At 46.1% G+C, this 72089-nt stretch overlaps 1 protein-coding gene and 1 pseudogene across 2 annotated transcripts; both read right to left on the bottom strand.

Moving 5' to 3' along the window:
• Positions 1-26104: 26104 nt before the first annotated feature.
• Positions 26105-29562, bottom strand: LOC143774014 (hepatitis A virus cellular receptor 1-like). Its single transcript, XM_077261306.1, has 5 exons — positions 29068-29562; positions 27834-27902; positions 27626-27684; positions 26365-26479; positions 26105-26262 (listed from the first exon to the last, which is right to left on the bottom strand). The coding sequence occupies exons 1-5, from the start codon at positions 29474-29476 to the stop codon at positions 26222-26224; spliced, it is 693 nt and encodes a 230-aa protein (XP_077117421.1). The 5' UTR covers positions 29477-29562; the 3' UTR covers positions 26105-26221.
• Positions 29563-34914: 5352 nt separating this feature from the next.
• Positions 34915-71273, bottom strand: LOC143776798 (E3 ubiquitin/ISG15 ligase TRIM25-like; annotated as a pseudogene). The gene is made up of 5 exons (XR_013215910.1): positions 69964-71273; positions 38871-39203; positions 36960-37040; positions 35495-35552; positions 34915-35015 (listed from the first exon to the last, which is right to left on the bottom strand). The product of XR_013215910.1 is annotated as an E3 ubiquitin/ISG15 ligase TRIM25-like (transcript).
• Between the last annotated feature and the right edge of the window lie 816 nt (positions 71274-72089).

The raw sequence follows: 72089 nt of genomic DNA, 5'->3' as shown, positions 1-72089 counted from the left end.
GCTAAATGCAGTTCAAAATTGGTAACAGGACTAAACAGGCGGCATTGCTTTGTTCAGTGGAGTAGCAAACCCAGGAGCAGCAGACACTGTTTTAAGGGCCCAACCACACTAGTAGGCCAAATGCAGTTTAATATCTGCTACTATAGGCCAAAAGCCTAAAGACTGAAGCTCAGCTTTATACAGTGGAGGACAACACCAGGGAGCGGCAGACCCCGTTAGTAGGCCGTAACCACCAAGCTTTTTAAAAAACAGTACTTAATGAGAGCCATAAGGTTGAAGCTCAGCTTTATTCAGTTGAGGTCAACACCAGGGAGCGGCAGACACCGTTAGTAGGCCGCAACCAAAGTTGAAGGCCAAATGCTGTTTAATATCTGATACTATAGGCCGAAAGCCAGAAGGTTGAAGCTCAGCTTTATACAGTTGAGGAGAACACCAGTGAGCGGCAAACAGAGGTATTAGGCCCCAAACACCAATTTTTTTTAAAAAAAAAGCACTTAATGAGAGCCAGAAGGTTAAAGCTCAGATTTATTCAGTTGAGGAGAATACCAGGGAGCGGTAGACACCATTAGTAGGCCGTAACCACCAAGCTTTTTAAAAAACAGCACTTAATGAGAGCCAGAAGGTTGAAGCTCAGCTTTATACAGTTGAGGACAAACACCAGGGAGCGGCAGACACCGTTAGTAGGCCGCAACCAAAGTTGAAGGCCAAATGCTGTTTAATATCTGATACTATAGGCCGAAAGCCAGAAGGTTGAAGCTCAGCTTTATACAGTTGAGGACAAACACCAGGGAGCGGCAGACACCGTTAGTAGGCCTCAACCAAAGCTGAAGGCCAAATGCTGTTTAATATCTGATGATACTATAGGCCGAAAGCCAGAAGGTTGAAGCTCAGCTTTATACAGTTGAGGACAAACACCAGGGAGCGGCAGACACCGTTAGTAGGCCGCAACCAAAGTTGAAGGCCAAATGCTGTTTAATATCTGATACTATAGGCCGAAAGCCAGAAGGTTGAAGCTCAGCTTTATACAGTTGAGGACAAACACCAGGGAGCGGCAGACACCGTTAGTAGGCCGCAACCAAAGTTGAAGGCCAAATGCTGTTTAATATCTGATACTATAGGCCGAAAGACAGAAGGTTGAAGCTCAGCTTTATACAGTTGAGGACAAACACCAGGGAGCGGCAGACAGAGGTATTAGGCCCCAAACACCAATTTTTTTTTTAAAAAGCACTTAATGAGAGCCAGAAGGTTAAAGCTCAGATTTATTCAGTTGAGGAGAACACCAGGGAGCGGCAGACCCCGTTAGTAGGCCGTAACCACCAAGCTTTTTAAAAAACAGCACTTAATGATAGCCATAAGGTTGAAGCTCAGCTTTATTCAGTTGAGGTCAACACCAGGGAGCGGCAGACACCGTTAGTAGGCCGCAACCAAAGTTGAAGGCCAAATGCTGTTTAATATCTGATACTATAGGCCGAAAGCCAGAAGGTTGAAGCTCAGCTTTATACAGTTGAGGACAAACACCAGGGAGCGGCAGACAGAGGTATTAGGCCCCAAACACCATTTTTTTTTAAAAAAAAGCACTTAATGAGAGCCAGAAGGTTAAAGCTCAGATTTATTCAGTTGAGGAGAACACCAGTGAGCGGAAAACAGAGGTATTAGGCCCCAAACACCATTTTTTTTAAAAAAAAGCACTTAATGAGAGCCAGAAGGTTAAAGCTCAGATTTATTCAGTTGAGGAGAACACCAGGGAGCGGTAGACACCGTTAGTAGGCCGTAACCACCAAGCTTTTTAAAAAACAGCACTTAATGAGAGCCATAAGGTTGAAGTTCAGCTTTATTCAGTTGAGGTCAACACCAGGGAGCGGCAAACAGAGGTATTAGGCCCCAAACACCAATTTTTTTTTACAAAAGCACTTAATGAGAGCCAGAAGGTTGAAGCTCAGATTTATTCAGTTGAGGAGAACACCAGTGAGCGGCAAACAGAGGTATTAGGCCCCAAACACCAATTTTTTTTTAAAAAAAGCACTTAATGAGAGCCAGAAGGTTGAAGCTCAGATTTAGACATTGGAGGACAATTTGAATTAGGGACTGCAGACAGACTTAGTAGGCTGTCCCCTGTGGACCATGCATCCACCACATTAACCCATTGCGCCGTAATGGACACGTAACCTTCCGTGGCCATGCCTACAGGTCCATGCGTCTGTTGTCAGGTGCACCTTTGTACTCACAGATTTCCAGAGTGCATGGACAATGCGGTCTTTTACATGCTGGTGGAGGGTTGGGATGGCTTTTCTCGCAAAAGAAGTGTCGACTGGTTAGCTTGTAGCGTGGTACAGCGTAGTCCATCATGGCTTTATTAATATTAAATAAAATATATAAATAGGCTCTATGAACTTTTAAATAGGTTCCAGGGGTACACGGGCAGCATTGTGGTCAGTGGAGGAGTATTGCAAGGAGGGACCGCAGACAGGCTAACGAAGGCCTAAAATAACAAAAATTAGGCTCATGGCAGTTTTACATCGGTTACATGGATACACAGGCAGCATTGTGGTCAGTGGAGGAGTATTGCAAGGAGGGACAGCAGACAGGCTAACGAAGGCCTAAAATAACAAAAATTAGGCTCATGGCAGTTTTAAATCGGTTACATGGATACACAGGCAGTATTGTGGTCAGCAGAGGAGGATTGCAAGGAGTGTCTGACACAGTTAGTACTCACAAAAAATAAATAAATGTTAATGTCTCGCAAAACAACACCAAAAAAAAGGTGGCATACTTAGGTACAGGGGTGGGCTCATCTGCTGAGTTTCTGACAAAGTAATTTGGCAGTAAGTATTTACTGGTGTCAATAAAGGACACTGACCCAGACTACTTTAACTAGCATCATAGATGTCAACAAATTGGTATTGTCAGTGCCAGGCATTGAATGATGTCAGCGCATAGACTAAACATTGGTGGAGCTGAGCGAGATAATTTTGCACGTGGTAGAGCACAGTTTGAGCTGGGGGGGGGACTCTCTTGTGGCCGGCGGTACCGTCCCAGGGGACCTCATGTTACAACGGTGTGTCTGACGTTGGGTGCGCACCACCACCGCCAGAGACACTTCATTGTACTATGAGGGACCCAGTGGCAGTGCCGTCGACCAAAAGCGGGCACACCCACCTCTTCAGACAAACAGCACTGTAACGGGTGCTTGCGCCAAGTGGCGAGACCACGTCCCCGTTGGGGGAATTTTCCCATTGAGGGAGGTGTAAACATGTCGTATGCTGTACAAACAGCTGCTGCAAATTAAGAGATTGGAACACTCAGTAAGACCAGTCCACAAGCAAGACCTTTTTATAGGAAAGCTAGGTGTCAGCCGGGAAAGGTGGGGCAAAATAATTTGAAATCCAGGAGTGCTGGGAATGCCTGAATCAAACGGTCTACAAGAGTTGCTTGTTTGGTTGCTAATATTTGTTCTAGGTTCTCATGTGGCATTATATTTTGCAATTTGCCTTTATAGGGAGGGTCAAGGATGCAGGCCAACCAGTAATCGTCATCACTCTTCATTTTAATAATGCGTGGGTCCCTTTTGAGGATACGTAAGGCTTAATCCGCCATGTGGGCCAAAGTTCCAGTTGTCAAATCTGCGGTTGTGCTGGTTTGAGAGGCAGTTACAGGCAAATCTACGTCACTTGTCTCCCTTAAAAAAACAGAACCCGGCCTTGCAACGCCACTAATTTCTGTTGGCCCAGGAGAAGCTTCCTCATTAAAAAAGTACTCATCCCCATCATCCTCCTCGTCCTCCTCCTCCTCTTCGCCCGCTACCGCGTCCTCTACACGGCCCTGACCAGACAATGGCTGACTGTCATCAAGGCTTTCCTCTTCCTCGACTGCAGATGCCTGCTCCTTTATGTGCGTCAAACTTTGCATCAGCAGACGCATTAGGGGGATGCTCATGCTTATTATGGCGTTGTCTGCACTAACCAGCCATGTGCATTCCTCAAAACACTGAAGGACTTCACACAGGTCTTGTAGCTTCGACCACTGCACACCTGGCAACTCCATGTCTGCCATCCAACTGCCTGCCCGTGTATCCTCCCACAAATACATAACAGCACGCCTCTGTTCGCACAGTCTCTGAAGCATGTGCAGTGTGGAGTTCCACCTTGTTGCAACGTCGATGATTAGGCGATGCTGAGGAAGGTTCAAAGACCGCTGATAGTTCTGCATACGGCTGGAGTGTACGGGCGAACGGCGGATATGCGAGCAAAGTCTGCGCACTTTGAGGAGCAGGTCGGGTAACCCCGGATAACTTTTCAGGAAGCACTGCACCACCAGGTTTAAGGAGTGAGCCAGGCAAGGAATGTGTTTCAGTTGGGAAAGGGCTATGGCAGCCATGAAATTCCTTCCGTTATCACTCACTACCTTGCCTGCCTCAAGATGTACAGTGCCCAGCCATGACTGAGTTTCTTTCTGCAAGAACTTGGACAGAACTTCCGCGGTTTGTCTGTTGTCGCCCAAACACTTCATTGCCAATACAGCCTGCTGACGCTTGCCACTAGCTGTCCCATAATGGCACACCTGGTGTGCAACAGGGGCAGCTGCGGATGGAGTGGATAAGCGACTGCGGTCTGTGGACGAGCTCTCGCTTCTGCAGGAGGAGGAGGAAGAGGAGGAGGGGGGGCGAACGCCTACAGCCAACTCTTTCCTTGACCGTGGGCTAGGCAGAACTGTCCCAATATTGCTGTCCCCTGTGGCCCCTGCATCCACCACATTCACCCAGTGTGCCGTGATGGACACGTAACGTCCCTGGCCGTGCCTACTGGTCCATGCATCTGTTGTCAGGTGCACCTTTGTAGTCACAGACTGCCTGAGTGCATGGACGATGCGGTCTTTAACATGCAGTTGGAGGGCTGGGATGGCTTTTCTAGAAAAGAAGTGTCGACTGGGTAGCTCGTAGCGTGGTACAGCGTAGTCCATCAGCGCTTTAAAAGCTTCGCTTTCAACTAACCGGTAGGGCATCATCTCTAATGAGATTAGTCTAGCAATGTGGGCATTCAAACCCTGTGTACGCGGTTGCGAGGATGAGTACTTCCTTTTCCTAACAAGAGTCTCATGTAGGGTGAGCTGGACTGGAGAGCTGGAGATCGTGGAACTAGCGGTGGTGCCGGTGGACATGGGTGACTGAGAGAGGGTTGGAGATGGTATTCTTGCCGTTGCCCTACATGCAGTGTTTCCTACTACTAACCTGGTGATTCCCTGACTGCTTTGGCATGGCGACGAAAGCTGCACAGATACTGCAGGTGGTGCGGGAAATGGTGGGTTGACAGTGAGGGAAGGGATGTAGCGTTGCTGACTAGTTTCATTGGCCGAGGGTGCTGCAACCTTTAGGGACGTTTGGTAGTTAGTCCAGGCTTGCAAATGCATGGTGGATAAGTGTCTATGCATGCAACTTGTATTTAGACTTTTAAGATTCTGACCTCTGCTTAAGGTAGTTGAACATTTTTGACAGATGACTTTGCGCTGATCATTTGGATGTTGTTTAAAAAAATGCCAGACTGCACTCTTTCTACTACTTCTACTTTTCAGGCATTGCAGACTGAGCTTCTTTAACCGGATGGCCACGCTGTCCTCCAACTGGTTTTGGTTTTGCCACGCGTTTTTTGCCAGATACGGGCCCGGCAGATGGAACCTGTTGTGATGTTGATGCCTGCTGCGGCTCCTCCTCCTCCGCTTCAGAACTACTGCCGCCTGCACCCTGTTCCCCCAATGGCTGCCAATCGGGGTCAACAACTGGGTCATCTATGACCTCCTCTTCTATGTCGTGTGCAACTTCGTCTGTGTCACCGTGTAAGCCGGTGGTATTGCGTTCGTGACGGGGCACCATAGTCTCCGCTGGGTTTGATTCTGCCTCAGTACACTGCGAGGGCAATGTTCTGGTCTGAGTCAAAGGAACAGCATAGTAATCTGGCTGTGGCTGTGCATCTGTGCACTCCATGTCCGATTCAACTTCGAATGGGCATGGCCTGTTAACTGTTTCACTGTCTAACCCAGGAACGGTATGTGTAAAGAGCTCCATGGAGTAACCTGTTCTGTCGACTGACGCATCCTTCACTGTTGTTCTGGGTGAAGGACACAAGGAAGCGACTTGTTCCTGACCGGGAGCATCCACTGACGATGCACTGCTCTGACATTTGGCACTTTCCGAGGAGGAGGCGAAAGAGCTAGAGGCAGAGTCACCAATGAAAGCCAATACTTGTTCCTCCTGCTCCGGCTTCAAAAGTGGTTTTCCTACTCCCAGAAAAGAGAGCGTTCGAGGCCTTGTGTAGCCAGACAACGAACCTGGCTCAACAACTCGAGACTTAGGTGCTGTACTGCTTTTACCACAACCACCTGATGCTCCACCACCACTACCATCATTACCAGCTGACAATGACCGCCCACGGCCACGACCTCTTCCACTAGACTTCCTCATTGTTTGCAAAACGTAATCAAAGTTACGGTATTTGTTACTGTAAAACAACTTATAAGGTGAACTCAAACTTCTGTTGGATTTATATATACCTTTATAGGTGCCTGACACTGAAAGGAAAATCAGGCCCAATGTTACACACTAGGTTTTCTGTGCCCCAATAATATGAGACAGATGGCACACACAGGACCAGCACTCAAGCAGAAATGCCAATCTTAATCTCCCACTATTTTTTTTTTTTTATGGGAGAATGTTAAAAAAATATATATATATATATTACACACTAGGTTTTCGGTGGCACACAATGAGAGACAGATGCCACACACAGCAATGGCACGGAGGCAGACTTGCCAATATTTATCTCCCACTAATTATTTTTTTTTTAAAAGGGAGAATTTAGAAAAAAAAAGCCCAGTATTACACAGTGGTTTTCGGTGGCACACAATGAGAGACAGATGCCACACACAGGACTGGCACAGAGGCAGACTTGCCAATCTTTATCTCCCACTAATTATTTTTTTTTAAAAAGGGAGAATTTACCCAAAAAAATAAATGGCCAAGTGTTGTGAATTTGGATTCGGGGCTCCCCCGGTGGCTACTGGTGGAATTGAACTGGTGTCTTCATCTTCTCTGTTCACCTGTTCCCATCAAGATGTGGGAGTCGCTATATAACCTTGCTTCTCTGTTAGTTGCTTGCCGGTCAACAATGTTATCAGAAGCCTCTCTGTGCTTGTTCCTGCTCCTAGACAACTACTAGATAAGTTGGACTCTTGTCCATGTTTGTTTTTGCATTTTGTTCCAGTTCACAGCTGTAGTTTCGTTACTGTGTCTGGAAAGCTCTTGTGAACAGGAATTGCCACTCTGGTGTTATGAGTTAATGCCAGAGTCTTAAAGTAATTCCTGGATGGTGTTTTGATAGGGTTTTCAGCTGACCATGAAAGTGTCCTTTCTGTCTTCTGCTATGTAGTAAGTGGACCTCAAATTTGCTAAACCTATTTTCATACTACGTTTGTTATTTCATCTTAATTCACCGCCAATACATGTGGGGGGCCTCTGTCTCCTTTCGGGGTATTTCTCTAGAGGTGAGCTAGGACTAATATTTTCCTCTGCTAGCTTTATTTAGTCCTCCGGCTGGTGCTGGGCATCTAGAATCAACGTAGGCATGCTACCCGGCCACTGCTAGTTGTGCGTTAGGTTTAGTTCATGGTCAGCTCAGTTCCCATCTTCCAAGAGCTAGTTCCTATATATGCTGATGCTATGTTCTCTTGCCATTGAGATCATGACAGTTTGACCGGCCCACTAAAGGGTTAAAATCCTTGGCTGAGAAAGGAGAGTAATAAGAAGTCTGCTGAGTTTTTTTTTTTTTTCTTTGAATGGCTCTGTGTCCACCTGTTTGTAATGGATCTTCAGAGTGTAACTGTAGGTTTGAATAATCTCGCCACGAAGGTACAAAATTTGCAAGACTTTGTTTGTCATGCACCTGTATCTGAGCCGAGAATTCCTTTGCCGGAATTTTTCTCGGGGAATAGATCTGGGTTTCAGAATTTTCGAAATAATTGCAAATTATTTTTGTCCCTGAAATTTCGCTCTGCCGGAGACCCTGCACAGCAGGTCAGGATTGTGATTTCCTTGCTCCGGGGCGACCCTCAAGACTGGGCTTTTTCATTGACACCAGGGGATCCTGCGTTGCTCAATGTGGATGCGTTTTTTCTGGCCTTGGGGTTGCTTTATGACGAACCTCATTTGGAGCTTCAGGCAGAAAAAACTTTGATGTCCCTATCTCAGGGGCAAGATGAAGCGGAAATTTACTGCCAAAGATTCCGTAAATGGTCTGTGCTTACTCAGTGGAATGAGTGCGCCCTGGCGGCGACTTTCAGAGAGGGTCTCTCTGATGCCATTAAGGATGTTATGGTGGGGTTCCCTGTGCCTGCGGGTCTGAATGAGTCCATGACAATGGCTATTCAGATCGATAGGCGTTTGCGGGAGCGCAAACCAGTGCACCATCTGGCGGTGTCCACTGAGAAGTCGCCAGAGAGTATGCAGTGTGATAGAATTCTGTCCCGAAGCGAGCGGCAGAATTTTAGACGGAAAAATGGGTTGTGTTTCTATTGTGGTGATTCTACTCATGTTATATCAGCATGCTCTAAGCGCACTAAAAAGCTTGATAAATCTGTTTCCATTTGCACCTTACCGTCTAAGTTTATTCTATCTGTGACCCTGATTTGCTCTTTGTCATCTATTACTACGGACGCCTATGTCGACTCTGGCGCCGCTTTGAGTCTTATGGATTGGTCCTTTGCCAAACGCTGTGGGTATGATTTAGAGCCTTTGGAGACTCCTATTCCTCTGAAGGGGATTGACTCCACCCCATTGGCTAATAATAAACCACAATACTGGACACAAGTAACTATGCGTGTTAATCCGGATCACCAGGAGATTATTCGCTTTCTGGTGCTGTATAGTCTACATGATGATTTGGTGCTAGGATTGCCTTGGCTGCAATCTCACAACCCAGTCCTCGACTGGAGAGCTATGTCTGTGTTGAGCTGGGGATGTAAGGGGGCTCATGGGGATGTACCTGTGGTTTCCATTTCATCATCTATTCCCTCTGAAATTCCTGAGTTCCTGTCTGACTATCGTGACGTCTTTGAAGAATCCAAGCTTGGTTCGTTACCTCCGCACCGAGAGTGCGATTGTGCCATAGATTTAATCCCGGGTAGTAAATACCCAAAGGGTCGTTTATTTAATCTGTCTGTGCCTGAACATGCTGCTATGCGAGAATATATAAAGGAGTCCTTGGAAAAGGGACATATTCGTCCATCGTCATCTCCCTTAGGAGCCGGTTTTTTCTTTGTGTCAAAAAAAGACGGCTCTTTGAGACCATGTATCGATTATCGGCTTTTGAATAAAATCACTGTTAAATATCAATACCCATTGCCGTTGCTGACTGATTTGTTTGCTCGCATAAAGGGGGCCAAGTGGTTCTCTAAGATTGACCTTCGTGGGGCGTATAATTTGGTGCGAATCAGGCAGGGGGATGAGTGGAAAACCGCATTTAATACGCCCGAGGGCCACTTTGAGTATTTAGTGATGCCTTTTGGTCTTTCAAATGCTCCGTCAGTTTTCCAGTCCTTTATGCATGATATTTTTCGCGATTATTTGGATAAATTTATGATTGTGTATCTGGATGATATTCTGATTTTTTCGGATGACTGGGACTCTCATGTCCAGCAAGTCAGGAGGGTTTTTCAGGTTTTGCGGTCTAATTCTTTGTGTGTGAAGGGTTCTAAGTGTGTTTTTGGGGTACAGAGGATTTCCTTTTTGGGATATATTTTTTCTCCCTCTTCCATTGAAATGGATCCTGTCAAGGTTCAAGCTATTTGTGATTGGACGCAGCCCTCTTCTCTTAAGAGTCTTCAGAAATTTTTGGGCTTTGCTAACTTTTATCGTCGATTTATTGCTGGTTTTCCGGATATTGCTAAACCATTGACCGATTTGACTAAGAAGGGTGCTGATGTTGCTGATTGGTCCCCTGATGCTGTGGAGGCCTTTCGGGAGCTTAAGCGCCGTTTTTCCTCTGCCCCTGTGTTGCGTCAGCCTGATGTTGCTCTACCTTTTCAGGTTGAGGTCGACGCTTCTGAGATCGGAGCTGGGGCAGTGTTGTCGCAGAAAAGTTCTGACTGCTCCGTGATGAGGCCTTGTGCCTTCTTTTCCCGTAAATTTTCGCCCGCTGAGCGGAATTATGATGTTGGGAATCGGGAGCTTTTGGCCATGAAGTGGGCTTTTGAGGAGTGGCGCCATTGGCTTGAGGGGGCCAGACATCAGGTGGTGGTATTGACTGACCACAAAAATTTGATTTATCTTGAGACCGCCAGGCGCCTGAATCCTAGACAGGCGCGCTGGTCATTATTTTTCTCTCGGTTTAATTTTGTGGTGTCATATCTACCGGGTTCTAAGAATGTTAAGGCGGATGCCCTTTCTAGGAGTTTTGAGCCTGACTCGCCTGGTAACTCTGAGCCCACAGGTATCCTTAAGGATGGAGTGGTATTGTCAGCCGTTTCTCCAGACCTGCGGCGGGCCTTGCAGGAGTTTCAGGCGGATAGACCGGATCGTTGCCCACCTGATAAACTGTTTGTTCCTGATGATTGGACCAGTAGAGTCATCTCTGAGGTTCATTCTTCTGCGTTGGCAGGTCATCCTGGCATTTTTGGTACCAGGGATTTGGTGGCAAGGTCCTTCTGGTGGCCTTCCCTGTCACGAGATGTGCGAGGCTTTGTGCAGTCTTGTGACGTTTGTGCTCGGGCCAAGCCTTGTTGTTCTCGGGCTAGTGGATTATTGTTGCCCTTGCCTATTCCTAAGAGGCCTTGGACGCACATCTCGATGGATTTTATTTCAGATCTGCCTGTTTCTCAGAAGATGTCTGTCATCTGGGTGGTGTGTGACCGTTTCTCTAAGATGGTCCATTTGGTTCCTCTGCCCAAGTTGCCTACTTCTTCCGAGTTGGTTCCTCTGTTTTTTCAAAATGTTGTTCGTTTGCATGGTATTCCTGAGAATATCATTTCTGACAGAGGGACCCAATTCGTGTCTAGATTTTGGCGGGCATTCTGTGCTAGGATGGGCATAGATTTATCTTTTTCGTCCGCTTTCCATCCTCAGACGAATGGCCAGACCGAGCGGACTAATCAGACCCTGGAGACATATCTGAGGTGTTTTGTGTCTGCTGACCAGGATGATTGGGTTGCTTTTTTGCCATTGGCGGAGTTCGCTCTCAATAATCGGGCCAGCTCTGCCACTTTGGTGTCCCCGTTTTTCTGTAATTCGGGGTTTCATCCTCGATTTTCCTCTGGTCAGGTGGAATCTTCGGATTGTCCTGGAGTGGATGCTGTGGTGGAGAGATTGCATCAGATCTGGGGGAAGGTGGTGGACAATTTGAGGTTGTCCCAGGAGAAGACTCAGCTTTTTGCCAACCGCCACCGTCGTGTTGGTCCTCGGCTTTGTGTTGGGGATTTGGTGTGGTTGTCTTCTCGTTTTGTCCCTATGAGGGTCTCTTCTCCTAAGTTTAAGCCTCGGTTCATCGGCCCGTATAAGATATTGGAGATTCTTAACCCTGTTTCCTTCCGTTTGGACCTCCCTGCATCCTTTTCTATTCATAACGTTTTTCATCGGTCATTATTGCGCAGGTATGAGGTACCGGTTGTGTCTTCCGTTGAGCCTCCTGCTCCGGTGTTGGTTGAGGGTGAGTTGGAGTACGTTGTGGAGAAAATCTTAGACTCCCGTGTTTCCAGACGGAGACTCCAGTATCTGGTCAAGTGGAAGGGATACGGCCAGGAGGATAATTCTTGGGTGAATGCATCTGATGTTCATGCCTCTGATCTGGTTCGTGCCTTTCATAGGGCCCATCCTGATCGCCCTGGTGGTTCTGGTGAGGGTTCGGTGCCCCCTCCTTGAGGGGGGGGTACTGTTGTGAATTTGGATTCGGGGCTCCCCCGGTGGCTACTGGTGGAATTGAACTGGTGTCTTCATCTTCTCTGTTCACCTGTTCCCATCAAGATGTGGGAGTCGCTATATAACCTTGCTTCTCTGTTAGTTGCTTGCCGGTCAACAATGTTATCAGAAGCCTCTCTGTGCTTGTTCCTGCTCCTAGACAACTACTAGATAAGTTGGACTCTTGTCCATGTTTGTTTTTGCATTTTGTTCCAGTTCACAGCTGTAGTTTCGTTACTGTGTCTGGAAAGCTCTTGTGAACAGGAATTGCCACTCTGGTGTTATGAGTTAATGCCAGAGTCTTAAAGTAATTCCTGGATGGTGTTTTGATAGGGTTTTCAGCTGACCATGAAAGTGTCCTTTCTGTCTTCTGCTATGTAGTAAGTGGACCTCAAATTTGCTAAACCTATTTTCATACTACGTTTGTTATTTCATCTTAATTCACCGCCAATACATGTGGGGGGCCTCTGTCTCCTTTCGGGGTATTTCTCTAGAGGTGAGCTAGGACTAATATTTTCCTCTGCTAGCTTTATTTAGTCCTCCGGCTGGTGCTGGGCATCTAGAATCAACGTAGGCATGCTACCCGGCCACTGCTAGTTGTGCGTTAGGTTTAGTTCATGGTCAGCTCAGTTCCCATCTTCCAAGAGCTAGTTCCTATATATGCTGATGCTATGTTCTCTTGCCATTGAGATCATGACAGCCAAGTATTACACAGTGGTTTTCGGTGGCACACAATGAGAGACAGATGCCACACACAGCAATGGCACAGAGGCAGACTTGCCAATCTTTATCTCCCACTAATTATTATTTTTTTTACACGGAGAATTTACCCCCCCCCCCCAAAAAGCCCAGTATAACACAGTGGTTTTTGGTGGCACACAATGAGAGACAGATGCCACACACAGGACTGGCACAGAGGCAGACTTGCCAATCTTTATCTCCCACTAATTATTTTTTTTTTTACAGGGAGAATTTACCCCCCCCCCCCAAAAAAAAAAAGCCCAGTATTACACAGTGGTTTTCGGTGGCACACAATGAGAGACAGATGCCACACACAGGACTGGCACAGAGGCAGACTTGCCAATCTTTATCTCCCACTAATTATTTTTTTTTTACAGGGAGAATTTACCCCCCCCAAAAAAAATGGCCAAGTATTACACAGTGGTTTTCGGTGGCACACAATGAGAGACAGATGCCACACACAGCAATGGCACAGAGGCAGACTTGCCAATCTTTATCTCCCACTAATTATTTTTTTTCTACAGGGAGAATTTACCCCCCCCCAAAAAATGGCCCAGTATTACACAGTGGTTTTTGGTGGCACACAATGAGAGACAGATGCCACACACAGGACTGGCACAGAGGCAGACTTGCTAATCTTTATCTCCCACTAATTATTTTTTTTTTAAAAGGGAGAATTTACCCAAAAAAATAAATGGCCAAGTATTACACAGTGGTTTTTGGTGGCACATAATGAGAGACAGATGCCACACACAGGACTGGCACAGCGGCAGACTTGCCAATCTTTATCTCCCACTAATTATTTTTTTTAAAAAAGGGAGAATTTACCCAAAAAAATAAATGGCCAAGTATTACACAGTGGTTTTCGGTGGCACACAATGAGAGACAGATGCCACACACAGCAATGGCACAGAGGCAGACTTGCCAATCTTTATCTCCCACTAATTATTTTTTTTTTTACAGGGAGAATTTACCCCCCCCAAAAAATGGCCCAGTATTACACAGTGGTTTTCGGTGGCACACAATGAGAGACAGATGCCACTCACAGCAATGGCACAGAGGCAAACTTGCCAATCTTTATCTCCCTGCAGTAATCTCAGGAAAGTATAGCAGGCAGCTATAAAAAGGACTGCTGCACACAAAAGTGGGGACAAACACACAAGATAGCTGTGCAGAAAGGAAGGAACAACAGGATTTGTGCTTTGAAAAAAGCAGTTGGTTTGCACAGCGGCGTACACACACAGCAACACAGCTATCAGGGAGCCTTCTAGGGCAGCCCAATGAGCTACAGCGCTGAGGAAAAAAAAATGTAGCTTCCACTGTCCCTGCAAACAAAAGGTGGTGTTGGACAGTGGAAATCGCTACAGCACAAGCGGTTTGTGGCTTTATGTACCCTGCCTATCACTATCCCTGCTTCTGAAGAAGCGGCAGCAACCTCTCCCTATGCTCAGATCAGCAGCAGTAAGATGGCGGTCAGCGGGAACGCCCCTTTATAGCCCCTGTGACGCGGCAGAAAGCAAGCCAATCACTGCAATGCCCTTCTCTAAGATGGTGGGGACTGAGATCTATGTCATCACGCTGCCCACACCCTACGTCCACCTTCATTGGCTGAGAAATGGCGCTTTTAGCGTCATTGAAACGTGACTTTGGCACGAAAGTCGCGTACCGCATGGCAGACCCCACACAGGGATCGGGTCGGTTTCATGAGACGCCGACTTTGCCAAAAGTCGGCGACTTATGAAAATGAACGATCCGTTTCGCTCAACCCTAATTACCACCATACAGTGATCGAATAATATCACATACAAGGAACAAATACTACCACACCATGGCCGGACAACATATTACCACATAGTAACCAAATAATACAACATACAAGGAACAAATATTACCACACCATGACCAGACCACATATTACCACCACATAGTAACCGAATAATACCACATACAAGGAACAAATACTGCCACACCATGACCAGATCACATATTGCTCATATTACCACCACATAGTGACCGAATACTACAATACTGATCATTATTAAAAAACTACAATACTAATATTACCATAAGTGGCATTATACACAGGAGCTCTGCACGTAGTATACAGTGTCAGTGTATAGGTAATACAGTGATCACCAGTGACATTACACACAAGAGCTTTGTATATACCATATAGTGTATAGGTAATACAATGATCATCAGTGATGTCTCTAGTTGAAGACCCTTATCTTTGCTTTTCTTCTTCATCCAGCTAAGATCACCATCCCTTCTTCCAAAAAAACTAATCTCTGCAGAAAATAACACAGTTATCTAGAGCAGTGCTTGCAGAGCACAATACTTATTTTTCCCCAACTTCTACATTACACCAGATGAAGAAAAAAAGGCCACATAGTACCACCCTGCACAGTAACAGGACCACCCCATTTAAAACAATATCCTCAAAAATTAAATATATCACTGCAGTAATAATGTCCCTTAATTAGCTCCTACAGCAATTTTATACCCTTCCTGGCCCCCTTGTGTCTCATTCCTGGCTCCAGCCATATGTTCTCCTATTCTGGCCCCATATGTTCTCCCATCTTGCCCCCATATGATCTCCCATCCTGCCCCATCTTACGTCTCCATCCTGCCCCATCTTACATCTCCAGCCTGCCCCATCTGACGTCTCCATCCTGCCACATATGACATCTCCATCCTTCGCTATTTGTCCCATGATCCTGCCCCATGTGTCCCATAATCCTGCCCCACGTGTCCCATGATCCTGCCCCACGTGTCCCATAATCCTGCCCCACGTGTCCCATGATCCTGCCCCACGTGTCCCATGATCCTGCCCGTGTCCCATGATCCTGCCCCACGTGTCCCATGATCCTATCCTGCCCCATGTGTACCATGATCCTGCCCCATGTGTACCATGATCCTGTCCCATGATCCTGCTTCATCTGTCCCATGATCCTGCCCCATGGTCTTGCCCGATCTGTCCCCATCCTGCCCTGTGTGTCTCCATCTTGCCCCACGATCCTACTCCATCTGTGTCCATCCTGCCCCATGTGTCCCATGATGCTGCGGCTGCCCCATCTGTGTTCATCCTGCCCCATGTGTCCCATGATCCTGCCCCATGTGTCTCCATTCTGCCCCATGATCCTGCCCCATGTGTCTCAATCCTGCCCCATGATACTACCCCATGTGTCTCCATCCTGCCCCATGTGTCTCCTTCTTTCCCCAACATCCTGCCCCATGTGTCTCCAACCTGACCCATAATCCTGCGACGTGCGTGCTGACGTCAGGGATTGGCTGGCGATGTTTAACTTTTAACTGAACGTGTGTCCGAGGACGCATTTTCAGTTACTGAACCGGAAGGATCCTCCTGCCCCTGGGGTCCGGTCTGCTCATCGGGCCACATACACCAGTAAGGGCAACTGCAACATAAGGGAAAATACCAGAATATATAAACATAGAAACCTACACACTTAGACACACATTATATACATGTACAAAGCACACATGCTGGACAACACAAGCTCATATCATTCACACCATATAGACATACACACATCATACATCATAAATGTACTTAGTGCACACATACTGTATAACAAATCCTCAGCAGGTATACCCAACACCAAGTGTACACACACTACACTACAGATACCGCACACACACGTATCACACACTCCTCGGTGCTGTAGGAGAGGGAGGTGTATATGTGCAGCTCCTCAGCAGCACTGTTTCAGCACCTCCTCGCTCTCTTTCTCTGCCAGGGCTGCCGACCAGGGCAGGAGAAGCTGTGACTGTGCAGACTGGAGCCGCTTCTTAATCTCTTCCTAGGAGCGCACACAGTTAGTTATGGCAGACCTTGCACTTTGGCTGCTGACTCTCCTATCTCTTTTCCTACTCTACTCTGGATATCAGTAACCTTGGTCTCCTCTCACTTCAGGGACATCCACTCCATGCGGCTCTGCTCGCTGGTCACACCCTAGGTCTGCCTCTACTGCAGGTTGGGCCCTATCTGATGTTTTGAGAGGAAATTGTCTCTGTCCCTTCACTTTAACCCCTCCTACTCTGGGCTAGTCCCAACTATTAACCCTAAATGTCCATATTAACTCCTTGCTGTTGAGCAGAATACAATCTATCACTAATAACACACAGTACTAAACATGTCCCGCACAAAATACATTGCAACAATACACGTCTTTCAGGGGAAACGTGGGCAACACTTCCAGGTGCACAGAATGGAGCTGCACACAGACCAGATAGATAATAAGGAGGCAGGCCAGGCTGCCCACTGCAGCAGCAGCAGCAGCCCATTGGGAATCTGCCCGGTAGGGCAGATCAGTCCTGGCCAAGTTATGTCTTGAATTATTACTAGTTTTGTGCTTTTAAACTTGCAATCATGGTTTCTGGAGGTGCTGAGAGATAGTCCCAGCACCCATGGTGCAGGCCTTGTGTAGGTTCTCCAGACTTGGCACGGAGGATAAAAGAAAGCCCAAAGAATTACCATGGCTAGAAGTTGTCTGCAGTGACCGAGCCTCTCTTCCGGAGAAATGTCATGTTTATGTTTCTTTGTGGCAGTTCTTGCTTTATTTCTGAGCTCTGAATTAAGTTCTTGTTTTTCTCACCCTCTGAAGTTTCGTAACACACAGAGACACTGCTGCGCCTACTACACGTCTAGATACATGACTCAACTTGTACACTATACCATGTGTTTTTTCTATTCTATTAATTACATTTTCCCTGGTAGCATAAATAATCAGCAAAATCAATGTCACCAGGGATCAGGAAAGTTCTCCAGGGAGTCCTTTAGGAAGGTAATAGGTAAACACCCAGATCCTGTTAAGGCCCCGTCTCACATAGCGAGATCGCTAGCGATATCGCTGCTGAGTCACAAGTTTTGTGACGCAACAGCGACCTCAGTAGCGATCTCGCTATGTTTGACACGTACCAGCAACCCGGCCCCTGCTGTGAGATCGCTGGTCGTGTCGGAATGGCCTGGACCTTTTTTCGGTCGTTGAGGCCCCGCTGACATCGCTGAATCGGTGTGTGTGACACAGATTCAGCGATGTCTTCACTGGTAACCAGGGTAAACATCGGGTTACTAAGTGCAGGGCCGCGCTTAGTAACCCGATGTTTACCGTGGTTACCAGCGTAAAAGTAAAAAAAACAAACCGTACATACTCACATTCCGGTGTCCGTCATGTCCCTTGCCATCTGCTTCCCGCTCTGACTGACTGCCGGCCGGAAAGTAAGAGCAGATCACAGCGGTGACGTCACCGCTGTGATCTGCTTTCACTTTACGGCGGCAGTCAGTCAGAGCGGGAAGCAGACTGCAAGGGACCTGAAGGACACCGGAATGTGATTATGTACGTTTGTTTTTTTTTTTTTTAATTTTACGCTGGTAACCACGGTAAACATCGGGTTACTAAGCGCGGCCCTGCGCTTAGTAACCCGATGTTTACCCTGGTTACCCGGGGACCTTGGCATCGTTGGTCGCTAGAGAGCGGTCTGTGTGACAGCTCCCCAGCGACCACACAGCGACAAAACAGCGACGCTGCAGTGATCAGCATCGTTGTCTATATCGCTGCAGCGTCGCTGTGTGTGACGGGGCCTTTAGTGTATTTCTGCAGCATTCACAATATGTAGACAACTTTGCTGCATGCACAGTAGACACACACAGCTCTGCTGCACAAACAGTACATACACACCCATGCAATTCTGCAGCACACACTTCACTACTGTATGTACAGTAAATAGGTGCACAACACTGCTGCATACATAGACAGCTCTTATACATACGCACACAGCTCTGCTGCATACACACAGCCCTGATATATACACACACAACTGTGCTGCATATACACACAGCTCTGCTGCATACACACAGCTCTGATATATACACACACAACTGTGCTGCATATACACACAGCTCTGCTGCATACACACAGCCCTGATATATACACACAACTGTGCTGCATATACACACAGCTCTGCTGCATACACACAGCTCTGATATATACACACAACTCTGCTGCATACAGAGACACAGCTCTTCTACATATACACACAGCTCTGATACATACACACACAGCTCTGCTGCATATGTAGCGCCCCCACTGTCGCAGGGCCGAGGGGTACCCGGTACCGGGCCTCTGAGTCTCTGTTCTGGGGTTGTCACGGTGGCTAGACCCGGTCCGTGACCCTGCTGAGGGGCGTACAATAAAGGTGGAGGGAATGGTGATGATGTTGTGGTGGTGCGGTGCAGGTCGGTCGCAGTAAATAACGAAGACAACAGGTTGCAGTCTCTTTACCTCTTTACTGAAGGCCTCAGGATCCTCAATCCGGAATACGGTTAACCGGGCTGCGCAAGTCCGGCCGGTCCGATGGCACCTCCAGAGTTCCCTTTGCAGGTGGAAATCTGTGCCTACCTTCTAGCGCTTGTGTGTTGTGGTCCTCCCCTGCTGTGCTTACGGGATAGTCCCCACAACTGTTGTGTCTGTTTCTGAAGTTCCCTCACAACTCGATTAAGATGTTCTGCTTCGTCCCCCAGATGATATGGCTAGGACGCACCCGTATGACGGGTAGGCTCGGAGTTCTTCCGGGACCCTAGCGTTGCCCCTCTCCTATTGTTGCCCCATGTGTCTTAGTAGGTGATTTGTGTGAGACAGCCCGCCTATAGCTGACTGTCCTGCCGTAGGTTTGAAGTATTGCTTGGAGCCTAGTACTTCCTCGGCGTTCCGGCCTCAGTAGGATGTTGCCTCGTCTTACAGCACGACTCCTACTGGTATTTCTCCTTGTTGCGTTGATCTCGTTTCTCACTCAGCACAATGAACCTCGCTTCTTGTCCTTTCTTGGGGTACCGCCGCTATCTCGTGCAGGCGCGGTCCCGTAACGTTCTCTCTGTTCGCTAGGCCTCTGTCAGGATCCCACCCCTGACAGGGACCCCCCTGAGTCTCTCCCCGCAACACCCTCTGCCACAGGGTGTTGCCTGTTCGATTCCCAGTCAGCTTCTGTCTAACTTTCTGCCTAACCCCCAGTTTTACCAGATTGTGAGGAGTGGCCTAATACATAGAACCCTTAGCTCCCCCTGGAGGCCAGACTGTGAAGTGTATTGGTGACTGTGATACCTGGTCAGAAGAACTCCTTCAGTGCCATCAGACGTACCATAGCCCCCCTTAGCGGCGGAGAATCAGTACTGCAACGACCAGGACTCTGGGGCGCTGCACTCCCCCCCGGTTAAATCCAGTACTCCTGGACTGGGAAGAAAACAACAATACATGTCAGTAAAAAGACATACAATTTTGAAATGCAATAACAATAAGCAAGTTTGAACAGGGCTTCCCTTTATGGGAGGTGAGGACACTTGAACGTTACAAACCTGGTTAAATACTTTAAATAACATACTATAAATAACTTTTCTTACCCAACCGGGTATTCTACTTAGTGCAATTTCTGAACGATAATTTAACATTGCCTTTAAGGATGTACACGCTGAATCCACTAAAGACCTTCTTTTAAAACATTATAAGGCTAATCAACTTTTTTCTTCATTTTCCCTTTTTACATCTGCAGGACCGCCTGTCTACTTGCCCAGGCCTACCGCCTCTCGTTCTGTTGCAGGACCGCCCCTTTCAGCCCGGGCCTACTGCATTTCTGCTACTATACACAGTATAGAACTTATCTTCCATCTCTCAATTCAGGATCACCGAGCCATCTCTGTATGGCTCCTAGGAGGACTCACCGATTAACCCCATCTGGGTTCACTTCCTGTCCTCATTCTCTGACACATCATTAAACATTTCTTACTATCAACTATCTGACTACATATAACTTTACATGTAAGCATTATCACTATTTCTCTTAAGGCATCATTATACTTTAAGTGCTATGGATGAACGTTCCCTTTAAGAAGGAACCAAGTCTCTATGAGGTAGTGCAACTTCTCAAGCTGCAAGTCCGTACGCAGCAAGGACTCCGGTACTGCTTCCAGGAACAGTTTCTTTGCAAAGAGTCCTTTCGTTTATAAAACCAGTAGAGGGCACCTTTAAGAAGGTGCAAACTATTTACAAGAAGTTTGTAATCATGGAGTGTTCATGATCCAGCAGTTCTTTCAACAATGATAAAACAGAAAACAAAAAAGCAGAAGAAGGGATCCCGGGTAAACAAAGGGATCCCTTTAAGAGTTACCCTGATCGGGTCATAGCAGCAAGAGGACACACTGTTAACTATTTACATGTTCAGAAGATTAGAACATTTACTTGAACCACTCAGGAGGCAGCACCGGTGGAGGCAACCCCACTGGATATTGCCCGCCGCCTGGTACTGCGTAGGGGGAGTGTTATCCCATCTGGGTGTCTGCGTACCCACTGTCTTCAGTCCTGGGGCAGCAGAGGCACCGACTACCTGAGGAGACACCTCCTTGGCCACAACGGTGGTTGAGGTGACGATGCTGCAGGTCATGGTTTTGATAATGGTGCACGTTGGAGTGGCCACGGTGGTCTTGGTGATGATTGCGGGCTGACCACAAGGGGGCACCTTCGCTACGGGAAACAGCTTCACCAGCACCTTAGTCGGGGGTGTCACGGGGTTTCGCTTCTTATGAACATTCAGGGCGAACCACCCCTTCTCCCCAAAGTGCCGGGTGTAAGCGACGTCGTCCCCCGGGTAGAGATCCCGGTCTGGATGGCCTTCCCTGAGATGAGACTCCACATCCCTCCGGTTGACAAAAACTTCGGCGTACAGGCCCGGCTCTTTTATAAAGCCCCAGCCTCCGTGGAGCTTGAAGGCGACGACGGTGCCCTGCCTGCGCGGGGCCTGGTGAGCGGTGGGGTCCTTGCGGGCCCGGTCCTTGACCGCCAAGTCCCTTTGGTGGTAGGCCTCTAGCCCGGCCTGGTACACCTTTTCCTTCTCCTCCCACTGCTGTTCCAGCTGGGCCCGGTATTCCTCCCAGCTCAGGGACTGCACCATCTCCCCTTCCTGTGTCTTCACCCCGGGGAATCCCATAAGGTCGGGCCCTGGGTTCACCCAGCGGCACACTGTACGCTCCGCATGGACCTCACTCGGTGGGGTAGTTGGTGAAATCGGGGCTTTCAAAATATGTTCCATACCCGTTGTCTCCTCCCACGGTAACAAGCGCTGGAGTCTATGGGTCCCAGGGAGAGGGGGTGCCGCGACGGGGCCTATCAACAGACCCTCAGCCAGCGGGGCAGGGTCGGCGGACTCACCAGTCGGTGCCTGTCCCTCCTCCTCGGTCGGCTCCACTGGCGGTATGGTCAGTGGGAGCGTCGGCTGGGGTTCCGGCAGCAACGCAAGGTCCAACGTTAGAAGGTCCTCCGCTGGCGTCTCCGTCCGCAGCTGGAGGAGTTGTTCGATCAGGCCCTCCATCTCCATTTGCAGGAGGCCGGCCCCTATCGTGGAGAGCTGGCTGCTGGGCTCATCCGGGTGGCTGGGGGAGCCTTCGGCCTCAACCCCACATTCCTGGTCTGAGCGACTCGTCATGGCGTCCTCCGCATGGGTCGCTTCCTGGTCCTTTTCCCGCTCTCTCCTTCGTGGGCAGTTTTGTTTTCTCTGTCTCCGCCCACCATTGAGAATCAGGAGGCGGATCTCGGCTGCTGACGGACACGTCCTCACGGTGCAGAAATATTTAGACTGGGCGGCCATCGTCTTTCGCGCTCTTCAGATGGTCCACGCCTACTCCACGCCCCTCTTCTTCTCCTGCGCTCTCCTCAGCGCTGTAATGGCGGCGATTTTTGGCAAGTGGCACTGCACAGTCTTTGCAATTAGTCACAGTCCAAGTACAATAAATCACAGTTCCAAGGCACACATGACCTGATTCTTCAGGCTTAAGTAGATCCTGTTCGTGACGCCAAGTTGTAGCGCCCCCACTGTCGCAGGGCCGAGGGGTACCCGGTACCGGGCCTCTGAGTCTCTGTTCTGGGGTTGTCACGGTGGCTAGACCCGGTCCGTGACCCTGCTGAGGGGCGTACAATAAAGGTGGAGGGAATGGTGATGATGTTGTGGTGCGGTGCAGGTCGGTCGCAGTAAATAACGAGGACACCAGGTTGCAGTCTCTTTACCTCTTTACTGAAGGCCTCAGGATCCTCAATCCGGAATACGGTTAACCGGGCTGCGCAAGTCCGGCCGGTCCGATGGCACCTCCAGAGTTCCCTTTGCAGGTGGAAATCTGTGCCTACCTTCTAGCGCTTGTGTGTTGTGGTCCTCCCCTGCTGTGCTTACGGGATAGTCCCCACAACTGTTGTGTCTGTTTCTGAAGTTCCCTCACAACTCGATTAAGATGTTCTGCTTCGTCCCCCAGATGATATGGCTAGGACGCACCCGTATGACGGGTAGGCTCGGAGTTCTTCCGGGACCCTAGCGTTGCCCCTCTCCTATTGTTGCCCCCTGTGTCTTCGTAGGTGATTTGTGTGAGACAGCCCGCCTATAGCTGACTGTCCTGCCGTAGGTTTGAAGTATTGCTTGGAGCCTAGTACTTCCTCGGCGTTCCGGCCTCAGTAGGATGTTGCCTCGTCTTACAGCACGACTCCTACTGGTATTTCTCCTTGTTGCGTTGATCTCGTTTCTCACTCAGCACAATGAACCTCGCTTCTTGTCCTTTCCAGGGGTACCACCGCTATCTCGTGCAGGCGCGGTCCCGTAACGTTCTCTCTGTTCGCTAGGCCTCTGTCAGGATCCCACCCCTGACAGGGACCCCCCTGAGTCTCTCCCCGCAACACCCTCTGCCACAGGGTGTTGCCTGTTCGATTCCCAGTCAGCTTCTGTCTAACTTTCTGCCTAACCCCCAGTTTTACCAGATTGTGAGGAGTGGCCTAATACATGGAACCCTTAGCTCCCCCTGGAGGCCAGACTGTGAAGTGTATTGGTGACTGTGATACCTGGTCAGAAGAACTCCTTCAGTGCCATCAGACGTACCATAGCCCCCCTTAGCGGCGGAGCATCAGTACTGCAACGACCAGGACTCTGGGGCGCTGCACATACACACAGCTCTGATACATACACACACAGTTCAGCTGCATACACACAGTTCTGATATACACATACAACTGTGCTGCATATACAAACACAGCTGTGATGCATACACACAATTCTGCTGCATACACACACAGCTCTGATGCATACACACAGAAATATCATTGATGTATATACACACAGCTCTGCTGCATACACACACAGCTCTGCTACATATATACATACGCACACACATACACATGTCTGCTGCATACACACACACATCGATCCATACACACACACATACTTTTTTAAGCCACTTTTCTTATTATTTAAAAAAAATTGCTTGTATTTCACCTAGATGTTTAAAGAAGAACCCTGCAATACAATGGCCCCAAAATAAAATCATATAGTACTCCGGAAACACTGCCTAAAAATTTCCTGCATAATACTGCAAATTGCTGTCATGCGGGTACTGGGTAGACTAAGGCTGAGTACCCGGGCCCCTGCGATATCCCTCAGACTAGGGAAATCCCTGTCTGTCCCTCTCCCAGAATTTACACTGAAGGTGTGCTTGTCTGGGCCGCCAGGCCTGACCCTGACTCCTGTTTCAGCCCTATGCTGAAACCTTCACCCGCCACCCAGTGATTAGACCACACACCAACCCCCACAGAAAGCACAGACAGGGAAAACTAAAAACGCACCACGCCGCAGACTCACAGGAAAACACTATAATGTGCACATGGGCAAAACAAATACAAATATAGGCAGGAGAAATATGACAAAGGATAATACACCACCAGATACGATATTACTTCTCCTAGACCACCACTCCAGACCGAAATCACCAGGCACAAGACACAAGCTATAATCGGCAACGCCCAAAGTCCAGAAAGACTATTTAAAGGCCACGGACGTGACCCAGCCTCCAACCAGATTACCAGCTAGATTAACCCCGGATAAGCTGGATAAAAATCTAGCCGGCGCCACTGAGCGTATAGAGGACGAATGTGGAATTACCGCTGTCTGTCGGACGCCCTAGTGTGAATAGCGTCCAACATGACAATTGCCTCTTCTGAGAAAAAGAGGACTTAACTCTATAGCGCCACCTGTTGGAAGTAGCGATCCTACAAGTCACAATCAACCCTTTAACGAGTCGTGCAATATGACTTAAGATAAAAGCCAAATCAGTATCTCAATTCACAGACACGGTGTTTTGGGCTGTTGGCCCTCGTCAGTGCGAAGCATGAGAACTGATTTGGCTAGGTGAGAGGCTCTGGAGTGGGGTCTAAGGGGTAACGTTTCTCCTTATGGAGAGTGACATACCATCTCTGGCTTGTCAAGGTAAGGAGGCTTATTTGCCATACAATGCTCCTCTGGGAATTTAAATATGCAAATTGCAGAGTTAAGTCCTGCATAATACTGTCAGTCAGTGTCCAAATAATACCGCCATAAAGTGGCAAATCTAATCAAAGGGCTAGGGGCCAGAGGGTCTGATTTTAATCTTAATTTAATCTTAGACCTACAGGTCTAAGGTTGTAAAAAGCCATAAATATCTGATGCAGTACAAGAGGACGTTGGGGACCCCCATTATGGAGATAGGTATGAATTTCAGCAGGGATCCGCATCAGTTCTGTGGATTTGCCATAAATGTCCAAAATTAGTAATTCCATTTAAAGAATAAATCCTCGGTTGCCTGATGTGCAAAAGGAATTAAAGTAGACCATAAATATGCTGTAATCTTCAGTCTCGGCAGCAGGGTTCAGGTGTAGTTTTATCATGTATAGGTATTTTCTATGGCTCCATTTCCAGTTCCTGCCAGAGCCTCCATGTTTATTACTGATATTTCGCTGTAAAAAAAAAACATATAAAATAAATATTTTAAAATCAATAACTTGCATAGCTCAAAAGGAGGATCAATCAGTAATCCCAGAAAAGTGCTCCATTTGCAGAGACACTCCCAATAAACAATGGTCAGACAACTTGATCCCATTTCATAGATGATCTGCAAATTACTGTATTTAATAAATTACGTTATCTTACCACCAAGAAAATACTCTAAAGTGCCGGCCACTAGGTGTCTCCCTTCTGTCTAACTTGCTGTCCACTGCCTGTTGTCAAGTGTAATCTGCCTCTAACAGCAGAGAAGAATAATGGGAAGTGGAATGCGGGTCTATATTTTTCATAGTAAGTAGGAGGCGGGGCTATATATCTACACAGGAAGTGGGAGGTGTGGCCATGTCTCTCTACAGGAAGTGGAAGGCGGGGTTATGCCTCTCTCTTTATGAAGTGTGGATTGGTCTTTGTATTTCTGCTGCTACTCTCTGATATTTCAAATCACATACAGAAAGGGCTTTGAGTTCAGTGAACAATAGGACAATGTAATGCGTTTGAGGAAGTAAGGGACAAGAAGTCCCGGTACATATAGTGCTGGCTGAATACTGGTGAAGGAAACGTTCAATCAAAAAGAGTGAATAGAACGTTAGAGAGCACAAAAAGCTGTTGTGCTAGAGGGAGGGGTGAGGGCAGAAAGACCATACTAATCTGCAGGTTATGTGCGAAAAATAAAAATGAATAATCCTGATTTGTTATTTACCTTTCTGTTTTTGTCCTCTTTCTACTTCGATATTTACCTGGAAAACAAATAAAAAATGGAAATTTAAAAACACTGTAGTCATGTAATGACCTGATAGTAACGCCATGTCAACGTGGTGCCCCATATTATTCTTACTCACAGATGTATATGACGACCTTGATGAAAGCGAAAAGGAAAATTGCTCCAGCAACACAGGTAATAATCACATAAATGGTCGTGTCTCTGGATGAGGATTGTTCCGAGGTATTATTCCCCTAAAAAACAATGAAAACTAAAGTTATTATATATATCTACGGTCATGGCCCAGAGTGTTGGCACCCTTGAAATTGTTCCAGAAAATGAAGTATTTCTCCAAGAAAGTTATTGCAATTACACATATTTTATAATGCACATGTTTATTTCCTTTGTGTGTGTTGGAACAACACAAAAAACTACTGTAAATTGGACTTATTCACACAAAAAAACTCAAAAATGGCCCAGAAAAAATTGTCGGCACCCTAAACCTAATATTTGGTTGCACCCTTTGGAATAAATAACTGCAATCAATCTCTTCCTATAACCATCCACAAGCTTCTTACACCTCAACTGGAATTTTGCCCCACTCTTCTTTTGTAAACTGCTCCAGGTCTCTCATATGTGAAGGCGTCTTCTACCAACAGCAATTTTAAGATCTCTCCACAGTTTTTCAACCCACTTCTGGGTGCTTCTTGGAGTATGTTTGGGATCATTGTCCTAGGACGCAAATCCAGCTTTCTGACACTGGGCGCTGAATTGCGACTCAAAATGCTTTGTTAATCTACCGATTTCATAATGCTTTGCACACAGTCAAAGCACCCAGTGCCAAAGGCAGGAAAACAACCCCAAAACATGTTTGAACCTCCACCATATTTGACTGTAGGCACTGTGTTCTTTTCTTTATGGGCCTCATTCCGTTTTTGGTAAACAGTGGAATGATGTGCTTTACAAAAAAGCTCTATCTTGGTCTCATCTATCCAGAAGACACTCTCCCAGAAGGATTTTGGCTTACGTACATACATTCTGGCCAGAGACAACACTTTTAGTGGCTCATCACTAATTGGGGCCCCTGGGGGAATGCCTAGTTTGCCTGCCCCTAACATCGGCCCCGACTTTGCATCATTTTTTCCACATCTGCCTCAAACTTTTACACAGTACCGTATACATAGATCATACAATATTAAAGAGAATACTGCATATAATAAAATATTTAGACCCAGTGCACCAAAGAATGAAAAATAACACACATTTTTTTGCAAACTTTTATACAGTATTATATATACATGCACATAGTACTGTGAAAAAGTTTGTAAAAATGTGTTATTATTTTTCATTCTTTTGTCTATTGGGTCTGAAATTAAAAATTGCTTGTAGGAACTTGTTACCTGTGAGGTGTAGAAAGTTATTTCAGTTGTGAGAGTCACAGGATTGTAGGCAACATTATCTATAAAAGAAAACAAGAGATAGGATACTTCTTAAAATTTATGCTGCTCCATACCCCCAAGATATTTTATATTTTGCTTGCCTGACCCGTTTACAGGTCAAGGTCTAAGTAAAACAGATACATATACAGTGCAGATACCTCCTACTTACATTTTGTGGTTTGTTCTACAGTTGGGAAATGAATACCAGAATTTGCCGTTCCAGAAGAATTTGCTATTTCTATCAATAGGAGAGAAGAAAGGTCAATATAATTGGACTTTTCTAAATACTAGTGGAACATTTAGGACACTGTAGGTGGACACTAGTGAAGAACAGGAAATGGTGTACTGTGGAGACGAGAGAGATGTTGTGTGACCTAAGCATTGTCTTTTTTTCTTACATCTGCTTTCTATAAATGTCTTTCTGGTGCTGTACTGTGGGCTCAGCTGTCTACCTCTCCATCTTCTGCTTTTTAACTGAAATTCTTTGTGAGGAGCTGCAGCCGCATCTCCCTCCTATCCCTCATCACTGGTTTCTATTTACTGTTCTACGTTAAATGACATTCTTGATGACTGAGGAAGTTTGGGGAATTAGACTAAATTTGGTTGAACCTCAGGTTATTGGTGGGATTGGCCAACAGTCTAATGTGCATGGGGTCCTCATGACCTTCCTCTAACATATGATACTATGATACCGATGGAGAGAAGGATCTAGACAGCTGAATATCATCAGATGATCCTTTTGATCTTCGAGAGATAAGCTGCCGATAGAGGAGTCTGATAGTGGGTATCTCATAGAGAACACAATAATGTTCTTCCACGCAGAGAATTTGTCTGCACATGGGGGACTCAAGAGAAAAGCTGTCGGCTTTGTATGGTTGCCTTTATAGAACACATTCAGGTAGGCAATGATAACGTACAGGCTACAGGAAGACAACACTTTCTCCTAAGAAAATCAATAAAATGTATTATATATATATATTTGCCTAAAATGCAAAGGAAATGTGTCATCTTTAACTTTAGGCCTTTTAGACATCATTTCATCTTCAACTTGCTCAACTGTTCACAATAACAGTAATTTTGGCCAGGGGTGCCCAAACTTTTACATGCCACTGTACTTATAGAAGCTAGATACCTGTGTTAGCTAAATGAATAGTTGTTTGTCAAGTACCACTGCCTCATTGCCCGCGCAGCTGCATCCGCGTAACTGTTTACATCAGTGCGGTCTCACAGGGATTATTAACCACCAATGGTGGAGGTGGCAGTGCCACAGACCACTGGGACCATAACTTTAAACCTCAGAGAGGAGGACTTGATGCTCGTTTGCCCCATCTACTTCCTTGAATTCATTCCCACACTCTTGTTTGTTAAAATTGTAGGGCACCGCACAAACTTAAAGTTCTCACCTTCTTGGATCTTCATCTCCATCTCTTTTTGTATGTCATTGAATAGTCCAGGGATCTCCACGCGACAGCAGTAGGTTCCTTCATCCTCTTTAGTGGCCCCTGTGATGGTCAGGGACAAGTCCCCCTGACTAATGTTCCCCAGTAGCTGATATCGGTCAGATTTCCTCCAGGTCACTTTTTGGCCATCAGTCCAGATGATCTGATTATTACAACTAGTCAATGAACAGCTTCGTCCCCAGCACATGGAGTGGTGGTACAGATGAATAGTATAATTGCAGGGTAAGGTCAATGTGTCGTTCACTGGTCCTGTGACAACTATTTTTGATACGACGACAACTGCAGGGGAAAATGTCATATTTAACAATACAATTTCCACCTTCACAATGCATTGAAAAATGGAATACTTCATTACACATAGTCTTTATTAACCTTTGAAGATGCAGCCATTTTTCATATTTTTGCCTTAATTTTTTCCCCCCCTCGACTTCCAAGAGACGTAACTTTTTATTTCTCTCTCTCTCTCTCTCTCTCTCTCTCTCGAGAGAGAGAGAGAGAGATTTTTATTTTTCGGAACAAGTTGTAGCTTTTTATGACACCATTCATATTAAGATACGATATACTGCCAAACATAAATGTCTATTTCTTTTTTTCTAAAAATCAAATGGATATCAAAGGTATAAATGAAAAAACAAGGCTTGATTTGTGTCTCCACACCCTAAAAGTCATATCTTTTCAAGTACTCTTGATCAAAAGAGTAGTATGAGGGCTGTAATTTTTATTGGTTCAATTTTGTTTATTTTTTTTTCCTCTTTGTATTCCTTTTTCGTGAAGCAAAGTGACCCAACAAGTTTGTTATTTTCTGCTTTTGCTTGACACAGGTATATTATTTTTTGTGTTCTTTGACTCCATTGGTCATACATATCATACATGCATATTATCTACAGGTTTCCTTTGAATCTACTTTGAAGCTCGGAATTAAAGAGTAAACGAGAACCCTGGAAATCTTTGAACAAAGTCCAAAGTAATAGGACAACAGACTTTAAATTGAGGCTAAAAATTGTGGTGGACAATTGTAGGTTGTAAGCATTGACATCTCTATATCTTCTGAGGAGGAGAGTGAAACTCTTGAGACCTGAATGCAAAATGTACCTACAGTTATATTTGTGCCAAATGGTTCCACCAAGGAATGAGCACTCGAATGTTCTTCTCGGGGTTCCAGTCTTTAGGACCTATGTGTGAAATTGGTACTTGGGCAACCATGGTTGATGTCTCCTACCCAAGGTCGTCAGACTCCTCACCTAACTTGTGCCATTTTTTAATACTATAGTAGAGGACTTCTTGGATCTCCTTAGACACCAGATCTCGGGTGTGAATGCTACCTCTGCACCAGCCATGACTATAGACCTAGAGTATTGCAGTATCCAACAATTAAGGCAATGAGGTCCTGAGGAGCACAAACTTTAGTCACTCACCCTCGAGATGCAAGAAGTAGAGACAGATGGCTACAGAGGTCTTCATCGTCTTCCTCTCGCTCCTCGGTGTAGACATTGTCACGTCTCAGACAGGGCTTTTTGGGTCTCAGCTCTTATTTTCTTTTACCACAATGCATAGTTACACAAAATGTTGACCATATATGTTTTATTTTCACAATTATGTGTGAGCTGTGGTTAAGAAGCGAAGTTAGGGATTTCCTGAGCTAATACTATGCTTCAAAATGAGAGCTAATGATAAAATACCCATGTATAGTCTCCTTAGTTTTTAGTTTTCGATCCAAAAAGGCCTAAAAGCCCCTCATTGCGAACATATCCCCCCAATAATACACATAAATGAGCAGGGCAATCATTATACGATCTTCAGAATGATGATGGGTGGACTTTCTAATAATTCTGTTCCTGAAGTAATAGAAATCATCTCTCCACATTGTGACATTCTGCTGACGTTGTGATGGATTTGTGTTTTACATGGCAGCCATTCGTGGAAAGCCGAGCTGAAGGGGGAGGAAAGCAACTATCTGGACCAATGATGAGAAAGGAGGTGTGTCCCAGACTACCGTAGATCCCCGTAGGCACTGTATATGAGCGGTAGTCACAGATCACAGCTGCGCTCTAATGGAGCAGCGCAAAAATGTAACCAAGCAATAAGAACTAATAAAAATAAAACAATCATAAGTGAAGATGAGTGTATCAGGCAAAATTCAAATCTGCTTATTCTTCACCTTTTATCCTTAAAATTTTCGATTCACAGAATATTCTCCTCTAATTTAATGTTCTTTATTTTGGCTCCAGGGCCACTCCAAACCCCAAGTGGCATAGTGGCATAAGGTCACCCAGGAGCAGTGTGAAAGACAGGTGGAAAGCATGCCAAGACGCATGAAAACTGTGATTCAAAATCATGGTTATTCAACAAAATATTGATTTCTAAACTCTTCCTGAGTTTAAACATTAGTATTGTTGTTTCTAAATGATTACGAACTTGTTTTTTTTTTTTTTTGCATTATTTGAGGTCTGCAAGCGATGCATTTTTTTGTTATTTTGACCATTTCTCATTTTCAGAAAATAAATACAAAATGTATTGCTTGGAACTTCGAAGACATGTAGTCGGTAGTTTATAGAATAAAAGAACAAATTACATTTTACTAAAAAATATATCTATAAAGAGAAAAATCAGACAAACTGAACATTTTGCAGTGGTCTCTTAATTTTTGCCAGAGCTGTACATTGGTGTGGCCCAGACACAAGTCCAGCACAGGGGCCCTCATTATCAGTATCTGGCTCTGTTCTGACTGGGATATATGCAACTGTGCCCTCCTCTCCAAATGGCTGCAAATGCTGTATGTCCACCTCTGGTGCGGGCCTCTGCCATTTTTGTCTGGTAAGGAGGTAGTATGGAAGCTGGTATGTTGGTATGTGTAAGAGTATTAAGTGAAAGTACCCTTAATAAATGCCCAAACTGCCTTCATTATAAAATCAACAAATGATGATATCACACAGTGTACATAGATTATACTGCCAAGCTGTTCACATACATAATGCTGCCATACAGCACACATAAATAATGATGCCACACAGTGTACATAGATAATACTGCCAAACATAATAACATAATGCTCCCATACAATACATATAAATAATGATATCACACAGTGTACATAGATTATACTGCCAAACTGTGTACACACATAATGCTCCCATACAGTACACATAAAAAATGATTCCACACAGTGTACATAGATTATATTGTCATACTGTACACATAAGTAATGCCGCCTTATAGTTCACATAAATAATGATAACACACAGTATACATAGATTATACTGTCAAACTGTGAACATACATAATGCTGCCATACAATACACATAAATAATGATTCCACACAGTGTACATAGATTATGCTGACAAACTGTGCAAATGCATAATGCCGTCATACAGTACACATAAATGATGATACCCCACAGAGTGTACATAGAATATATTGTCATACTGTACACATAAGTAATGCCGCCATACAGTACACATAAATAATGATACCACACTGTGTACATAGATTATAATGCCAAACTCTAAACATAATTAATGTCACCATACAGTGCACGTAAATGATGATGCTATACAGTGTACCTAGATTATACTGCAGAACTGTGCACAGAGGTAATATTATTAAATTATTCATATAAATGGAGATACCACATGGTGCAAATAAATAATGCTGCACAAATTAAATTGACATCAGAATATCCCTTTCAATAGCACCATTGTATTATACAAAGTACCCCTTGTTATAAGTAACCCTCGATGCAGAATGGACACACTAACAATCACATGCCACCAAAGGATTAATAAGTAGTAATAAGTGAAATAAAAGCAACTGTAAAAAAAGAGAACCTAAAACCGACAATACACGGCATAACTTGATCAGTAAATAATCCATCCATTCTGTGCAGTCAACGGGAAGATGCAGAACAGATAAACTCTGGGCCAAACGTGTAAAAATACTGATATTTCAGTAGAGAAGCGGAAGTAATAGACGAAGACTGTGAAATGCAATGACATCTTGGTTGTGATATTGCTGCGACATTTATTCACAACAGAGGAGATAAAAATACCCTGCTGAGAAAATAAGAGGAACCACCTGCGCGTCACCCTACAAACCCCAAGTGATCGGAACTTCAGGGATTTCAATCTGTGCAGCTTGGAGGCAAAAGGGACTTTGATTCAGTTGGTGTAAATGAAAGTGACAACAGGAGCCATGGAGAGGAACAGCAAGATACCTTCCAAAAGGTTTAGAGGTGGTGGCCACAGACAATTCCTCTTTCCTTTTCCTTCCTGACTGATTCTTCTCTAATTTAGCTTTTTGTTTGTGTTCTTGTCACTACTGGTAGGTCAAGGCAGTACGTGAGGCCCATTGATGGTGAACAGGTAGTCCAGCTCCTCCAGGATGGCACATCCATGTGTGCTGTCGAATGTAAGGTTTGCTGTGCTTTGGAGCACAGTATCAAGATTATGGACCAGACACCAGCACACTGGCCGTTGCATGAGAAGCACTGGGAAGGACTGTAGAAGGACATCAAGCCACCAACAGGACAGGTATCTGCTCCTTTGTTTGAGGAAAAACAGCATGAGCACTGCCAGAGCCTTACAAAATTGCCTCCAGAGGACTACTGGTGTGCATATGTCTGACCAAACTGTAAAACAGACTTCATGAGGGAGGCATGAGAGCCCGACGTTATGTAGTGGGACCTGGGAATAGTGCAACCCAATTGGCATTCTCCAGAGTATACCAGAATTGGCAAGTCCTTCATTGGCACCTCGTTCTCTTTACTGCTGAGAGCAGGTTCCCATTGAAGACATGGAGTCTGGAGATGCCGTGGAGAACATCAGTGCTGTCTGTAACATCATCCATAATGACCAGTGTGGAGATTGGTCAGGGATGGTATGGAGACGCATATTTTTGCAGGGTTGCACAAATCTCCATGTGATAGCCAACGTTATCATGACTGATGTTAGATACTAAGATGAATCCCTCAGGGAAATTGCCAGACCTTACACAGGTGAAATGAGCTCTGAGTTCCTCCTGGTGCAGGACAATATCCCGCCTTTTCTGGCCAGAGTATGTCAGAAGTTCTTGGATGATGGACACTTTGATAACATTGACTGGCCCTCACGTTCCAGAGACCTGAAGCCAAGTAAGAACCTCTAGAAGTTCTTCAGTCCTTTACCAAGACGTTATGGATTGAAGGGATTTTCCATGAATGATGTACATGCGATCATAGCTGCAAGTCCAGCCGGGTAGTCTTAGCAATCAGTTATGATTTTTGTTTTATTTCATTTTCTACTCTTGGTCAACTTTTCGATAAATCCCAGCCCACCCCTCAGATGACAGAGGGACCGTTGATCTGAGAAGACCTGCCCTGATTTTGGAAAACTGACAAAAAATCCGGTTAGACCAGGACTTGACTTAGGTAAATTAAACGTATTTGAAAATAAGAGAAATTTGGAAAAAAAATGGAAAATCCTTTAAGATCCATCCTACAAAAGGGGTTGGAGATACCAGTATGGTAGACGAGGGACTTATTACAAAATTTGCCTTGAGCTTAAGAGCTTCAAGTTACTATAATGGGCTTTGGGAAACCATGCTCTATGCGCTAAGTCTCACCTTTACCATACCCCAGTGGTCTGCCACTGATAGCTCTCCACTCCCTTCACCTCTGATATGCCATGAGAATCGGTGACTGTCCGGAGGTGCTGGAAACCAGTTGATGACTACTGGTATAAACAGGTGTAATAGTAAAAAATATATATAATAATTGGATTATATTTTGGTTACTCTCGTCTTCATGGCCCCTGTTCTTCTCCTCCCCTACGAAATAAATCACGCAATAGATTTTACCACATATCTTTTATTACATGGTAGAATTTCACTTTTCCATATCTTGCATTAACTTCATGCTCTATAGAGAGACAGAGAGATACATACAAAATTATTCATATGGACTTTAAAAAAAATTCTAAGAAGTATAAAAACGCTGCACTGGTTTTTTTTTAACAGACTAATGGGAGTCTTATGCTCAGTCGGAAAAATGGTAGTAAGTATATTACAAATCCCCACAGCGCCCCTACAGGTCATAACTGACAATGTACAGTGCTAGGGAATTTTTAACTTATGTGATTTACTAATAAACTAAAGTGGTTTAAATTCCTGCTCAGTCCAGGGGGCGGAGTCACTCAGTCACATGATCATACATAGGACCACCCACTTGACTCATAAGCCCACAGTGAGCAGACACAAATCTGTATATCACAAGTTCTACTAAATATTGCCCCACAAAACTATATATCAATTTGCTCAACTCCTCCTGATCTGTAACATGGTGCTAGGAGATAGGACTTCATAGTAAACCTGAGAGACCTACTGTGATGAATGTGATACCTGTGGAAGATTATTCCTGGTCGGGGGTCTTAATCTTCATCATCGGGACATTCTTCAACTGGAAGAGTATACAAGGTACTGATGACGTCACAATGCAAAATGTACCCATTACATAAAGAGGAAGCAGGGAACAGAAACCTTCCCAATGGAGTTTACTGGTGACGTACATGTACGTCAAAAGTCGTGACCCTGCCTTGTATACTTCTTTCCCGCACATGATGGCAGATTTAATCAGCCATCATGTGCCTCTTATAACCACGGGTTAAATCTCTGTGTCAATCTCTGACAGAGACATTTAACACATGCTGTCAATGCGCGTCATTCCACGATCCCATTGCTGCTCCCGTGACGTGATCGTAGCTCAGCGATGGGTTGCTGTGACAGTCGAGGGGTCTGCTGATAACCCCCATGCCTGTCATTATCATCCTCCCATAAAAACCAGCCCTGTGGCCAACGTTCTTAAATCGTGATTTTCATTATACATAGCAGTGATCAAGCACTGCTGTACATAGAACAGGCAATCAGATGTTCGCAGCATCAAGTCCCCAAAGGGGACTATTAAATACAGTAAAAACGTTTTTAAAAATATGAAAGAAATAAAAAAAAAATGCAAAAATTCAAATCACCCCTATTAAAAATAAAACTTTTTAAAAATATATAAAATACACATATTTGGTATTGCTGCGTTCGTAAAAGTCTGATCTATCAAAATATAAAATAATTTATTCCGATCGGTAAACGGCGTAATGAGAAAAAAAATCAAAACTCCAGAATTTTGTTTTTATGACTGCCACAATATTGCAATAAAGGCCGATAAGAGGCGATCAAAACATCGTATCTACCCCAAAATGGCATCAGTACAGGACGGAAAAAATAATCCCTCACTCAGCCCCAGATTGCAAAAAATGAAAACGTTACTGGTATCGGAATATGGCGAGTCGTGGCAACACAACCAAATTTTTGCTTTCTTACAAATTTCCTATTATTTTTTCGCCACCTAAATAAACAAAAAGAAAACTATGCATATTTGGTATCTGCGTACTCGTACTGACCTGGAGAATCAGATTGCCTGGTCAGTTTTACCATATAGTGAATATGGTAAATAAAAAAAACAAAAACAATTGCGGAATTGCACTTTTTTTTTTCCAGTTTCAACAAACTTGAATTTTTTTCCCCGGTTTTCAGTGCATCACATGATAAAATGAATAATTTTATTCAAAAGAACAGCTCATCCCACAATAAAACAAGCCCTCATAAGGCTATGTGGATGGGAAAATAAAAAAATTATGGCTTTTGAAAAAAGGGTAGAAAAAAAACCGAAAACTAAAAAACGGAAAATTGTCCTTGTGTGAAGAGATTTAAGAACCAGAGAATTCCGGACAAAGCTGACAATGCGGACCAGGGCTGGAGAGGACAAAGTATGACATTGGGAGCCACAGAATACCAATGATGGTAAATGACTTACGCATGCTGAACATGTCCTCCTCTGCAGTCACGGGATGATGATCTGTAGTTGCAGTAGTTACTGATTGAGATCCGCTATGAGCTAAAAAAACATAAGTATTATAAATGTCACAAATATTTTTCGAGACTCTAAAATGTTAATAATAGCAATGTCAACCAGCAATTAGTAGATATATGATAATGCTTCATTACATTTAAAGCAATCTATAGAGAGTGCACAAGTGACGTTTCGCAGACCTTCTTCAGGAGTTAAACTATAATTATTCTTGTGTTATTGCTTTGCTTTCTTTTGGGGTTTTGTATTATCTTTCATATACATGTTACATGTACATATTTCTAAAAGTGGTGGTCCAAGATCTCACTTTATTGCCAAGTTAGGCCTCTCAGCGTAGCACGGGCAAGATGTGGTCTGGTGTTTTGTTGAAAAACATTGAAGAAATGGTCGTATCATTGGTTCCATGACTAAATCATTTTCCCTCATCAAGGACTCTTCATAGCGTTGCCCACTATGGTCTACAGACCAGTCTCCGTCTATCTTTGCATCCAAGACAAACGTTTTCATCGTTGAAGAGGACATACCTCCATTGCAGCCTACATTGTCGTCTTGCTCTACCATGGTGGGGTTTGAGAGCGGTGGATGAGGTCACTTGTGGCTTGACATCTTGCTCGTAGCCCAATGTCATGCAGATGCCTTCTGAAGGTTTGTGTAGACGTTACATCATGTCATAGACTTCATATGTGACACCAAAATTAATTTGTAGTACAGAATGAATCACTATGCACCATTCTTCACCATGTGTGCAACTCTACGAACAGGAAAAGTTGGACTGGCCTTACCACCAGGATTATGGAGGGTTAGCATAATGGGCTATAGTGATTTGGTTTCAAACCAGTGGGACAGCCAGTTCTGTAAAGTGTCCTCATGTAATGCCCCACAGTTTGGGATCACATTAATGTTATTCATACTTGAATCAATTGCTAAGTGTCATCTTGATCTCATGATGTCAAAACGTGAACAGATGAAGAGGACTGTTTAATACCAATTCTAATTGAACTCCAAAATTTATTGGACGATTCATGGATCAAACACCTGTTGTCAATTTAGCCATTAAGCTCCTTGTTAGAGAACATCAAGTTGTGCAAAAAGTACTGAAACATTGAACAGTTGGACATGTGCATCCAAAAGTTTAGAGAAGGTCACGTTAACTTCACCTGAAAAGGTTAGAGGGCATTTTAGGTTCATCCCAAAATTTCACTCGAGAACTAAATATCTCTAACTTTTTGTGAGTAGTGTAAATTGTAGGTGTTCTAATTCCATGGACCTTTCTCTTCTCTTTAGGCTGCTTTCACACATCAGGTTTTTTGTTTCAGGCTAAATCCGGCGAGTGTTGGAAAAACTGGATCCGGCGCAGATTGTGACAAACTGATGCGACGGATCAGTTTTTTTGACTGATCCGGCTAGTCTATCTAGAGTATTGGCTAAAAAAAAAATTTGGAGCATGCTCAGTTTAAAAAACCGGATCAGGCCGCCGGCACCTTCCGGCTCCCATAGGCTTTCATTGTAGCAAACAGCTGGAAGCGCCGGATCCGGCCCTTCAGGCTTTTCCGCCGGAGACAAAAAACGTTGCAGTAGATGTTTTTTTCAGAAGCCGGAATCGGAATTTTAGCCGGATCCGGAAAAAAACGGAAGAAACGCTGGGCCATGCGGTGCGATCTGGTGCTAATACAAGTCAATGGGGGAAAAAACGGTTCCGGTTTTTATTTTTTCCGATTCCGGTTTTTCGCGGAAGAGCCGGATTTACCCTGAAACAAAAAACCTGATGTGTGAAAGCAGCCTAAGAGACCTCCATCTAACCTTGTCCTCATCTAAATATGCACCCAGTTTCATAGGAGCAGATGTGAAATATCTCACCTTCTCGTATCATCACTTTTACTTCTGTCTTCTGATCATTACGTATTCCAGTGATCTGCACACGGCAGCAGTAGGTTCCTTCATCTTTTTTAGTGACCCCGGTGATGGTCAGGGACACGTCTCCCAGATTAAAGTACCTTGACAGCTGATATCGGTCAGATTTCCTCCAGGTCACTCTTTGGCCATCAGTCCTGATAATCTCATCTTTACACCTAAAATGTGGACATCTGCCTCGTCCCCAGCACATTTTGGTTGTCTTGGCGCTATATGTGCAGGGTAATACAGCATTGCCATTCAGTGATACAGTCACCTGTGCCACTGGAGCCACCGAACCTGCAATTCGAGAAGACAATATAATAAATGTATACATACAATGTATGACAAATTAGGAACAATTTATCATGACTGATCTCTGAAAAATCCAGGAATCTCCACGTGGCAGCAATATGATCCTTCATTTTCTATAGTGACCTTGATAATGGCCAAGGACATAGCTCCCTGCTTATTTATGATGATCAATATGTGGTGTAAAAAATAGCACAGGGGCATGTAGGTGTTCCTCCATTACAGACTGTAGAGAGTCTGACATTAGCGAACACAGGACTGAGGCATAGAGTGAGTGCTGAAAGCCCTGCAGCTCAGTGTGTGAGGAAAGGAAACAGTCCTGGAACCCTATCTGTCAGAAAACCAGGAAATGTCCGCAGACAACTGGTCTACCACAGAGGAGGTTCCTGCTATCCATTCCTTGTGTTTCCAGGTATCTGAACGCTGCAGCCCCAAGCTGCATACCAGTGTGACCAGAGAGTTGCTGCTTCAAGAGATGTTCTCCTGCTGGGACTTATAGAAATCTATTAGAGAACTGATGCTGAGGGGATATTACTGAGACATCTGGTTCAACTGCTAAGAATTTGTGGCACCCCAGGAGTTCAGGTACCACAGTGGTATTGTTTTCCTCTCCGAGAGGGTGATGCCATGCCTGGAAACGAGGAGGATCCCTTTGACAGGTAACCTGTACATGCAACATGTTCTGACTCCAGGCCAGAAGGGTGAGCTCTGAACCTGGTTTCAGGAGAGCTTCCCTAGATAGATATACATTCTGGTCTGGAGGAGGAGTTAGTTAGTCTGTAGCAGACAAGGAACAGTGAAGGAACACAGGAGTGGTCAGGAGCTAGAGGAGAGCTGGGAGTGAGCTCCCTCTAGGCTAGAGAGCAGGAAACGGGAACCGGGAGCCCGAGGCTGTGTGGAACTACAAGTCCCACGGCAGAACCGGAGGGCAGGAAATTGGAAGTGACTTGCCCACATTGCATTCTGAGGTACAGCAACAACCAGAGCCCAGAGTCACCGTGGATAGAGACTCCAAGGAACGGCTCAAGTTGCCTATCATGCATGCAGGAACTGTCCCAGGACAGAGAGTAAAAGAGAACCTTGTCAGGAAGCCCCAGGCAGCAAGGGACTATTATTCAGCGCATAGTGGAAGGCTCCCAATCTGACCTGGCAAAGGGGATTCTACTCGTTTTCAGGCTGCCTGGACTCCACTGTCACCTGTTGCTGGTACCCTGGACTGTGGCTTACTACAACCAGTAAACCAGGTAAAGAGACTGCAACCCTGTGTCCTCTGTTTATTCTGGCACCACACAACCCTTGTCGAGTATACTGGGAGCCCTGGGTACCCAGCTTCACCTGTGGGAAGTGTCACCATCTTTGCTGCAGTACCATCACCCCCAGAGGATCCCTTTTAGCAGCGTTGCTCACCCCTGACCGAGTACCACAGGTGGTGTCACGAACTTTTACCACTTTACAAATCCCTTTAAAGACTATCCCTTTTACTTGGGTGCCCAGGGCCACGGACCGGGTCGCCGCCACCATGACCTCCCCTTTAATAACGACCGGACCCGGTACCGAGTACCCCTAGGCCCTGGCAGGCATTCCAAATTTCATGAGTGGGATTCTGCCAGGACTATATTAGAGTGTACTAACAGTTCCTATAAGCACCAACATCAACAGCAACTAGGCCCTATCATTGGACTTTGTTGATGAGATTGCTGCAGCCACCTTAGATTATCTCTGGCACTTGTAGTGTGAGTGTCATCGTCATCAGCTGTGGGCCAGAAGTATAAGAGACTTGGAAAAAGTGTAAGCAGGGGTGTAACTATCACAGGTGCAAGGGTTGCAATCGCACCCGGGCCCTGGAGCCTAGGGGGCCCTAAAAGTCCCTTTGGCCTATAGAAAAAGACTATTGCTATTAAAGATTTTAAATATTTTGGGGCCCCGTTGGAGCTTTGGCATTGGGGCCCATGAGTTTCAAGTTACGCCACTGAGTATAAGCATCTAATGTCTGTACCGTCAGACTGTGTATCACCCCAGAGAGTATTCCATGCAGTCCGTGGCCACGCCTGGTGTAATGCCCATCACTAGGGTTAGAGTCTAAGCCTGTGGCCCTTGTGTTGTACTTCATGATTAGGGGTTCCATGTTACTTTTCCTGCATTTTACACCATTTATCCCCCATACAATCCCAGTCAGATGCCTCTCATTCAGCCAAGCCAGATCTCCACTTTGCACTGACGAGGGGCAGTACCCCGAAACACAGTGTCTGCAAATTGAGATTCTGGTTTGGCTTTTATCCTAAGTCATGTGACAAGGCTCGTTAAAGGGTCGACATTGACTGTTAGGATTGCTACTTCCAATAGGTGGCACTAGAGTTCTAGTCCTCTTCCTCTCGGAAGAGACAATTCGCATCCCCCATACAACAAATCTGTACATTTTTTTTATAATTTGTGAGTGTGCATGGAGTGTGAACAGGGTTTCCTGAGTCAACGCCTTGGCTGAGAGCAAGACTCTCTGCAGGTGGGGACTAGACACAAGCCCCACGCAGGGGCCTTTCACTGTCAGTTTCTGGCCATACTGCTGACCTACATATATGCAATGCAGCTGCGACTCCTTCGTCCATAGGGCCCCTGTGCAGCTGAACAGGGTGCATAGGTGATATGTCCACCCCTCATATGGACCTCTTCCTATTTTGTCTAGTAAGATGGTAGGGTTTATTGGTAGGTGTATGTGGTGGCTACAATTTGTCTGCAGGAGCGTGCTTTAGGCTACGTTCACATTTGCGGTCGGCGCCGCAGCGTCGGACGCTGCAGCTTCGCCGCATGCGTCATGCGCCCCTATATTTAACATGGGGGCGCATGGACATGCGTCGCACTTGCGTTTTGCGCCGCATGCGTCCCTGCGGTGCCCGCGTCCGGGGGCAGAGGACGCAGCAAGTTGCATTTTTGCTGCGTCCAAAATCAATGAAAAAAAGGACGCATGCGGCGCAAAACGCAGCGTTGTGCATGCGTTTTGCTGCGTTTTTGTTTGCGTTGTGCGTTGCGGCGCCGACGCTGCGGCGCACAACGCAAATGTGAACGTAGCCTTAGAGATCTGTTCTTCTGACATCTTTATATGTTCTGCCACTGTTCTCAATTCTTCACATGTTAACTGAAGAAGCAGTTCACTGATCTTGTCCATTTGTATTTCCACATCCATTGATGCTGTAGGGCTCGTCCCCTTTAACTGGTGTAGCAGATTTGAGTTGAGGTGTTGTGCTGCTGTATTTTCCAGTCACTTTGCCTCTTTTCCCTCTACATGCAAATTCCGGCTCAGAATTCCCCGTACAGGCCACCAATGTTACATGTACGCTGCTAGGTTCAGATAGGGGCGGGACAGGTGTCATGAATTCTTTGGAACTCTGGGGGAACCGTTGCTCAGGGCGACCAAGTACTGAAGCTTCCTCAGGCACAAGATGGATCCACTTGCTCACACAGATACAATTGATTGAATCCTCATGAACAGATGAACAGTGTAGTTTAATGTCACAGCACATTCAGTACAATTCAAGTCTCTTAAGCACAGGCTTCATAAACAGGACAGCTGCTTCTTAGAGGCACATTGACTAACAGTCTCTTTACATAGCACAGTTCAGCACAGATCAAGACTCTTTACAAAAGCACAGGAGTATACAGCATTCCTTCCAGCACAGTGTAATGGAGGAAGGGGGAGGGTTTGCTGAGGGAGATTATCCCTGTACACAACTTCTTTCAGTCCTTATCTTTCTTTCCGCTCCTGTTACACTTTTTCAACTAGCAGTATAGGGGTAGCCCAACTCCACTCAGTACCTGAATCCAGTATCCCTATCCTTCACTTGCCTGAACTTCTGTGAAAGAGATCACAGAAACACACCACTCATTCCTTTGGCTGCTGCCAGAATGGTAAACAAGTTTCCCACCATCCCCCTGGGGCTCTGCTAACCACTCCCTGTCTCCTGTGACTGTATTAACCCCTCTAGTTGCTGGATGCTTTTGAAGCAACAACAGTTAGCACTATTTCTGCATGTCACAGTTCCCATCACCAGATCACACATATAGCCAGGAGCGTTTGTTTTGGCCAAGTTCAACTCTTTTGGCCGAGCCTTAATCTGCTCTAACCTTTTAATCATTTGTTAAAATATCCAATACAATGTGGGTATATTTTTATTCATTTTTCAATGTTTAAAATTACCAATAATATCACAATAATACCACATACAAGGGACAAATACCACCGCACCATGACCAGACAACATATTACCAACACAGTGACCGAATAATAGCACATACAAGGAATAAATACGGCCACACCATGACCAGATCACATATTACCACTACAGGGACCGAATAATACCACATACAAAGAGTAAATACCAACGGACCATGCCCAGACAACATATTCCCACCACATAGTGACCTATAATACCACATACAAGGAAAAAATACCACCACACCATGGCCGGACCACATATTACCAGCACATAGTGACCGAATACTACAATACTAAACATTAATAATAAAAAAACACAATACTAATATCACCACAAGTGCCAGTATACACAGGAGATCTGTACTTAGTATACAGTGTCCGTGTCCAGATAATACAGTGATCACCGGTGACATTATATACAGGAGCTCTGTTTATAGTGTCAGTGTACAGGTAATACAGTGATCACTGGTGACATTATACACAGGAGCTTTGTATATAGTGTATAGTGTACAGGTAATACAGTGATCACCAGTGACATTATACACAGGAGATCTGTATATAGTGTATAGTGTACAGGTAAAACAGTGATCACCAGTGACATACACAGGAAATCTGTATATAGTGATCACCAGTGACATTATACACAGGAGCTCTGTAAATAGTGTATACTGTACAGGTAATACAGTGATCACCAGTGACATTATGCACAGGAGGTCTGTATATAGTGTACAGGTGATACAGTGATCACCAGTGACATTATACACAGGAGATCTGTATATAGTGTACAGGTGATACAGTGATCACCAGTGACATTGTACACAGGAGCTCTGTATATAATGTCAGTGTACTGGCAATACAGTGATTACCAGTGACATTACACACAGGAGCTCTGTATATAGTGTATAGGTAATACAGCGATCACCAGTGAAGGAATACACAGGAGCTCTGTATATAATGTCAGTGTACAGGCAATGCAGTGATCACCAGTGACATTAAAGACAGGAGCTCTGTATATAATGTCAGTGTCTGAGGCGAGCTTCCAGGGCTGCAGAGCGGAGATGGAAAAGATCCCACTCCAACGAGCACTTTACCGCATTCAAACAGTCCCTCACTACTTTCAAGACCGCACTCGCCACAGCAAAACAAACCTATTTCTTATCTCTCATATCCTCCCTGTCTCACAACCCTAAACAGTTATTCAACACCTTCAACTCTCTCCTCCATCCCCCAGCACCTCCTCCCTCTCCACTCATCTCAGCTGAAGACTTTGCCTCATTTTTCAAGCAGAAGATTGAGAACATCAGAGACAGTTTTAGTCGACAACCCTCAGAGCCCTTCCTCCCAACTACCCAGCCCTCCACCTCGAAAACCCACTTCTCCACCATTACAGAAGATCGACTCTCCAATCTACTCTCAAGATCGCTTCTCACCACCTGTGCACTTGACCGATCCCTTCCCACTTCATCCCAAACCTCGTCACAGTCTTCATCCCAACTCTAACCCATCTCTTCAACCTATCACTAACAACTGGTGTTTTCCCCTCAAGCTTTAAACATGCCTCAATCACACCTATCCTCAAAAAGCCCTCTCTTGACCCATCATCTGTATCTAGCTATCGCCCTATATCACTTCTCCCCTAAGCCTCAAAACTACTGGAAAAACACGTCCATCTTGAACTGTCCTCCCTTCTATCTTCCTGCTCCCTCTTCGACCGCTTCCAATCAAGCTTCCGGTCACACCACTCCACTGAAACTGCCCTAAGGTCCCCAATGACCTATTAACCGCCAAGTGCAAGCGACACTACTCTATCCTCCTCCTCCAGGACCTGTCATCTGCCTTTGACACAGTGGACAATTCCCTATTACTACAGACGCTCTCATCCCTTGGCATCACAGACTTGGCCCTATCCTGGATATCGTCATACCTAACTGACCGAACATTCACACACCACCTCCTCACTTCGCCCCCTATCTGTCGGAGTCCCGCAAGGTTCAGTTCTAGGGCCCCTGCTCTTCTCCATTTACACTTTTGCTTGGGATAGCTCATACAATGTCACAGTTTTCAGTATCATCTCTATGCTGATGACACACAGATCTACATCTCTGGACCAAATATCGCCACCCTCCTAACCAGAATTCCTCATTGTCTATCAGCTATTTCATCCTTCTTCTCCGCTAGATTTCTAAAACTTAACAGGGACAAAACAGAATTCATTGTCTTTCAGCCATCTCACGCGACCCCCCCAACGAACCTATCCATTACAGTAAACGGCTGCCCACTCTCCCCAGTGCCACAAGCTCGCTGTTTCAGGGTAATCCTTGACACTGATCTTTCCTTCAAACCGCATATCCAAGCCCTTTCCACTTCCTGCCGCCTTCAACTAAAAAATATATCACGGATCCGTACATTCCTAAACCAAGAATCTGCAAAAACCCTAATCCATGCCCTCATCATCTCCCGCCTCGACTACTGTAACCTCCTGCTCTGTGGCCTCCCCTCTAACACTCTCGCACCCCTCCAATCTATTCTAAACTCAGCTGCCCGACTAATCCACCTGTCCCCCTGCTATTCCCCGGCCTCTCCCCTCTATCAATCCCTTCACTGGCTCCCCATTACCCAGAGACTCCAGTACAAAAGCCTAACCATGACATACAAGGCCATCCACAACCTGTCTCCTCCATACATCTGTGACCTCGTCTCCCGATACTTTCCTGCATGCAACCTCCGATCCTCACAAGATCTCCTTTTCTACTCCCCTCTTATCTCCTCTTCCCACAATCGCATAAAAGATTTCTCTCGCGCATCACCCCTACTCTGGTACTCTCTACCACAACATATCAGACTCTCACCTACCATCGAAACATATAGTGTCAGTGTACAGGTAATACAGTGATCACTGGTGACATTGTACACAGGAGCTCGGTATATAGTGTCAGTGTACAGGTAATACAGTGATCACTGGTGACATTGTACACAGGAGCTCGGTATATAGTGTCAGGATACAGGTAATATAGTGCTCACCAGTGACATCATACACAGGAGCTCTGTATACTGTGTCAGTGTACAGGTAATACAGTGATCACTGGTGACATTGTACACAGGAGCTCTGTATATAGTGTAAGGAAATAACACAGTTATCTAGAGCACCGCTTGCAGAGCACATTACTTAATTTTTTGCCAACTTCTACATTACACCAGATGAAGAAAAGGTGACATAGTGTCGCTCTGCACAGTAACATGACTCTCCCATTGAAAACAGTATCCTCAAAAAATATAATACATGACTGCAATAATATCCCTTAATTAGCCCCTATGGTAATAATCTCCCCCATCCTGACCCCCTTGTGTCTCATTCCTGGCTCCATCCATTAGTTCTCCCATCCTGCACTCATTAATGTCCATTGTCCCCATGTGATGTCCTATCCTGCCCCATATTATCTCCCCATCCTGCCCCATCTGTCTCCATCCTGCCCCATCTGATTCCATCCTGCCCCATCTGTCCCATGATCCTGCTCCATCTGTCCCATGGTCCTACCCCATCTGTCTCCATCGTATCCATCTTGCCCATGATCCTGCACCGCATTTCTGCATCCTGCACATATCTCCATCCTGCCCCATGATCCTGCACCATGTGTCTCCATCCTGCCCCATGATCCTTCCTGCACCATGTGTCTCCATCCTACCCCATGATCCTGCCCCATCTGTCTCCATCCTGCCCCACGTTCCTGCCCCATCTGTGTCCATCCTGTCCCAACTGTCTCCATCCTGCTCCATGATCCTGCTCCATCCCATCTGTCTCCATCCTGCTCCATCTGACTCATTCCTGCCCCATGTTCTTGTCCCATCTGTCTCCATCCTGTCCCATCTGTCTCCATCCTGTTCCATGATACTGCTCCATCTGTCTCTACCCTAGAGAATTACATGTGTGACCACCTCAGCCCTGACGGTGACAATGCCATAATGTGTAAGATGAGAATACTTCTATAATGGCCACTGAGCAGTTTTCTGATAAATAATCCGTTGTGGTTCTGTATACAGTAACATAGTAACATAGTTAACAAGGCCGAAAAAGACATTTGTCCATTCAGTTCTGTCAGAATAAATCCCCAGATCTACGTCCTTCTAAAGACCCTAATAACTGTAAAATACAATATTGTTACGCTCGCGGAAGACATCCAGGCCTCTCTTGAACCCCTTGACTGAATTCACCATCACCACCTCCTCAGGCAAGGAATTTCAGATTCTCACTGCCCTAACAGTAAAGAATCCTCTTATATGTTGGTGGAAAAACCTTCTCTCCTCCAGACGCAGCGAATGCCCCCTTGTGACTGTCACCTTCCTTGGTATAAACAGATCCTCGGAGAGATATTTGTATTGTCCCCTTATATACTTATACATGGTTATTAGATCGCCCCACAGTTGTCTTTTTTCTAGACTAAATAATCCTAATTTTGCTAATCTCTCTGTGTAATTTAGTTCCCCCATCCCCTTTATTAATTTTGTTGACCTCCTTTGTACTCGCTCTAGTTCCATTATATCCTTCCAGAGCAACGGTGCCCAACCCTGTACACAGTACTCCATGTGCGGTCTAACCAGGGATTTGTACAGAGGCAGTATAATGCTCTCATCATGTGTATCCAAACCTCTTTTAATGCACCCCATGATCCTGTTTGCCTTGGCAGCCGCTGCCTGGCACTGACTGTTCCAGATAAGTTTATCATTAACTAGGATCCCCAAGTCCTTCTCCATGTCAGATTTACTCAGTGATTTCCCGTTCAGTGTGTAAGGGTGATATTGATTCCTTCTTCCCATGTGTATAACCTTACATTTATCATTGTTAAACTGCATCTGCCACATCTTGGCCCACGTTTCCAACTTATCCAGATCCATCTGTAGCAGAATACTATCTTCTCCTGTGTTAACTGCTTTACATAGTTTTGCTTCATCTGCAAATATTGACATTTTACTGCGTAAACCTTCAACCAGATAGTTAATAAATATTTTGAAGAGAATAGGTCCCAACAAGGACCCCTGCGGTACCCCACTGGTCACAGCGACCCAGTTAGAGAATATACCATTTATAACCACCCTTTGCTTTCTATCACTAAGCCAGTTACTTACCCATTTACACACATTTTCCCCCAGACCAAGCATTCTCATTTTGTGTACCAACCTCTTGTGTGCCACGGTATCAAGCAGTTTGGAAAAATCAAGATATACCATATCCAATGACTCACCTTGGTCCAGTCTATAGCTTACCTCTTCATAAAAACTGATTAGATTGGTTTGACAGGAGCGATTCCTCATAAATCCATGCTGATATGGAGCTAAACAGTCTCATTGAGATAATCCAGAATAACATCCCTCAGAAACCCTTCAATATTTTACCAACAATAGAGGTTAGACTTACTGGCCTATCATTTCCAGGTTCACTTTTAGAGCATTTTTTGAATACTGGTACCACATTTGCTATGCGCCAGTCCTGTGGAACAAACCCCGTCATTATAGAGTCCCTAAATATAAGAAATAATGGCTTGTCTATTACATTACTTAGTTCTCTTAAGGTACCTTCACACGAAACGACTTTGTAACGATATTGCTAGCGATCCGTGACGTTGCAGCGTCCTGGATAGCGATATCGTTTAGTTTGACACGCAGCAGCGATCAGGATCCTGCTGTGATGTCGCTGGTCGCTGAATAAAGTTCAGAACTTTATTTGGTCGTCCGATCGCCGTGTATCGTTGTGTTTGACAGCAAAAGCAACGATACCAGCGATATTTTACACTGGTAACCAGGGTAAACATCGGGTTACTAAGCGCAGGGCCGCACTTAGTAACCCGATGTTTACCCTGGTTACCAGTGTAAAATGTAAAAAAAACAAACAGTACATACTTACATTCGCGTCCCCTGCCGTCTGCTTCCCACACTGACTGAGCGCCGCAAAGTGAAAGTGAAAGCACAGCACAGCGGTGACGTCACCGCTGTGCCCTGCTACTGCCGGTGCTCAGTCAGTCAGTCAGTGCAGGAAGCGGACGCCGGGGGACGCGAATGTAAGTATGTGCTGTTTGTTTTTTTTACATTTTACGCTGGTAACCAGGGTAAACATCGGGTTACTAAGCGCGGCCCTGCGCTTAGCAACCCGATGTTTACCCTGGTTACCCGGGGACCCCGGCATCATTGGTCGCTGGAGAGCGGTCTGTGTGACAGCTCTCCAGCGATCAAACAGCGACGCTGCAGCGATCGGCATCGTTGTCGCTATCGCTGCAGCGTCGTTTCGTGTGAAGGTACCTTTAGAACTCGTGGGTGTATGCCAACCGGACCCGGAGATTCATCAATTTTAATCTTATTTAGCCGGTTTCGCACCTCTTCTTAGGTTAGATTAGTGGCCCTTAATATTGGGTTTTCTTTGTCTCTCGGCATTTCACCTGGCATTTAATTTTCCACCGTGAATACCATGGATAATATATTAGCTTTTTCCTCATCATCTATAACCATTCTTTCCTCACAGTTTTTTTAAGGGGCCTACACTTTCACTTTTGATTCTTTTACTATTGACATAGTTGAAGAACAGTTTGGGATTAGGCATCTTTCACACTTCCGTCTTTTTGTTTCGGTCACAATGAATCGTTTTGTGAAAAAAAAACGAATCCAGCAAATGTTACTGCTGGATCCGTTTTTTTCTCATAGGCTTGTGGAGCGCCCCCACACCGCCGCAGGGCCGAGGGGTACCCGGTACCGGGCCTCTGAGTCTCAGTTCAGGAGTGGTCACGGTGGCTAGACCCGGTCCGTGGCCCTGTCTGTCAGTGGGGGACGTCCGGTGCAATAAGTGGTGGTGTAGCGGTGCAGTTTTGGGGTGCAGGTCGCGGTAAATAACGAGGACACCAGGTTGCAGTCTCTTTACCTCTTTACTGAAGATCTCTGAGTCCTCAGTCCAGAATACGGCTCACCAGGCTGCGCAAGTCCGGCCGGTCCAATGACACTTCCAGAGTTCTCTTCACAGGAGGAAATCTGTGCCTTCCCCCTAGCTGTTGTGAAATTGGATTTTGGGCTCCCCCGGTGGCCACTGGTGGAATTGAACTTGTGTGCATCATCCCCTCTGTTCACCTGTTCCCATCAGGATGTGGGAGTCGCTATTTAACCTTGCTCCTCTGTCACTTCCATGCCGGTCAACATTGTAATCAGAAGCCTTTCTGTGCATGTTCCTGCTACCAGACAACTTCCAGCTAAGTCGGACTTTTGTCCTTGTTTGTTTTTTGCATTTTGTTCCAGTTCACAGCTGCAGTTTCGTTTCTGTGTCTGGAAAGCTCTTGTGATCTGAAATTGCCACTCTGATGTTATGAGTTAATACTAGAGTCTTAAAGTAATTTCAGGATGGTGTATTGATAGGGTTTTCAGCTGACCATGAAAGTACCCTTTCTGTCTTCCTGCTATCTAGTAAGCGGACCTCGATTTTGCTAAACCTATTTTCATACTACGTTTGTCATTTTCATCTTAAATCACCGCCAATATATGTGGGGGCCTCTGTCTGCCTTTCGGGGAAATTTCTCTAGAGGTGAGCCAGGACTATATTTTCCTCTGCCAGGATTAGTTAGTCCTCCGGCCGGCGCTGGGCGTCTAGGGATAAAACGCAGGCTACGCTACCTGGCTACTGTTAGTTGTGCAGCAGGTTTAGTTCATGGTCAGTTTAAGTTTCCATCCTTCCAAGAGCTAGTTCCTATGTATGCTGGGCTATGTTCTCTTGCCATTGAGAACCATAACAGTTTGACCGGCCAACAAAGGGTTAAATTAATTGGCAGAGAAAGGAGAGAAAAAAGAAGTCTGCTGAAAAATTTTTATTTTTTTTTTTCCTTCAGTTCTGAGTGTGCTTTCAATTGAATCACTTGCAAGTCTGCCTATATTGCAGCCTTCCTCTCTCTCTCTCCTTCTAATCCTGGAATGGCTCTGTGTTCACCTGTTTAAAATGGATATTCAGAGTTTAGCTGCAGGTTTGAATAATCTCACCACGAAAGTTCAAAATTTACAAGATTTTGTTGTTCATGTTCCTATATCTGAACCTAGAATTCCTTTGCCTGAATTTTTCTCGGGGAATAGATCTTGCTTTCAAAATTTCAAAAATAATTGCAAGTTGTTTTTGTCCCTGAAATCTCGCTCTGCTGGAGATCCTGCTCAGCAGGTCAGGATTGTGATTTCCTTGCTCCGGGGCGACCCTCAAGATTGGGCTTTTGCATTGGCTCCAGGGGATCCTGCGTTGCTCAATGTGGATGCGTTTTTTCTGGCCTTGGGGTTGCTTTATGAGGAACCTCATTTAGAGCTTCAGGCGGAAAAAGCCTTGATGTCCCTATCTCAGGGGCAAGATGAAGTTGAAATATACTGCCAAAAATTCCGTAAATGGTCTGTGCTTACTCAGAGGAATGAGTGCGCCCTGGCGGCGAATTCAGAGAGGGTCTCTCTGATGCCGTTAAGGATGTTATGGTGGGGTTCCCTGTGCCTGCGGGTCTGAATGAGTCCATGACAATGGCTATCCAGATCGATAGACGTCTGCGGGAGCGCAAACCTGTGCACCATTTGGCGGTGTCTACTGAGAAGATGCCAGAGAATATGCAATGTGATAGAATTCTGTCCAGAAGCGAACGGCAGAATTTTAGACGAAAAAATGGGTTGTGCTTTTATTGTGGTGATTCAACTCATGTTATATCAGCATGCTCTAAGCGTACTAAGAAGCTTGATAAGTCAGTTTCAATTGGCACTTTTCAGTCTAAGTTTATTCTATCTGTGACCCTGATTTGTTCTTTATCATCTATTACCGCGGATGCCTATGTCGACTCTGGCGCCGCTTTGAGTCTTATGGATTGGTCCTTTGCCAAACGCTGTGGGTATGATTTAGAGCCTCTTGAAACTCCTATACCTCTGAAGGGGATTGACTCCACCCCATTGGCTAGTAATAAACCACAATACTGGACACAAGTAACTATGCGAATTAATCCGGATCATCAGGAGATTATTCGCTTTCTTGTGCTGTATAATCTACATGATGTGTTGGTGCTTGGATTGCCATGGCTGCAATCTCATAACCCAGTCCTCGACTGGAACGCTATGTCTGTGTTAAGCTGGGGATGTAAGGGGATGCATGGGGACGTACCTTTGGTTTCCATTTCATCATCTATTCCCTCTGAGATTCCTGAATTCTTGTCTGACTATCGTGACGTTTTTGAAGAACCTAAGCTTGGTTCATTACCTCCGCACCGGGAGTGCGATTGTGCCATAGATTTGATTCCGGGTAGTAAATACCCTAAGGGTCGTTTATTTAATCTGTCTGTGCCTGAACATGCTGCTATGCGAGAATATATAAAGGAGTCCTTGGAAAAGGGACATATTCGTCCTTCGTCATCTCCCTTAGGAGCCGGTTTTTTCTTTGTGTCTAAGAAAGATGGCTCTTTGAGGCCGTGTATTGATTATCGGCTTTTGAATAAAATCACGGTTAAATATCAATATCCGTTGCCACTGCTGACTGATTTGTTTGCTCGCATAAAGGGGGCCAAGTGGTTCTCTAAGATAGATCTCCGTGGGGCGTATAATTTGGTGCGAATTAAGCAGGGGGATGAGTGGAAAACCGCATTTAATACGCCCGAGGGCCACTTTGAGTATTTGGTGATGCCTTTTGGCCTTTCAAATGCCCCTTCAGTCTTTCAGTCCTTTATGCATGACATTTTCCGTGATTATTTGGATAAATTTATGATCGTGTATCTGGATGATATTCTGATTTTTTCGGATGACTGGGACTCTCATGTCCAGCAGGTCAGGAGGGTTTTTCAGGTTTTGCGGTCTAATTCCTTGTGTGTGAAGGGTTCTAAGTGCGTTTTTGGGGTTCAAAAGATTTCCTTCTTGGGATACATTTTTTCCCCCTCTTCCATCGAGATGGATCCTGTCAAGGTTCGGGCTATTTGTGATTGGACGCAACCCTCTTCTCTTAAGAGTCTTCAGAAATTTTTGGGCTTTGCTAACTTTTATCGTCGATTTATTGCTGGTTTTTCTGATGTTGTTAAACCATTGACTGATTTGACTAAGAAGGGTGCTGATGTTGCTGATTGGTCCCCTGCTGCTGTGGAGGCCTTTCGGGAGCTTAAGCGCCGCTTTTCTTCCGCCCCTGTGTTGCGTCAGCCTGATGTTGCTCTTCCTTTTCAGGTTGAGGTCGACGCTTCTGAAATCGGAGCTGGGGCGGTTTTGTCGCAAAGAAGTTCCGACTGCTCCGTGATGAAACCTTGTGCTTTTTTTTCTCGTAAATTTTCGCCCGCCGAGCGGAATTATGATATTGGGAATCGGGAGCTTTTGGCCATGAAGTGGGCTTTTGAGGAGTGGCGTCATTGGCTTGAGGGGGCTAGACATCAGGTGGTGGTATTGACCGACCACAAAAATTTAATTTATCTTGAGTCCGCCAGACGCCTGAATCCTAGACAGGCGCGCTGGTCGTTGTTTTTCTCTCGGTTTAATTTTGTGGTGTCATACCTACCGGGTTCTAAGAATGTTAAGGCGGATGCCCTTTCTAGGAGTTTTGAGCCTGACTCCCCTGGTAATTCTGAACCTACAGGTATCCTTAAGGATGGAGTGATATTGTCTGCCGTTTCTCCAGACCTGCGGCGGGCCTTGCAGGATTTTCAGGCGGATAGACCTGATCGTTGCCCACCTGGTAGACTGTTTGTTCCTGATGATTGGACCAGTAAAGTCATTTCTGAGGTTCATTCTTCTGCGTTGGCAGGTCATCCTGGAATCTTTGGTACCAGGGATTTGGTGGCAAGGTCCTTCTGGTGGCCTTCCCTGTCACGAGATGTACGAGGCTTTGTGCAGTCTTGTGACGTTTGTGCTCGGGCCAAGCCTTGTTGTTCTCGGGCTAGTGGATTGTTGTTGCCCTTGCCTATCCCGAAGAGGCCTTGGACGCACATCTCGATGGATTTTATTTCGGATCTTCCTGTTTCTCAGAAGATGTCTGTCATCTGGGTGGTGTGTGACCGTTTCTCTAAGATGGTCCATTTGGTTCCCCTGCCTAAGTTGCCTTCTTCTTCCGAGTTGGTTCCTCTGTTTTTTCAAAATGTGGTTCGTTTGCATGGTATTCCGGAGAATATCGTTTCTGACAGAGGAACCCAATTCGTGTCTAGATTTTGGCGGGCATTCTGTGCTAGGATGGGCATAGATTTGTCTTTCTCGTCTGCTTTCCATCCTCAGACTAATGGCCAGACCGAGCAGACGAATCAGACTTTGGAGACATATTTGAGGTGTTTTGTGTCTGCAGATCAGGATGATTGGGTTGCTTTTTTGCCTTTAGCGGAGTTTGCCCTCAATAATCGGGCCAGCTCTGCCACCTTGGTGTCTCCTTTTTTCTGTAATTCGGGGTTTCATCCTCGATTTTCCTCCGGTCAGGTGGAATCTTCGGATTGTCCTGGAGTGGATGCTGTGGTGGAGAGGTTGCATCAGATTTGGGGGCAGGTGGTGGACAATTTGAAGTTGTCCCAGGAGAAGACTCAGCTTTTTGCCAACCGCCGGCGTCGGGTTGGTCCTCGGCTTTGTGTCGGGGACTTGGTGTGGTTGTCTTCTCGTTTTGTCCCTATGAGGGTTTCTTCTCCTAAGTTTAAGCCTCGGTTCATCGGCCCGTACAAGATATTGGAGATTCTTAACCCTGTGTCCTTCCGTTTGGACCTCCCTGCATCTTTTTCTATTCATAATGTTTTTCATCGGTCATTGTTGCGCAGGTATGAGGTACCGGTTGTGCCTTCCGTTGAGCCTCCTGCTCCGGTGTTGGTTGAGGGCGAGTTGGAGTACGTTGTGGAAAAAATCTTGGACTCCCGTGTTTCCAGACGGAAACTCCAGTATCTGGTCAAATGGAAGGGATACGGTCAGGAGGATAATTCTTGGGTGACTGCCTCTGATGTTCATGCCTCTGATCTGGTCCGTGCCTTTCATAGGGCTCATCCTGATCGCCCTGGTGGTTCTGGTGAGGGTTCGGTGCCCCCTCCTTGAGGGGGGGGGGTACTGTTGTGAAATTGGATTTTGGGCTCCCCCGGTGGCCACTGGTGGAATTGAACTTGTGTGCATCATCCCCTCTGTTCACCTGTTCCCATCAGGATGTGGGAGTCGCTATTTAACCTTGCTCCTCTGTCACTTCCATGCCGGTCAACATTGTAATCAGAAGCCTTTCTGTGCATGTTCCTGCTACCAGACAACTTCCAGCTAAGTTGGACTTTTGTCCTTGTTTGTTTTTTGCATTTTGTTCCAGTTCACAGCTGCAGTTTCGTTTCTGTGTCTGGAAAGCTCTTGTGATCTGAAATTGCCACTCTGATGTTATGAGTTAATACTAGAGTCTTAAAGTAATTTTAGGATGGTGTATTGATAGGGTTTTCAGCTGACCATGAAAGTACCCTTTCTGTCTTCCTGCTATCTAGTAAGCGGACCTCGATTTTGCTAAACCTATTTTCATACTACGTTTGTCATTTTCATCTTAAATCACCGCCAATATATGTGGGGGCCTCTGTCTGCCTTTCGGGGAAATTTCTCTAGAGGTGAGCCAGGACTATATTTTCCTCTGCCAGGATTAGTTAGTCCTCTGGCCGGCGCTGGGCGTCTAGGGATAAAACGCAGGCTACGCTACCCGGCTACTGTTAGTTGTGCGGCAGGTTTAGTTCATGGTCAGTTTAAGTTTCCATCCTTCCAAGAGCTAGTTCCTATGTATGCTGGGCTATGTTCTCTTGCCATTGAGAACCATAACACCTAGCGCTATGTGTTGTAGTCCTTCCCTGCTGTGCTTACGGAAAGTACCCCACAACTGTTGTGTCTGTTTCTTAAGTTCCCTCACAACTCGACTAGATGATGTTCTGCTAATCCTCCGTCCCTCCCTGAGGTTCGGGTAGGAACGGCACCCGTTTGACGGGTAGGCCTGGAGTTCTTCCGGGACCCTAGAGACGCCCCTCTCCCACAATTGCCTCCCAAGACTTCATAGGTGATTTGAGTTAGACAGCCCGCCTGAGACTGACTGTCCTGCCGCTGTTTGGAGTATTGCTTGAAGCTGAATGTTATTCTACTCCCTCGGCGTTCCGGCCACCGGTAGTGCGCCTCAGTAGGATGTTGCTTCGGTCTTACAGCACGACTCCTACTGGTATTTCTCCTTTGCGTGATCCCGTTTCTCACTCAGCACAATCTATCTCTCTTCTAATCCTTTCTTGGGCACCGCCGCTACCCGGATCAGGCACGGTCCCATTACGTTCGTTCTCGTTGCCAAGCCTCTGTCAGGATCCCACCCCTGACAGAGACCCTACTGTATCTTCCCCTACAACACCCCCTGCCACAAGGTGTTGCCTGGTTCCAACCCAGTCAGCTTTCTGATCTAACTTCCTGCCTGACCCCCAGTTTACCCACTATGGTGGGGAGTGGCCTAATGAATAGCACCCTTAGCTCCCCCCGGAGGCCCGGCTGTGAAATGTATTGGTGTCTGTGATACCTGATCAGATGAACTCCTTCAGTGCCATCGGACGCACCATAGCTCCCCATAGTGGCGGAGCCACAGTACTGCAACAACCAGGACTCTGGGGCGCTGCACTCCCCCCTGGTTAAACACAGTACTCCGGGACTGGGAAGAAAACAACAATACAAGTTTAGCAAAAAGACATACAATTTTGTTGAGTGCAATAACAATAAGTATACTTGAACAGGCTTCCCTTTATGGGAGGTAAGGACACTTGAACGTTACAAACATGGTTAAATAACATAGCAACATGCTATAAAATACTCTTCTTACCCAACCGGGTATTCTACTAAGTGCAAAAATTGCTGAACAATACTTTAACGTTGCCTTTAAGGACATACACTCCTGTTGTGATTTTGCTTTTTGCTCCCTCTAGTGGTCATTAGTGATTTGACTCTGGAGCTTCTGTCTTTTCCTATATCCTCACCTGGGCCGTTAGTTCAGGGGCGTTGCTATATAAGCTCCCTGGACCTTCAGTTCAATGCCTGGCATCGTTGAAATCAGAGCTAATCTGTTGTGCTCTTGTCCTATGATCCTGGTTCCTGTATTTCAGCTAAGTCTGCTTCCTTGCTTTTTGCTTTTGTTTTGTTTGGTATTTTTGTCCAGCTTGTTCCAATCTGTATCCTGACCTTTGCTGGAAGCTCTAGGGGGCTGGTGTTCTCCCCCCGGACCGTTAGACGGTTCGGGGGTTCTTGAATCTCCAGCGTGGATTTTTATAGGGTTTTTGTTGACCAGATAAGTTATCTTGCTATATTCTGCTATTAGTAAGCTGGCCTCTCTTTGCTGAACCTGGTTCATTTCTGTGTTTGTCATTTCCTCTTTCCTCACCGTTATTATTTGTGGGGGGCTTGTATCTTGCTTTGGGGTCCCTTTCTCTGGAGGCAAGAGAGGTCTTTGTTTTCTTCTCCTAGGGGTAGTTAGATTCTCCGGCTGGCGCGAGTCATCTAGCGACCACCGTAGGCATGATCCCCGGCTACTTCTAGTGTTGGCGTTAGGAGTAGCTATTTGGTCAACCCAGTTACCACAGCCCTATGAGCTGGATTTTTGAATCTCGCAGACTTACACGTTCCTCTGAGACCCTGTCCACTGGGGTCATAACAGTATGCCAGGCCAGTATTAAATGTTTAATGCATTGCAGAAGTGGGATTATAAGAAAGAAAATTTTGAGGTTTTTTTTTTCCCTCTCTCATTTTTTTTTTTTTTTTCTTTTCTTTTCCCCTTTACCTCAGAGTGGCTTAAGCTTGCTGCAGACATGAATGTCCAGACCTTGATTACAAGTGTGGACCAGCTTGCCGCTCGTGTGCAGGGTATACAAGATTATGTTACCAGAAATCCTAGGTCTGAACCCAAGATTCCGATTCCTGAACTGTTTTCAGGAGACCGATTTAAGTTTAGGAATTTCAGGAATAATTGTAAATTGTTTTTGTCCCTGAAACCTTGTTCGTCTGGAGACTCTGCTCAACAAGTGAGGCTGAGGTGTATTGCCAAAAATTTCGGAAATGGTCCGTGCTGACACATTGGAACGAGTGTGCACTGGCCGCTAATTTTAGAAATGGCCTTTCTGAGGCCATTAAGAATGTTATGGTGGGTTTTCCCATTCCCACAGGTCTGAATGATACCATGTCCCTGGCTATTCAAATTGACCGGCGGTTGCGGGAGCGCAAAACCGCAAATTCCCTCATGTTGTTGTCTGAACAGACACCTGATGTGATGCAATGTGATAGAAAAACCGCAAATTCCCTCATGGTGTTGTCTGAACGGACACCTGATTTGATGCAATGTGATAGAATCCTGACTAGAAATGAGAGGAAAATTCATAGACGCCGGAATGGCTTGTGCTACTACTGTGGTGATTCTACACATGTTATCTCAGCATGCTCTAAACGTATATCTAAGGTTGTTAGTCCTGTCACCGTTGGTAATTTGCATCCTAAGTTTATTCTGTCTGTAACTTTGATTTGCTCACTGTCATCTTATCCTGTCATGGCGTTTGTAGATTCAGGTGCTGCCCTGAGTCTTATGGATCTCTCATTTGCTAAGCGCTGTGGTTTTATTCTTGAACCATTAGAAAATCCTATCCCTCTTAGGGGTTTTGATGCTACGCCATTAGCAGAAAATAAACCGCAGTATTGGACACAGGTTACCATGTGCATGACTCCTGAACACCGCGAGGTGATACGTTTTCTCGTTCTACATAAAATGCATGATTTGGTTGTTTTGGGGCTGCCATGGTTACAGACCCATAATCCAGTCCTTGACTGGAAGGCTATGTCAGTGTCTAGTTGGGGCTATCGTGGTATTCATGAGGATTCCCTGCCTGTGTCTATTGCTTCTTCTACGCCTTCGGAAGTTCCGGCGTATTTGTCTGATTATCAGGATGTCTTTAGCGAGTCCAGGTCCAGTGCATTGCCTCCTCATAGGGAATGTGACTGTGCAATAGATTTGATTCCAGGCAGTAAATTTCCTAAGGGAAGACTGTTTAATCTGTCGATACCTGAACATACCGCTATGCGTTCATATATCAAGGAGTCTCTGGAGAAAGGACACATCCGTCCGTCTTCTTCCCCTCTTGGTGCGGGATTCTTTTTTGTGGCTAAAAAGGACGGATCTTTGAGGCCTTGTATTGACTATCGGCTTTTAAATAAGATCACTGTCAAATTTCAGTATCCTTTGCCGCTGTTGTCTGACTTGTTTGCCCGGATTAAAGGTGCCAAGTGGTTTACCAAGATAGACCTTCGTGGTGCGTACAACCTTGTGCGCATTAAGCAAGGGGATGAATGGAAAACCGCATTCAATACGCCCGAAGGTCATTTTGAGTACTTGGTGATGCCTTTTGGGCTCTCTAATGCCCCTTCAGTTTTTCAGTCCTTTATGCATGACATTTTCCGGAACTATCTGGATAAATTTTTGATCGTTTATCTGGATGATATTCTGTTTTTTTCTGATAATTGGGACTCGCATGTGGAGCAGGTCAGGATGGTCTTTAAAATTTTGCGTGAAAATTCTTTGTTTGTCAAGGGCTCAAAGTGTCTTTTTGGTGTACAGAAGGTTCCCTTTTTGGGGTTAATTTTTTCCCCTTCTGCTGTGGAGATGGACCCAGTCAAGGTCCGAGCTATTCTTGATTGGACTCAGCCCTCGTCAGTTAAGAGTCTTCAGAAGTTCTTGGGTTTCGCTAACTTCTACCGTCGTTTTATCGCTAACTTTTCTAGCATTGTGAAACCTTTGACGGATATGACCAAGAAGGGCTCCGATGTGGTTAATTGGGCTCCTGCTGCCGTGGAGGCTTTCCAGGAGTTGAAACGTCGGTTTACTTCGGCGCCTGTTTTGTGCCAGCCTGATGTCTCGCTTCCCTTTCAGGTTGAGGTGGATGCTTCAGAGATTGGAGCAGGGGCCGTTTTGTCGCAGAGAGGCCCTGGTTGCTCTGTTATGAGACCTTGCGCCTTTTTCTCTAGGAAGTTTTCGCCTGCGGAGCGAAATTATGATGTGGGCAATCGGGAGTTGTTGGCCATGAAATGGGCATTTGAGGAGTGGCGTCATTGGCTCGAGGGTGCTAAGCATCGTGTGGTGGTCTTGACTGATCACAAAAATCTGATGTATCTCGAGTCTGCTAAACGCCTGAATCCTAGACAGGCCCGCTGGTCATTGTTTTTCTCCCGTTTTGACTTTGTTGTCTCGTATTTACCAGGTTCAAAAAATGTGAAGGCCGATGCTCTTTCCAGGAGCTTTGTGCCTGATGCTCCTGGAGTCGCTGAACCTGTTGGTATTCTTAAGGATGGTATTATCTTGTCAGCTATTTCTCCAGATCTGCGACGTGTGTTGCAGAGATTTCAGGCTGATAGGCCTGATTCTTGTCCACCTGACAGACTGTTTGTGCCTGATAAGTGGACCAGCAGAGTCATTTCCGAGGTTCATTCCTCGGTGTTGGCAGGTCACCCAGGAATTTTTGGCACCAGAGATCTGGTGGCCAGATCCTTTTGGTGGCCTTCCTTGTCTAGGGATGTGCGGTCATTTGTACAGTCCTGTGGGACTTGTGCTCGAGCTAAGCCTTGCTGTTCTCGTGCCAGCGGGTTGCTCTTGCCCTTGCCTGTCCCTAAGAGACCTTGGACACATATCTCCATGGATTTCATTTCTGATCTTCCGGTGTCTCAAGGCATGTCTGTTATCTGGGTGATATGTGATCGCTTCTCCAAGATGGTCCATTTGGTTCCTTTGCCTAAGCTGCCTTCCTCTTCCGATCTGGTTCCTGTGTTTTTCCAGAACGTGGTTCGTTTGCACGGCATCCCTGAGAATATTGTGTCAGACAGAGGATCCCAGTTCGTTTCCAGATTCTGGCGATCCTTTTGTAGTAGGATGGGCATTGACTTGTCGTTTTCGTCTGCTTTCCATCCTCAGACTAATGGACAGACGGAGCGAACTAATCAGACTTTGGAGGCTTATTTGAGGTGTTTTGTCTCTGCTGATCAGGACGATTGGGTGACCTTCTTGCCGTTGGCTGAGTTTGCCCTTAATAATCGGGCTAGTTCCGCCACCTTGGTTTCGCCGTTTTTCTGCAACTCTGGTTTCCACCCTCGTTTTTCTTCGGGTCATGTGGAACCTTCTGACTGCCCTGGGGTGGATTCTGTGGTGGATAGGTTGCAGCGGATCTGGAATCTTGTGGTGGACAACTTGAAGTTGTCACAGGAGAGGGCTCAGCGCTTTGCCAACCGCCGCCGCGGTGTGGGTCCCCGACTACGTGTTGGGGATTTGGTGTGGCTTTCTTCCCGCTTTGTTCCTATGAAGGTTTCCTCTCCCAAATTTAAACCTCGTTTTATTGGTCCTTACAAGATATTGGAAATCCTTAATCCTGTATCCTTTCGCCTGGATCTTCCTGTGTCGTTTGCTATCCACAACGTGTTTCATAGGTCCTTGTTGCGGCGGTACGTTGTGCCTGTGGTTCCTTCTGCTGAGCCTCCTGCTCCGGTGTTGGTTGAGGGCGAGTTGGAGTACGTGGTGGAGAAGATCTTGGATTCTCGTCTCTCCAGGCGGAGGCTTCAGTACCTGGTCAAGTGGAAGGGCTATGGTCAGGAAGATAATTCCTGGGTGGTCGCCTCTGATGTTCATGCGGCCGATTTAGTTCGTGCCTTTCACGCCGCTCGTCCTGATCGCCCTGGTGGTCGTGGTGAGGGTTCGGTGACACCTCACTAAGGGGGGGTACTGTTGTGATTTTGCTTTTTGCTCCCTCTAGTGGTCATTAGTGATTTGACTCTGGAGCTTCTGTCTTTTCCTATATCCTCACCTGGGCCGTTAGTTCAGGGGCGTTGCTATATAAGCTCCCTGGACCTTCAGTTCAATGCCTGGCATCGTTGAAATCAGAGCTAATCTGTTGTGCTCTTGTCCTATGATCCTGGTTCCTGTATTTCAGCTAAGTCTGCTTCCTTGCTTTTTGCTTTTGTTTTGTTTGGTATTTTTGTCCAGCTTGTTCCAATCTGTATCCTGACCTTTGCTGGAAGCTCTAGGGGGCTGGTGTTCTCCCCCCGGACCGTTAGACGGTTCGGGGGTTCTTGAATCTCCAGCGTGGATTTTTATAGGGTTTTTGTTGACCAGATAAGTTATCTTGCTATATTCTGCTATTAGTAAGCTGGCCTCTCTTTGCTGAACCTGGTTCATTTCTGTGTTTGTCATTTCCTCTTTCCTCACCGTTATTATTTGTGGGGGGCTTGTATCTTGCTTTGGGGTCCCTTTCTCTGGAGGCAAGAGAGGTATTTGTTTTCTTCTCCTAGGGGTAGTTAGATTCTCCGGCTGGCGCGAGTCATCTAGCGATCACCGTAGGCATGATCCCCGGCTACTTCTAGTGTTGGCGTTAGGAGTAGCTATTTGGTCAACCCAGTTACCACAGCCCTATGAGCTGGATTTTTGAATCTCGCAGACTTACACGTTCCTCTGAGACCCTGTCCACTGGGGTCATAACACACTCCGTATCCACTAAAGACCTTCCTATAATCACATTATAAGGTAATTTAACTTTTTCATTCTCCTTCTTTAAATCTGCAGGACCGCCTGTCCTATCGGCACCAGACCTACTGCCTCTCCTTTCTGTTACAGGACCGCCCTGTTCAGCCAGGGCCTACCGCCTTTTCAACTTCTATACACAGTATAGATCATAACATTACTTTCAGTTTTAGAAGCACTGAGCCATCTACGTATGGCTCCTAGGAGGACTCACTACCTAACCCCTACGGGTTCACTTTCTGTCCTCTGTAACACATTATTAACTCTTTCTTTACAATAAACTAACTTTCTATGGAGGACTCAGGGTTTACCTTCTATCCCCACTTTCTATCAACATTACCAATCATCCCTTTTCTTCCGAGAAACATCATCATCATTTCTTCACAATTAACTGGTTGGATACATATAACTTTCTCATGTACATATTATCATCACTTTCTTTCATCGAACATTATTGCTACCTGTCTTAAAGCAATATCACTGTTTAAGTGCAACAATTGAACATCCCCTTTAAGAAGGGACCAAGTCTCTATGAGGTAGCATTTCTTCTCAAGCTACCAGTCCTTACTCAGCAAAGGTTCCAGTGTGGTATCTTCACAAAGAGTCCTTCTTTAAGTAAAACCAGTAGGAAGCACCTTTAATAAGGTGCTAACTATATACAATAAGTTTGTATCATGCACTGTTCATGATTGCGGCAGTTCTTGATAACAGGAAACAAAAAGTGGAAAAACAAACCAAACAATTGGGATCCCGGGTCAACAAAGGGATCCCTCGCCGGGATGCTCTTCTCACCGAGGATCCTGCACGCCCCCAAGGCACATGGTGGGTCCGGGTTCTCTGCTGTTCTGCCGGGTCAGGTTCTTTGACCTTTTCGGCGGGAGGTTCATCGTCGGATGTTCCAGCGGTGGCCTGTAGCGCAACGCATCGCTGGACGCCCCGTGCCATCCAGCCAGCTTCGCCTGTTGCTCTCCTCCACCGGGTGTAAGTCACGGCATCACCGGGCTCCAGGTCGCAAGCAAACCTCCCTCCGCAGTGCTCGACCTCCTTCCGGTCCACGTGGACTTGTAGCGGCTCCCCGATCTCCTGGATAACCCCTCTTCCATATCGGGGGTTAAAGGAGACCACCACACCCCAGTGGGACGATGGGAGCTCCGCGACAGTGGTCAAATCAATCTGGGCTGCCGGTTGCGGTCGGTTCCGCCATGCAGCCGTCATGCGCCGCAGGTGCTCAGCCTCCGGCAAGATCTTCATGCCCTGTGCCTGCAGCGTACCTTCAGCCGCGGCCGGGTGAGAAGGAACAGGGGACACCGGAGATAGGTGGACTTCTGTGGGCCGACCCAGCCGAGCAAGCACGCGAGCATCGGCCTCCACGCGTCGCGCTATCTGGCGAGCCTCGGCTGCAGCCACACACTCCTCCGATGGTGGCAAGGGGGATCGGCCCACCGGTAGCTCCGTGAGGGTCAGTTCCCGCAACGCTGGTGCATCTGGGGCTGTGTCAGGCGGTGCAGCCTCAGGCTGGATCGGATCAGTCCCCCGCGAGATTCTCGGTGTCGCCATCTTTGCTCCTTCTTCGGTGTCTTCTTCCCGCGGTCTCTTTCGTGGGCGGCCCCGTCTCCATGGTCTCCACCCTCCAGACAGGATTAGGAGGCGGACCTCGGCTGTTGACGGACACGTCCTCAGGACCAAGAAATGTTTAGACTGGGCGGCCATTGTTCTTCGCGCTCTCTAGCTTGTCTACGCCTACTCCACACCCCTCTCCTTCTCCTGCGCCTCTCCTCAGCGCTGCAATGGCGGCTCTGGCGTAGCAATGGCGGCGGCTTTTGGCGGGAACTTCGCTGGGTCAATGGCAATACACAGTCTCTCAATAAAGTACAGTCCAAGCACAACAAATCACAGTTCCAAGGCACACATGACCTGATTCTTCAGGCTTAAGTAGATCCTGTTCGTGACGCCAAGTTGGAGCGCCCCCACACCGCCGCAGGGCCGAGGGGTACCCGGTACCGGGCCTCTGAGTCTCAGTTCAGGAGTGGTCACGGTGGCTAGACCCGGTCCGTGGCCCTGTCTGTCAGTGGGGGACGTCCGGTGCAATAAGTGGTGGTGTAGCGGTGCAGTTGTGGGGTGCATTTCGCGGTAAATAACGAGGACACCAGGTTGCAGTCTCTTTACCTCTTTACTGAAGATCTCTGAGTCCTCAGTCCAGAATACGGCTCACCAGGCTGCGCAAGTCCGGCCGGTCCAATGACACTTCCAGAGTTCTCTTCACAGGAGGAAATCTGTGCCTTTCCCCTAGCGCTATGTGTTGTAGTCCTTCCCTGTTGTGCTTACGGAAAGTACCCCACAACTGTTGTGTCTGTTTCTTAAGTTCCCTCACAACTCGACTAGATGATGTTCTGCTAATCCTCCGTCCCTCCCTGAGGTTCGGGTAGGAACGGCACCCGTTTGACGGGTAGGCCTGGAGTTCTTCCGGGACCCTAGAGATGCCCCTCTCCCACAATTGCCTCCCAAGACTTCATAGGTGATTTGAGTTAGACAGCCCGCCTGAGACTGACTGTCCTGCCGCTGTTTGGAGTATTGCTTGAAGCTGAATGTTATTCTACTCCCTCGGCGTTCCGGCCACCGGTAGTGCGCCTCAGTAGGATGTTGCTTCGGTCTTACAGCACGACTCCTACTGGTATTTCTCCTTTGCGTGATCCCGTTTCTCACTCAGCACAATCTATCTCTCTTCTAATCCTTTCTTGGGCACCGCCGCTACCCGGATCAGGCACGGTCCCGTTACGTTCGTTCTCGTTGCCAAGCCTCTGTCAGGATCCCACCCCTGACAGAGACCCTACTGTATCTTCCCCTACAACACCCCCTGCCACAAGGTGTTGCCTGGTTCCAACCCAGTCAGCTTTCTGATCTAACTTCCTGCCTGACCCCCAGTTTACCCACTATGGTGGGGAGTGGCCTAATGAATAGCACCCTTAGCTCCCCCCGGAGGCCCGGCTGTGAAATGTATTGGTGTCTGTGATACCTGATCAGATGAACTCCTTCAGTGCCATCGGACGCACCATAGCTCCCCATAGTGGCGGAGCCACAGTACTGCAACGACCAGGACTCTGGGGCGCTGCACTTGTATTAGCGACTGATTGTGACGGGTGGCCTTCCGTTTCATCCTTCGTGCGCTGAATCCGTCGTAAAATCGCTATCCGTTGGGCGGAGACAACGCACATAGAAACGTTTTTTGTGTACATTGAAAAATCGCCCAGAGACGGATCCTGTGTTGTCTGCCATTGGCTATCATGGAAGCCTATGGACGCAGGATCCGTCACTGACCGACAAAAGCAGGAATCCAGCGACGGATGCCGTCTTTTGAAACTGAGCATGCCTGGAAGAATTTCCAGTCAGGGAAATTCTCTCTCGCTCTCTCTCTTTTTACTATTGATGCTGCCTATACAACACATGTTAAAAATAATTTAAAAAAAATTAAAAAAAGTGATATTCTTACCTTCCGGCATCCCCCGCAGCCTTCCTGCAGCCCCCACAGCCTTCCCGATGCTCCCGGCAGCATCCGTTCCCAGCGATACCTTGCGACAATAACCCGATGACGTAGTGGTCTCGCGAGACCGCTACATCATCACAGGTCATTGTCTCGCAATTCATTACTGGGAACAGGAGCTGCCGGGAGCATCGAGAGCATCGGGAAGCCTGCGGGGGCCGCGGGAAGGCAGCGGGGTATGCCGGAAGGTAAGAATATCATGATTTTTATTTTGTTAAATTATTTTTAACATGGGTTTTGTTGTGCATGCTTTTTCGCAGCAAAAAAACGCTGCGAGGACGCATACACAACGTGTTCATATAGACTTAATTCTGGCAACAACTGCCTTGACGCATCCATCAAAAAATGGCTCCAGTGCATCCGTTTTTTACAATCTGTACAGGATCTATCTTTTCAACATTTTGACGGATTGTGACTGATTGTAAAAAATGGAACTGTGAAAGAGGCCTTAGTTTTACTCTCCTTAGCAATGTGCTTCTCTGTTTCCTTTTTGGCAGCTTTAATTAGTTTTATAGATAAAGTATTTTTCTCCCTATAGCTTACATGTTACTTTCCATTGAAGTCAGTGGGAGACAAACACCATGAATAGAGCATGTGGGGATTTATAGAGAGAAATGTTGGGTATAAAGAGTTTTCCACTACTTTTATAATGATCACACATCCTTAGGACAGGTCACCATTATACTATCGGGGAGGGTGGAGCACCTGCCATAATATCATTACAATATCATTGTACTATGGCCTCCATAGTGGGCAATGGCCAATAAGAGATGATCCGAATAGAGAGAACTGTAAAGTCAGGAGACCCGACCTGTTCCCGGCCTCCTGAATAATGAAAACCTTCAGGAATCTGTGAAGTTTCAGACAAGATCGGGGGCGGTTGGGATTTGCTGACTCTTCCATGAGTCCGGATCGTCTCTCTTTATTCTTCTGGCCCTGGTGCGATGGCTGCCCATGAGCCCCCTACAGCTTCGCCTTCAGCCCCCCACTATATCACAAGGAGACACGTGACAGTAGTAATATTACAGGAGGAGAGGACAGTTTATTATACCGAGCGGTTACATTAGATATAATACAGTGTGAGGATTACAAGAAAAGGAAAAACACAATCTCCAAAATGATAGAAAAGCAGAAATATCACAGAAGTGACCAACACGGGACATAACGACAACCCTTGTCCTGCGAGATAGAAAGGTGGAATAAGGTTGTCACACAGATTATTGTATGAGGAGCAGTTATACATTCTCCTATCTACTAGATGGAGGCCTGATGCTATCGCATCGGGAGGGCGGTAATGTCACGATGGGGGCAGGCATGCGGCGCTGTTGTTGCCTAATGGCATCCTGTGATAATCTAATGACTTTTGCATCAGGGGACTCATGTGCTTGATGCCTACGCTTATATGCATTGTTTTTGTCCCAGCGATGCTGTTGCTCTTCAAGAGTCTCATTTGCCCTTTGATGTCTTCGATGTTGTGCCTTAGCTGCTTTCCTTTCATTGTCATTGGCGTGCTTTTTAGGAGGAGCCATGTTGGCATTGATATTTGCTTTTTAAAGGGGTTTTTCCACAAACAAAAGTTCATTTTAAAAATTGTCTGTGTCTGACCATGTACCGAACATACCACAGCTCCTGGGCAGGGAGGAAGCAAAAGACAATACTGACATTACAGCAGGAGATCACAGAGGGTACATTTTGTGAGGGAAAATATTTTTTAAAACCAGTCAGTGATATATTTTACCCCACAAAATGAATCCACTGTGATCCCCTGCTGTAATGTCAGTATTGTCTTTTGCTTCCTCCCGTGCCCAGGAGATGTGGTATGCTCCATACACTGTCAGACACAGTCAATTTTTAAAATGAACTTTCGTTCGTGGGAAAACTTGTTTAATGTGACGGCTTCCTCTGCCTGTAGACAGGTCGTGCATCTGCCACCGGGATCAGCCGAATGATTCACTGCACCTGCGCGTAGTTCGCTCAGGCGTAGTAAATCAGACCGCCGCCATCTTTGTGCATACAGATATCGGTGGTCACATCAAAACTGTGCATGCTCTTCTCCTGTACAAAGATGGCGGCAGTCAGTGAATCATTCGGCTGATCCCGGCGGCGGCGTGTTCACGACGGTGTTTCGCTGGTGGTACCGCGCAAGAGGCTGAGTGAGTGTGAGTGTGTGAATGTGAGAGTGTGAATGTGTGTGTGAGTGTGAATGTGTGTGTGAGAGCTTGAGTGTGAGAGTGTGTGTTGCATACCGTGTATACAGTGTGTGTGTGTGTGTGGTGCGATGGTGTTGCACTGGTGGTACCGCGCAATAGGTTGGTACCAGCAGCAGTTTCCATATTGAGACACCCATCACTTGGGTGTCCCAATATGGCGGTCGGTGAACTTCCTCCGCTTGGAATTCTGAGATACGGTGACATCTGGACAGAACAGGAAATAAAAACATTACAAGGCAATTATATACATACATTCCTCACTATGTGCAATATGTATAGGCCGCGTCTCTGCTCCCTCCGTTCTATTGTAAGGCCCAGATTGTGACTGAGCTTCATAGGAAACTGCCAGTGACTGTATACAGCGATCCTGAGATTATACAGTATATAGTACAAGCGAGCAAACGACTGCAACACTGAAAAAGAAGGATAAACTAAACAAAAGTTGTAGAAAATAGGAACAAAAAAAATTTTTTAATATTGTACCTTCCCAACAATGACAATTTAAAACATAAAATATTTCGCATTGCCGCGTCCACAAATATCCAACCTGCTGAAAATATAAAATTATTTCACCCATACAGTGAACATCATGAAGCAAAAAAGGAAAGAAATCAAAACTCCAGAACTGTAAATGGTTAATAGCTGCTGTAAAAAACTAATGGTACACGGAGGACAAGTGAGAATACAGTCGTCCCACTTTTCGGGATGAAACTGTGAATGATTTTTATACGGTTTTGTGAACCTCCCCTAAAACTAATAACAGTAATGATCCTGGGGGGTCGTCCAAAATGGGGTCCACAGATCACATGACCTGTTATATTAACTGTTCAGCCAATCAGATTCCCCTCCCTGTGATGTCACCGGTCTCCGGGCAAATTTCTTCCAACAATTATTATTGTTCAGCAGCAAATTCTAATCCAGTCACCACAAAATAATGGGAAACCTACATATAATGCAGCATGAAGGGGCTCGGAGAAGGTGGCAGTGAAGGTGTGTAAGTGTCTGATGGGGTCACACAGCTCATAAAAGGACAACTGCCCGGCCTCATAATCCAGAAATATCCTGACTCTATAACTGGAGATCTTGTCAGTTAACCGGATCTCTTTACTGTCATGTATCACTGAATACTGATTATTATATCTCCTCAAACTCCAGGACTTGTTGTTATTTCCAATCAGTGACTGATCTCCCCTCCTGACTATACTGGGATAACACATCCCCACCCTCCACCTCCCTGATCTACTGCCCTCCACATCCCAGTAATGTCGTCCTGAGGTAAATCCTCTCCTGCTCATCACCTGATAATCCTGGAATCTCTCTGCTGTTTCTGGACGTTTCTGTTCCTCTCTTGTCCAGGTTGCAGTTTTCAGGTCGTCTGATATAAGGAGATTATTACGAGCTGTGGTTACATCCAGTAATATGTCTGCAGGACCCTCCACATAGATCCCGCTCCTTATACCTCACATAATGTGTGTGAGATCACAGCCACATCCAGGTCATCTCCATCATGGGGCTGTTTATCATGTCCCCCTGTGTCCTCATCACCTCCCTCCTCCTCAGGATCACACAAGTCACCGGTGTCTGGTTCCTGTAAGACAGTCAGTGGATCCGTCATGTTACACAGCTCCTCAATGTGTCTCATCTTCCTGGACAGCTCGTCCTTCTTTATTTCCAGCTGATGGATCAGAGCAGACAGTGGCAGTGACTCTTCCTTTTCCTGCCTGGAGATCTCACTCAGGACCTTCTTCTCCAGGTCGTCCACCCGTCTCCTGATGTCTGTACACAGGGCAGTGACTCTCTCGGCTTCTCCAGCTGCTTTTTCTTGAGCTTTTCTCCCCCGTTCCTCCAGACTTCGTACTTTTTCCTCAGTCTCCTTTCTCTTTGTGATCAGTTTCTGGAGAACATTTCTTAGTTTGTTCTTCTTCTTCTTTGAGGCCTCATCCATCATCTCCACCTGATGTCCCCGATGTTCTCCGGCCAAACTGCAGGACACACAGATACAAGCAGCGTCCTCAGCGCAGTAATATTCCAGGATCTTCTTATGGACAGAACATTTCCTTTTCTCCAGAGAAGTGCTGGGATCAGATAAGACGTGTTCTGGTGATTTGCTGTGAGATCTCAGGTGTTTATCACACAGAGAAGCCTCACAGAGTAGACAGGATCTAACAGCAGGTACCGGAGAGTCCACACAGTAAGTGCAGCAGATCCCGGTGATCTCCTCTTGTTCTTGCTGAGTAATCAGGAAACGTTCTGCGACATTATGGAGATTTATGTTGCTCATCAGTGCCGGCCGCTCCTGAAACTCTTCTCTGCAGTCAGGACAGGAATAAACTCCAGACCCGTCCTGTGTATCCAGCACACGACCAATACAGACCCGGCAGAAGTGGTGTCCACATCTCAGCGTTACAGGGTCCTTAAATGTAGATAAACAGATGGAGCAGAGCAGCTCGTCTCTCAGATCAGCAGACGCCATGGCTGATGGAAGAAGGAAGAAATGAAACTGAAATTGTCTAATGCTGAACAGAGGACAAAGTTGTAGTTACACCCAGTCACTTCACCCTTCATTTCTTCTTTCCTAAAGTGATAACTTTTCAATTCTTCAATCAATATAGCGATATGAAGGTTTGGTTTAGTAAGAAGAATGTATGCGATAAATATACAATTTTGCTGCACATATACTGTATTTACTGATTATTCTTTGTTGGGGGTAGTGCGTCATTAAATGAAAGAGCAGCAATTCTATCATTTTTTTTTTCTTTTTCCAAGAATTGTTTTAGAATATTCATCTCCAGGGCCGGCATCAGCACCCGGCGCACCCAGGCAAGTGTCGGGACCCTGAGCAGGAGAGGGGGTTCACTTGCCTTCGGGGACACCGGCGCACTATGGGGGCTCGAAGCCTGTGCCAGTATCGGCACCCATGAGTGTCCCCCCGCTTGCTCAGGGCCCCATCACTTGTGATACTCACCTCTCCCTGTTCCACCACTGTGATGTCTTCTGCATCTTCTGACTGTGACGTCTCAGGTCAGAGGGCGCTATGACATCACATCTGTGTGCCCTCTGCCTGAGCAGTCACAGTGCAGAGAGCCAGAAGACACAGACGGAGAGGAGTACCGAGCATCGAGGAGAGGTGAGTGTCTTATTTATTTTTTGATGTTTGGAGCAATATATGGGGATCATCATACATTGGAGCATCATATATAGGACCCATTATACACAAGTATCATATGGCTCCCATTATATATGGAGCATTTCATGGTCCCCATTATATATGGAGCATTATAGGGGCCCATTATACACGGGAGCATCATACATGGGGCCCTTTATATATGGAGCATTATATGGGGCCCATTATACACTGGAACATAATATATGGGGCCTATTATATATGGAGCACTATATGGGGCCCATTATACACGGAGCATCA

This window comes from Ranitomeya variabilis, chromosome 5, assembly GCF_051348905.1.
Source record: "Ranitomeya variabilis isolate aRanVar5 chromosome 5, aRanVar5.hap1, whole genome shotgun sequence".
Taxonomy (NCBI): domain Eukaryota; kingdom Metazoa; phylum Chordata; class Amphibia; order Anura; family Dendrobatidae; genus Ranitomeya; species Ranitomeya variabilis.
This window is presented reverse-complemented; position numbering and strand designations above follow the sequence as displayed.

What these genes read in the sequence shown, in the direction of transcription:
- LOC143774014 (XM_077261306.1), bottom strand. Translation starts at nt 29,476, where the DNA reads ATGAAGTATTCCATTTTTCAATGCATTGTGAAGGTGGAAATTGTATTG. An exon ending in TGTAGAACAAACCACAAAAT is followed by an intron (nt 27,685 to 27,833) that starts GTAAGTAGGAGG and finishes TTTCTTTTATAG; the next exon opens with ATAATGTTGCCTACAATCCT. An exon ending in CAAGGTCGTCATATACATCT is followed by an intron (nt 26,263 to 26,364) that starts GTGAGTAAGAAT and finishes TTTGTTTTCCAG; the next exon opens with GTAAATATCGAAGTAGAAAG.